The following is a 72,089-nucleotide window of genomic DNA, read 5'->3' as shown; positions in this document are numbered from 1 at the left end:
TGTAACAATTCAGTAAAGTCACATTTAATGATTGAATATTCTTCATCCTTACAACGTAAAGTAATTTTTCCTTCAGCTGAAATTCTTCATGCCTCTCTTCCTCCTAAAAATGACATGTATGCCTCTTTGAAAATGCAAAGAAATTTGATATTTTATATAAATCCAATCGATTGTAATCTACAAAACAGAGGTTCTTGTTTCTTTGTCAGGAAACTTAGAGAAATAAATAAAATAAATTTCTTCTCCTTCGTTGTAGCATATTTCCAATCAATTGTAATCTACAAAACAGAGGTTCTTGTTTCTTTGTCAGGAAACTTAGAGAAAGAAATAAAATAAATTTCTTCTCCTTCGTTTTAGCATATTTTATTTTGGTTACGTGTATCCTACTCTGAGATCTTAAGTTGCATTCAAAATAAAAGTAAGGTAATGGGTGAAAGTATTAATCTTAATTACAAAATAAAAGGATAGTGTTCAGGAGAGTCTTAATATCTCAGATACAGGGATATCATGGTCTTGCACAGTTCGCAAAATTGTTTTGATAATTTCCTTTTTTCAGTTCATGGTCTAATGTTTTCAGTTTAAAATTAAAATTCGTTAGACTCGGTGTTTACGATTTTATCACGAAGTGTACGAATTGATCCGATAGCCAGTTTATTATAATGTCTGGTTTCACAACTTCTTCTATCATGAAATTTACGTTGCTGTCCGCAATAATGCTAAAAGTTTTTGTTGATTCCACTCCCACATTTCGCTTGTGTGGTATGTGAACCAGTGTGTAAGCGTACCCCTTCGTTACACCAATTACAATTAGGTGATTCCGCAAGCACACTGGAATCGTTTCACTGAGAACTTTGTACCATTCTATACTAACGTCTGACATAAACTGTTTGTTGTGAATGTTCTTCCACACACAAGGAAAATTCTTAGTTGGCGTTCTGTTAGTAATTGAACGTTTCTTAAGTGATGGTACCATTTATTTGCATTGCACATTTAGTCTTTCCGGGTTACATAGTCGTTCTCGGCTGTAGCTGTTCTTAGAAGGCTGAGATTTGAATGTGTTTTGCCTATACCGATGGGCGCTGCTTGGCTTTCTGGCCGAACAGTTTCAGACGTATACCTGTATAATTGTACCTTCCTCCCCAACGTATTTCTTCAACTTCTATCTGTTCTTTTACTAAGGAGGGATGACACGAAAAGAGGGCAATAATTTTAGCAGAAGATCCCGCGATAAGCTTAATAGCTGGATATTGGACCTCGAAATTGGTGAATGTAATAAGATTTAGCTCAAATGGATCAGATATGAAGTAACTCCTTACGCAACGGTGTAAGTGCGTTTAACGCACTACAAGACCTGTAATCTTATTGCGAAAATATCAGCAGTTGTGCCATTGCTTGTTCAACCAATGGATGACGAAACCTTGTTATTTGTAACTGAAATAACGACAGAATAATTTGAAGGCACCAGTCTTTGAAATCCTCCAACTGAACGCTCGATGAAATGAGGGTCTTAGAGATTCTGGCCGTGCAGTTGGCACTTACGGGTCTAATCATTTCTGGTGGCCAAATACTTCTCTTTGTTATCGGCACATGGTTACAGACCCACATACAATCTGAGGCTCCAATGGAAAAAAGCATCTAGTCGTAACTAGTGTTTTCCGTCGCGGTGGCAAGACAGACGTAAAACAATCATTCATTTATTTAAACAAAACGTATCATAGAGATTAAATTTCCTTTACTTACGTCTATGTTCACAAATTTTTTTGTCGTCAGACTAACGGTTTCGGTCTATAATGACCATCTTCAAATGTATATAAAGTTTTACTTCATAATTTGTTATTCAATGGACTGATGAGTAAAACATGAAAACGCTAACGCCGTGAATGTCTGAAGTGCAGGTCGGAACACACAATTACCCACTAAAAATGCTTTTTGAGGAAATCGACTTAAAAAACAAAAAATTCATAGACACAATTATTCAAGTTATATAATCTCTGGTTGTACCGCAATATTTTGTGTTTCTGTCCGATTTAGTGACATAATTTCAGAAAATATGCCTATGTATTTTTTTGTGTCTTAAGTCGATGTGAACAAATAGCATTTTTAGTGGGTAATTTTGTGTACCGAACTGCACTTGAAGCTGTGACGGCGTCAGTGTTTCCAGTTTCACTCATCAGTCCACTGAAGAACCAATTATATAGCAAAAGTTCATTCCATCTGAAAATGGTCATTACATATATTCGGGTCACTGTTTCATTCGCGACCAGGTCGCAGCTCGTGATCATAGAAATTAGTTAAAGTTTCTTAAATGCAGCTCTTCGCTGCTTTATCGATATGGGGGTGTTACACATATCAGCTTACATTCTTGTAAGGCTGGATTTTGATCTCTTAAGGAGATTATGTAATAATACTTTGCATTTTCCTGCGGTATCTATTATTCCGATTCCAGCGTCGTCAAACGGTAATGTTGACGTGCTGTATTTTACCTTGAAAATTTTTCCACAGGATACGAAATATCCTGATAGTAGACTTTAGGCTATTGGCACTGGTCCTGGCAAGAAGGATTTTCGATATGGTGAACTCGTTGACATGTTTCGCTTTCTAGATCATATCGAGACTTGGAATGTTGCTGAATGCTCGCTTTGTTCAACATCGACCACCAGTTTAAAGCCTGCATCGTTTGTACGTCTGACACCGTATCTAGCCATAGACCTCGGTAACTGGCGGTAACCATTGTTATACTTCCAGCAGTAAAGATTTCAAAATGGTTCAAATGGCTCTGAGCACTATGGGACTCAACATCTGTGGTCATCAGTCCCCTAGAACTTAGAACTACTTAAACCTAACTAACCTAAGAACATCACACACGAGCATGCCCAAGGCAGGGTTCGAACCTGTGACCGTAGCGGTCACGCGGTTCCAGAATGAAGCCCCTAGAAACGCACGGCCACACCCGCCGGCTAGTAAAGATTTCCCTAAGTTCATTATCTTGGATATGTGACAGTTGATCACGACTCCGGTCACTACACAGTGAGTGTTCAGTAAATAGTTTGCATGCGGTATCGGATTTGTGCTGAGACAAGTATGCTCAGATCACTTGCAAGACGTTCAACATAGACGATTTTCTTTCCCAGTAATATCAAGGCTGGGAGTGAGCTGTTAAGTTTCCTTAGGAGAGTTTCAACCATAATTGAATGTGGGGCCGTCGATAGAGGGCAAACCTCACAGACTGACGTCCTTATATCGAATGACATAGTTAGTTGCCCATTGAGCACTATTCTGAACTGAGCTCCTTGCAAAAAAGGTCTGACAAATTGGGAAAATTTGTTGCAGATATCAAAATTTCCGTATTGCTTTTAGCAGAAAACTGAGAGGTGCAACCGTAAGCTTTCGAAAAATCAATAGGTATTACAGAACGCTATGTTTTACAGATATCCATTGACGGCTTATATGTCACGTTAGTCATTCAGGCTGTTGGTTATACTGCGCTCACGCACTACGTACGTTTGATAATCTAATGCTCTTATTTGCGTTCCTTAATCTTGCTGCTCGAGTTAGCATTTTGCGGTTGGAGTTGGTCAAGATTATCGGCCTAATAATGGATTCGATATTTGTTAGCGTTTATTTTTTGGGCACCAATACGATGAGCCCCTCGCAGCCTCGAATCCATGATTTTCAGAACTGCGACAAAAAAAAAAAAAAAGACATGATAGTGGAAATCCCCCCCCCCCCCCCCCCCTACTCAAACGTTTGAGATAGGACGTAAAAAATTAAAAAAAGTATTCTCCTGAAATATATTTATTTTGTCTCACACGTCTTTCTGAAGAATTTGACATATAAAACTCAAATGTTCTAGGAAATTTAAGACGAGTTCTTTGGCCTTTAGTGAGCCAAAGCGCATTGCCACACCTCTGTGCACAGCATTCTTCTATCGCACTTCACTGTTATTTTGCTCTATGGAATTCAAACGCGTATGTTTTCTAATGGAAGCCACCAAACCAATATTCAGGACAGTGGAAATTAAAAAACTCCCAGTAGGCCGATTTGACGTCCTACCACCCCTTAAAAAAATTAGAAAGCAGAATTAATACTGTGTGGCATTATTTGTGACCGGGAGAGTAAGAACTCTTCAGAAAATTAGCACACTTTATTGGATATTAGCTAGTAACTTTCTCTTTTGTGTGACATTAAACTAAACATAGGGAACACAAAACTAGTAAAGTCAAGAGACAAGAAAGACAGTACCCATTTTTACAATTATTAGAAGCCAGCATATTTTTTTCTAATCTTGCTACAGCTTTATAAGCTTTACAAGCTGCCTTCCTTTCAGCGGAAGAACCTATTACCTCAACAAAGTTCGTCAAACATTATGCTACATGAAAAATTAAAATGTTGTCTCATACTGAAAAAATTGGAAGCAGTTGATGACATAAATTATCTGGGAGTACGCATTAGGAGTGATTTAAAATGGAATGATCATATGAAATTGATCGTCGGTAAAGCAGATGCCAGACTGAGATTCATTGGAAGAATCCCAAGGAAATGCAATCCGAAAACAAAGGAAGTAGGTTACAGTACGCTTGTTCTCACACAGCTTGAATACTGCTCAGCGGTGTGGGATCTGTACCAGATAGGGTTGATAGAAGAGATAGAAAAGATCCAACGGAGAGCAGCGCGCTTCGTTACAGGATCATTTAGTAATCGCGAAAGCGTTACGGAGATGGTAGATAAACTCAGGTGGAAGACTCTGCAGGAGAGACGCTCAGTAGCTCGGTACGGGATTTTGTTGAAGTTTCGAGAACATACCTTCACCGAAGAGTCAAGCAGTATATTGCTCCCTCTTACGTATATCTCGCGAAGAGACCATGAGGATAAAATCAGAGAGATTAGAGCCCGCACAGAGGCATAACGACAATCATTCCTTCCACGAACAATCCGAGACTGGAATAGAAGGGAGAACCGACAGAGGTAGTCAAGGTACCCTCCGCCACACACCGTCAGGTGGCTTGTGGAGTATGGATGTAGATGTAGATGTAGACCCCACAAACCCCAGCTTCCGTAGTTTCTTTCGTCTATTACGATAATCCGTAAGTAATTGACGAGTTCGACATGGGACACCACTTTTGATCCGACATTGTTACGTCTACAATATAGCTATCCACCCGCGCCCTTTTGTTTCTACTCACGGAAACTTGGCCCAGCATTTCTGTACCAGCAGTTTCAGTCGTGCCTATCCGTGATTAGTCTATTGTTCCTGAATGCGAGTCCACAGATGCTTCGCTGGATCCATCGTCGATTTAATTTCAACACTTGGCTCCGGAGCGTTGCCCACCTCTTTCCCATGAACAACCTCCAACGAGGACATTCCTGAGTTGCTTTTTGGAAATTGTTCGACTGTGATTTTGTACTATTTATGGCTTCCACAATGCAAATATCAGCTGCGTTTTAACTTTTAGCTCTATAATGTCCTCTTGGTGACTGTCAGGTAATGGGGCAGGAATCCCTATTCCTAAAACGGTTTGACTCTTTCCAAATACGGTTGTTGCCTAAAGGCGGAAAGACAAGTTCGTCTGGCACATTTAGAACATCGTTACCGTGTTCATGCTTGTTGTTTACAGTCTAAGGATCATTAGCAGCGACTGAATTATTTTCAGTGCTGTGGCACTATTTGCCACAGGTTCAATACTTACTCCTACTACGAGGTGTGAAAATAATCGTTTACGATTAAGTAGGTTGCTTTCAAGCCGTAATTTTCGTCTGGTTCAGTCTTATTTAACGTAATGTGTTTCATTACGTATGAATCATTCTGATAGTTGCTTCAACTATGTTATATATTCTTCATACCCCCAAGACTCAATACAGACGCGAACGGCTTTTTAACTTCCATTTTGGTACATCTGACTCCATTAGGGACTGGGAACGGATAAAATCTGCCAAGACATCGTTCCGAAATGCATAAACGTTTGCATAATGTTGCATTTCGGGTTTCCTAACTTCATTTGGGAACTCCTTGGGGACGTTCACGACACGCGCATTTGTCCTGTTCCCTTCGACTGGACTAACGGTAAACATAGTTATAGAGCCTATTGCTAAAGGTGACCAAAAGTGACCATTACAGTTGCGGATTATTTGCTCGTACACTAAGTTCGAGCTAATTTTGAAACGGTAAATCGATTCGTTGGTATTCAGTTGCAGACTGTCTACTTGATTTCTAGTTAGTTTGATATGGGCAGTTACGTGGATTTCGAGAGATGTTGGCCGCTCGTTACCTTGTCGAATTACAATTGCAATGTATTTTTCCGGGAAAGGTTTCCATTGTAGTTTTTCTTCATACTTTTTCATACTCGTAGGAATGTGTAGATACTATAACTTTTCGAGTAACTGTTGCTGTGTAGTAGACGCGAGACGACACTGATTGCAAGTGACTTGTAAACACTGGCTGCAGAGCACACAGGCAAACACCAGCGCTACGACCGCCGGAGCGTAACTATCAGCAGACCAACACACCAAATGCAAATTACATCCTGCTTGCGGCGTTCTGAAGTCGCTGCTGCTCCACTGAATTGAGGCACTTGTTTACTAGGTGGCAATGGTATCTCTTTCACAACTTCATCATAATTCAGACAATTTCTAAGAAGCATTTATACGAGGGTTGGAACTTACATAGTAGCAACTATTTATTCACAACCGATAAAAAAGAGTTACATATGTGCACCTGTTACTGTCCTTCAAAGTAGTCACCAGAGTTGTGCAGAACGAGTAGCCAGCGATGTGGAAGGCGTTGTATACCGTTAGCATAGGCTGTTCTGTCGATGGTGCGAAAGGAGCGGTCTAAAGTTACGGTGATTCTCGTGTATGACTGTGATGGTGTTATCCTAACGCATTACGTTCGTCCACGGCAGACCTGCAATCCACAGTATTACTGATCTTTTTTGGAGCATCACCTGCCACCAGCTTTGCGAAAGAAGCGGTGGCACTATCTCCGCAACTGACCCATCATTTTGCACGACGATGCGCTGGCGCATACAGCGCAACCTGTGGCTGCTCCAGAGATTCGACAGGCAGTAGACCGCTCCATTCGCACCATCAACAGAACAGGCTCTTCTAATGGTATACTACGCCTTCGACATCGCTGGCAACGGTTTCTCCACAACGCTGGTGACTACTTTGAAGGACAATTCAAGTGGTTCAAATGGCTCTGAGCACTATGCGATTTAACTTCTCAGGTCATCAGTCGCCTAGAACTTAAAACTACTTAAACCTAACTAACCTAAGGACACCACACACATTCATGCCCGAGGCAGGATTCGAACCTGCGACCGTAGCGGTCGCTCGGCTCCAGACTGTAGCGCCTAGAACCGCACGGCCACTCCGGCCGGCTGAAGGGGTAAGAGGTGCAAATATGTAACTCTTCTGTATCGGTTGTGAATAAATAGTTGTCACTATTTAAGTTCCAACACTCGTAAATTATATACAGGAAGTTTCCCAGTGTATCTATTACTCAGAGTGAGATAAAATACCTGTTTCTTAAGGTTAGCTTACACTTACTGATGGGCGCAGGCGAGCGCCTTCAGTTTAAATATACAGAAATTTTTTAATCAAATCATTTCTGTAAATTCTTAACAAAATAGGACACAAACTACAACCCTGCCTCTCATCTTGGTTAACGTAGCATTTTCTTGTACCTTTCATTGCTGATATGTACGCCTATTATTTTTGTATATTTATATATAAATTATATTACTTTAATTAGGTGGTTCTGGTATTCTCTTTAAACGTTGACTTCCCATAAATTTTTCCTACTTGTTCGGTCGCGTGTTTTCTCCTAATCTATAAAAGCTATAAGAGTTTCACTTCATATTCCTCTCATTCTTCTGTTATCTTTTTAACTGTAAACGTGACATCTATATAGGATCGTCCGTTTCTATTACTTGCAAACACAGGGGGTGGACGCAAGGAAAGAAATACCATAACCACAAAACACCGCCATGGCTAATACGGTATAGGAAATAAATACAAGTCATGTGGGTTTCTCAAGGGTATCGTATACCATTCTTTCAGTAAAACATTGGCAAATTCTGGCAACGGAGATGGATAGCTATCATGCACATTTTTCTGCAGAGTAGATCACAAAGGCTCAGTTATATTGACATCGGCTGACTTTGTTGGCCAGGGGAGATGCGACAATTCTTCCTCGTGTTCACAAAACTAGCCCTGGACGATGCGAGTTGTGTTGACAGGGCCACGGAATCGCACGATAGCACTGCCAAAGCCTTCACCTAACCCACCGCCACCCTCTTGGGACGTAGACTCGTCCAGATGTGGGAAACACTATGAAACAAGACTCATTCAGTCAAATGACGCTCTACCGTTGCTCTATAGCCTTCGGCACCATGTTTTGCTGTTGCGAGCATTTGCATCACTGATGAGTGGGTTTGGTTCAAATGGTTCAAATGGCTCTGAGCACTATGGGACTCAACTGCTGCGGTCATTAGTCCCCTAGAACTTAGAACTAGTTAAACCTAACCTAACCTAAGGACATCACAAATATCCATGCCCGAGGCAGGATTCGAACCTGCGACCGTAGCGGTCTTGCGGTTCCAGACTGCAGCGCCTTTAACCGCACGGCCACTTCGGCCGGCAGTGGGTTTGGAATTCCAGCTCGGCGTGCAGTACCCAGCTCGTGGAGCTCCCTCCGTGTTGTTTCGGTGCTGACAGCTTTCACGAGTGCTGTGTTCAGGTGTGCAGCGAGATTCGCTACTCTCGACCTCTTACTTTTCGTCACAATCCTCTGCGTTATCACTCATCACGGTCACTCAGCACCCATTGCCAGCCGGCGTTGTGACTTACCATATGATATTTTTCCGCTTTCCATGTACGCGAAATAAATTTTCGATACGTTGCCTCTTGAAACACCAACACTTCGGCTTCCTTGGTTATGCAAGCACTAATCAAACAACCACTACACATTTTCCCACTTGCGAATGCACGGAGTTCCGACATAATGCACTCAGTGTTATACAGATCGCTGTGATTATCACGTCCGACTCTTGGAACGTACTGAAGTTATGCACATGTGTCTTTCGTAGTCGAATACAACGACGAAACTTGCCTCCTGCATTTACGTTCAAACATGCGTTTCTAGCAATGTTTCCATATTTTAGTTCAACCCTGAATTTATTCAAAGCGGTTATCACTCTTAATTATCAAAATAGTGTGCTTCTAGCACACTAGCAGTATATGCGGCCTCGTAGTAGGTGCAACTTCGGCATGCGACTAGTATCTTTGAATCTTCACATCTACATCTATATCTACATGATTACTCTGCAATTCACATTTAAGTGCTTGGCAGACGGTTCATCGAACCACAATCATACTATCTCCCTACCATTCCACTCCCGAACAGCGCGCGGGAAAAACGAACACCTAAACCTTTCTGTTCGAGCTCTGGTTTCTCTTATTTTATTTTGATGATCATTCCTACCTATGTAGGTTTGGCTCAACAAAACATTTTCGCATTCGGAAGAGAAAGTTGGTGCCGCGCAGGATTAGCCGAGCGGTCTGAAGCGCTGCAGCCGTGGACTGGGAGGCTGGTCCCGGCGGAGGTTCGAGTCCTCCCTCGGGCATGGGTGTGTGTGTTTGTCCTTAGGATAATTTAGGTTAAGTAGTGTGTAAGCTTAGAGACTGATGACCTTAGCAGTTAAGTCCCATAAGATTTCACACAAATTTGAACATTTTTTTTTTGAGAAAGTTGGTGACTGAAATTTCGTAAATAGATCTCGCCGCGACGAAAAACGTCTTTGCTTTAATGACTTCCAACCCAACTCGCGTATCATATCTGCCACACTCTCTCCCCTATTATGTGGTAGTACAAAACGAGCTGCCCTTTTTTGCACCATTTCGATGTCCTCCGTCAAGCCCACCTGGTAAGGATCCCACACCGCGCAGCGATATTCAAACAGAGGACGAACGGGTGTAGTGTAAGCTGTCTCTTTACTGGGCTTGTTGCATCTTCTAAGTGTCCTGCCAATGAAACGCAACCTTTGGCTCGCCTTCCCCACAATATTATCTATGTGGTCTTTACATTCAGAAGTTGTGACAACGAAAATTCAAATAAAATATCTTCTGCGCCATCCAAAATTTTCTCCGTTTAATAGTCGTTGGTAACTTGCAGTGCTCCCTTATTCTGAAGCTGTAAGCTGTATTACGGAAACCATATTTAATACATAATTGATGTATTAGTGTATTTAATTTTGACTGTATATAATTAATTGTAATTATAATGAAGATATTATAAATTGCTGGGTAATAGCCATGTGAACATTACGGAAATGTATCAGCAGCAACGACAAGATGTTAGTAGCTGTGCCGTAATTTGTCACTGCATACGTACTCTGTCCGTTGCGAGCAGAGAGGAAGCAGAGCAGCTTGAATCATGCAAGAGTGCGGAAGTGTTTGTTGGACGCTCCCGCCGCCGCCGTGTGAAGCTATGCTCGCGCCAATGAAGACGCGCCTGATTTGAAAACCCGCATGTATTGAGAGCACTTCAGTTCTAACTATTGCCTGTCCCATAGTTGTCCGTGGCTCTGCAGACGACTCGTGGTTCTTGAACAGCAGCAGCAGCAACAACGACAGCTCAGCATTGTCGTCGGTAACATTCTTCAAATGTTCAAATGTGTGTGAATTCCTAAAGGACCAAACTGCTGAGGTCATCGGTCCCTAGACTTAAACACTACTTAACTAACTTATGCTAAGAACAACATACACACCCATGCCCGAGGGAGGACTCGAACCTCCGGTGGGAGGGGCTGCGCAATCCGTGACATAGCACCTCAAACCGTGTGGCCACCCCGCATAGAGGCAACATTCTTCGTCCTCCGCATAGCTACAACATCGAAAGACCGTTAACTGACAGATATAGAAATTCAGCGGCTTTACCCCGTTGATTTTCTTTCACAGAGTGTGAATAACTTGAATAATAACTTGCAATAGCTAAAACTTGTAAGTCACCTGTGTTGTCTTTGTCCTCAGACATTAGTACCAAGCAGGGTCCCCTTCCTTTCCATGTAATCACCGAGTGTCGTGAGAATATGGAAAGTGATTAACTATTTACTGCCAGTTAGCGTGTTTGCTAAAGACCTGTTTAAGTCTAATTTTTCTGCCACATTAACTGTTCATTCTTGTATTGCATAACAGGCGTTACTTAAAGAAAAATAAAATTTCACTGGCAAAACTAATAACTACAGATACAGCACAAATTAAGAGTGAGCAATTTCGTTTATTGTGTATTTAGCTTGGCTAGTGTCTTCTGATGGTTTATTATGTATTTGATTGTTCTTATTTTAAAAATAAAACCAATTACTCATTTGCTTAGAATAAATTCAATTCAATCTTTTAATAACCAAAAGTAAACTGCTTGCCTTTTTCTAAATTTTGCATTACGTTACACTAAGGGTACTGAAAGCAATTTTTTTTCCACAACAATGTTTAAGTTAAGACAGTCATTTATTTAACCAGTAATTTCATTGAACGTCACTTTCAAAATTTAGTATTTCAGAATAAGTAACTGCAAACTCAATGCTTTCTGACTCATTTGTTTTATCGAGAGTTGTTGTGCTGTGGAAAAGTGTGACAACCTTCTGTTGCCACGCCGGTGGTTATTTGCGTAAATTTCTCTGCCATTACCTTTCTCAAAATTCTCGAGATTCATTGCACTAGAGGGCAGGCAACAGTTTAATTAACCTTTTTTTTAGCTAATTAGTGTTGTCTTTGTGTTTTCAGTGATGTTCGCAGTAAGTATTACGTCGTATCCTTTTCTGTCGCTGTGCAGTTCGTGAGCGAGTGCACTGTATCCCACCCATTTCAAAATATTCATCAGAATTTAGCTTAAGTTTCGAATAGACTCTTCCTTCAGAAGAGTCTGTTGTACAGTTTCATCCAACTAACCGGCGTCATTTTCCTTCGGTAACGATAGCCTTACTCACTGTATAAATTCATTAGGCATATGCGATCACAGTTAGTTATATCGCAGTTCAATGCGCCGATTAGGAAGGGGGAGGTTACAGAGTCTTTGATTTAGTATTAAGTCGTCTAATCCTAAAAAATGGTTCAAATGGCTCTGAGCACTATGGGACTCAACTGCTGTGGTCATAAGTCCCCTAGAACTTAGAACTACTTAAACCTAACTAACCTAAGGACAGCACACAACACCCAGCGTCTAATCCTACATACAGCATTTATTTCATCTTCTCCTGTGACCTTCCTGTTCTTCATTTATTTCAGTATTACTTCTAATTCCTCTAAGATAGTGGGGTCTACATTTCCATAGAAAGGCTCTTCTACTTTTACCTGTAAGTTATTAGACCACAAACCTATATAATGCTATATCCGTTGTGAATTTTGGTACCGCAGTTACCTGCTTTATTCGTGGCTTCTACATAGAGAGCAGATCGCGTGCTTTTGTTTTACCTGTGAGTTACTAACCCCTCTGTCAGCGAGCATTGCACTCCTTCCCACGCTGAGCGAATACACCTACGCCTATATAATTCTCTCCTTCTGCTCGAAACCCTGAGGGGAACAATGTGGTTCATTCTGAACTGTTGGCTGCGCCCTGTCCGGGGATAGACTATCTCTGATGGGCTCACTGTAGTGTGAAATAAGAACCGCGGAAAGGAATGAACGAAAGACGATCCCTGTGCATGAATAATGGTTGACTACACTAGGAAAATCAGTAATCAACAGCGGCAGGGGTTAGCTAAATACAGAAGTAATAGTAAAAGGAAGTCCACTAACAGCACTGTTTATTTTACTATCGTGTGTTTACACATATGCAAAATAGCAGACTCAGAATATCTCTGTTCTAAAAATTTATCAGTTCACGAGTGAAAGCAATAAACTGTGCAGTTCATATTTTATACTTCCATGGGTGGGTCACGAGGAATTAGAGAAGACAATGAAAAATTTTACTTCTGTAGATCACCCTGGAATCGATCTACCCTTATACGACAGAAGTAATAGCGTAAGGCCTATCTACGGTACCAGCAGTGGAAGTTATCAGACATGTATGGACCCGATTGATACTGTAATGAGGTGTATTTGGAAACACAGAACTCACTATACTAAAAGTCAATTCGAGTACAGCGGAAACAAATGAAAGAAATAAACAGAAGAATCACGGAAAAACACTACTAAGTGAAATAAAACGATGCCTGATGGACTCCATCCTAGGCACAAAGGAGTGAAGTGGCGTGTACCCTATTACACCTATACATGAGCCAGAAAACAAGTCTATACCGCGCCATAGTCATACACGGGAGTCCAAGAAGGATCCGCATGTAAGAAGGGAACGCGAAAACCTATAATCGGCCATTCAAAGCCTGTTGCTGGTTTCCGTCTTATCAAACGTTTGGAACCCCCACTATCTTCAGGTATGCCTGAGAAAACAGCGTGCCAAAGCTGCCAATCAATGCACACAACCAGTGGTTGTCCTCTGAATGTGGGTGCCAATCTCAGATACGTAACGGCAAGCTCTTAAAATCGCCACAAGGTGCTTGGACCTTTTGAGAATTGCTTCTGTCCAGAAATTTTCATGCGTAGCCGACAAACATGCGACGTCACGCCTCCGCCACCCAGCGCCGTCGGCAATCTAGGAAAATTACATGCAAGTTTTGTCGTCACTTAATGGTGTAACTGATATTATATTAGTGGATTTACATATTTACAGATGCATCGAACCACACAACAAAGGTGCTGATAATGGTATAAAACTACCGGCTACTATTAACATATCAATACGCCGATAGTGTGAGTCCTGTGGAAGGAATTGTAGTTGACAACGAACGTGAGCTAATGGTTTACTCTAACGATTAAATTTTGATAGGGAGCAGTAGCTGAAGTAGCAGGAGTCAGGCCAAAGTTATGGTATGATTGGAAGTAGAGTTTAATTAAATAAAAGGGATAGGGCCACCAGTCTAACTAGCCTATTCTTTCAGCGACACAAATACTATTAAAACGACGCCTGCACATCGTAAGTACTTTTACTGTAGTAATGATAGTACTGCTTGCTACGCATTTAGTACTGGGACCCATAAACTGTCCTATCGATGGAAGAAAACAAACACTTCTGGCGAGACAAAATATGGAAACACTTTAAAAACACAAATAAATGAACAGTAACGTTTATACAAACCCGTGAAGCAGGTCTTCATCATGCAGGCCCTTAAACGTTAACGGTCAATAACCACTATTTTGTGGTCACTATTTTATTCAGTTACTCCAATACTGAACGAAGCTTTTGCCAAGAATAGCCGGCCGCGGTGGTCTCGCGGTTAAGGCGCTCAGTCCGGAACCGCGCGACTGCTACGGTCGCAGGTTCGAATCCTGCCTCGGGCATGGATGTGTGTGATGTCCTTAGGTTAGTTAGGTTTAAGTAGTTCTAAGTTCTAGGGGACTGATGACCACAGAAGTTAAGTTCCATAGTGCTCAGAGCCATTTGAACCATTTTTTTTTTTTTTTTTTTTTTTGCCAAGAATAAAAGTGAATAGTTGTTCCCTTTGTATTCACACGTTTGTAAGTCTTTAATTATTAATGAATGCAGATGTAAATGTGATATAACACTAAAGAAATTCACTATTCGACAAAAGTTACTAAATCAATAAATATTTTACAGTTTAATAGGACACAGGACTATATTGTATCAGAAGGATAAGGATGTAGTGTAGGTGTAACGACCAAGGATCGGGGCAATGTTCTATACACACATTTGAAATTAAAACACTTGCTACTTGCATCTGAAGTACATCATTGGTCCATGCAGACTAATACAGTACTAAACTTTTAATTTAAATGAAGGTGATGGCTGTGACGATATCCTTAGTTAAGGGGCTCCGGAAAGGCTCAAAATCATGAAAAGTTCAATTTTTACTTTTTGCGTTTTCTGAATCTGCAGACTATTACCTTTTAATAGATATATAATTTATTCAATACCGAAGACTACAACTATTTTTAAATTTTTTTTTTTTTGAAATGTGTTCTACATGGGCGTGACCTACTGTGGCGCTTTTAAACTGCTGTCAAATGGTGTTATTATTAACGTCCGTGTTCATCAGGTACATTTTAGTAATGTAAGATAAAGTATGTGTTGTGGCTAACCTGTGATGGTTCAATATATATCGCTGGTGTGATTGTCGATTGTTTCATGTTTATTTACTCTGTCGTTATCTCGAAAATATTCGTAATTAATTCTGTTTCTTGAGTCTCTGTTTTGTTGAAGTATAATAATGAGTAAAAGTAAAGTTATTAGAAATCCTTTGAAGGCTTTTAAGAAAAGGAGAAATGTTGGAAAGCCAAAGGTATGTGTTATTACTATAAACAATAAAGACGATAACCAAGTGAGTGAACCTAACCTCTCAAGTACACCTGCCCATAGCAGTCAAAGTGGGAAAGAAAATACTTCACAGAAGAAGCTTGGTTCAATGAGTGAAAATTATGAATGTTTTATGGGCGAATCGGATGTGAATGAAATATTTGATATATCGGTTCTCAAAGGAATTTTTTCAAACTGTGTAAGATGTATTCATTGTAGCGAAGTTGGTCTGGAACTCTCCATAATAAAACACGTAGGACTTGCTAGTGAAATACAACTGAAATGTGATAAGTGTTCATACATGACCACCTTTTGGAACAGTGTTGCAGTAACTGCAACTGAAGAAAATGGTAGCAAAATCTACGAACACAACAACGAGCGATGCTTGCTTTAGACAAGGAACGCCTTCGGGCTGCAGACAGGGCTGTAAAGAGTCTAGAAATACAAGCAAGAGTAAACAGGAGGAGGAACAAGAGGAATCTGGAGGAGGAGTTTGCAGAGGATGAAGATAATCCATCCTATGGACCTGGAATGCACTAAAAAGTTAATCCAATCTTTGTCGCTCGATTCCCAAAACTTTTATTTTCTCATACTAATTACATGTTTTCTAAGGATCTTCCAAACATATTTGTTTCAAACTTTCAGTAAATGTTACACAGTAACTTCTGCATAATTTAACACAGCCTTTTTCCAAAAAACTGTATATTTTTGAATATATAAATAAAAAATTCCAAAAAAATGTTGTGAATTTTCATTACAATTGAAAAAAAATCATCTTTAATAACTGCACTAAAATTTTGTAAAATCCCTGTGTTAAGTTGTAGCCCATATTCCAATAAATAATCTGTAAAAAGTTCAACTTCCTACCTCAAATACTTTGTGAGGAAAGATGTAATTTATAAGCGTTATTTTAACATTGCAAGTATAGGGCGTTCCGGAGCCCCTTAAGACGAATGCCGCTAAAGTCATCACGGCTCTTGAAGTGTAACTGCACTGAAAATTACTTTCTTGGAGCAAATTTTTTATTATTGAGAGCTAATCAAGAAATATCATGAATCATTAGCTAGTTATCTTTCGCATCCGAGGCATCATTACCCAGTTTTCTGCTACTATCCTCGTCTCCTTCAACATACGAGATGTTAACTGTTTGCATGCTAGCCACATAGACTCCTTGTGGCTGTACTATCAAATCCACCTGTTCCACTCGCGCCTATCGTGTTTCTTTGCGGAGTGACTTCCATCGGGGTTTTACATAAGTACAAACCTACGTGCCCTACGAATGAACCAGTTGTACAAATACTATTTTAAAATTTAAGTCATTTAATGAAACATATTTGTAAAAATTTACATGCATACGTTAATTATTGTGAGAAACTTTACAGAAGTGATGGACAAACATTTATTTACATAGAGCAGGAACCAAAGAAAGCTGTTACACAGATACCAGGTTCAGACTAAAATCAAAGACGTTACATGAAATAGGTACACTCGGTATTGAATAAAACTACTAAAAGGGTATTACGTACGTGTCAGATGGGAATTATTACTAGTATAGAAAAAATTTCCTGTTTTTACTTTGAATTATTGGTGGAATTAATCTGAAATGCTGGCCGGAATTGATCTACATGAAACGATTCAACCATAAAATTTGCAGACATGTTTCAGTGTTCTTAGCCAGAAATTATTGACCAGCTTAGTATTTTCTGAGATGAATGTAGAGATCCATCTACCGTAAACAGTACATTCATACTAGCCAGTGCGGCAGACAAAGGCCGTAAATCAGCTGCGTTGATTAGATCTGAGTCAGGTTCATCTCCTCGTCCTACGATTTAACGCTTTACACGTTAAGTTGTACGAGTATCTAAACCTGATGGATCAACCTGGTCGTTAGTTTCTTCCTCACTGCCCCACGGTAGTCGTAGCCCCAGATAATGTCTGGTTGCTCATATGCACGTGGAGACCTAGTCTTACAGCTTAACGTGCAGTGAGACAGGGAGGTGTGTCAGACTCAGCTCGAACGTAATCAGCTGATTAATCTCCGTTGGTATGGCAAAATGTTTCAGCAAATTGGTCTGTTGGTTGACAATGTCTGCCTCCGAAAACAGATACACAACAGTTTAAATACGGTAATACACAGCAGAACTTTGACGCGATTCAATATGGCACACGCAAATAGCGGTCTTCAGGAAAGGTGACGACTATCGCGATGGGAATCGCAACCGGCAAAAAAATTAAAATAACAGCAATTTACTAAACTTAAAAGACGCGCTAGCTCCGCACGAGTAGCCGTGTACGTTATTACGCCGCTTCTCGGGTTCGGGGAGGTGCCCTAGTCCCGCACCGAATCCGCCTGGCAGACTAGCTACGAGGGCCAATGTGCCACTCGACGTGGATTTTTGGTGGTTTCCCACATCTTAGTAGCATCAGACCACATGTACAATAACTTAATACTAAAACTTCATTATTCTGAGTAGTGGAGGACGTCCTTATTTCGACAGAGTCCAGCCAGCATCGCACCGGCAGTCACTTCGAGGCTCACGACCGGCCCCTTGCTACACGCAAAGTAAAATACGGAAATACACGTCATAAAGTTTTCACTATCCACAGAAGGATGGGGCACGCTTATTTCCCTTCTTAGGTTAAATGGTAACTGTGGCGACGGGAGTCCAATTCGACAACAACAACGATAAAATGAAATACATCTTCCAGATAATTAAATCGCAGACTCCTTACAACGCGATATACGACGAATACAGTTTCAGTAGTGGCGTGAACAGATCTATCTAGAAAATCTTTCCTTTAACTGCAACATTCTTTCACTTATTTATTCACAAGTCAATTCTGTATTCCCTTATTCTCTGGGTGTTTAATTTATTATACTTCTTGCCCTTTCGACAGGAAAGTAATGTATGAGAATATCATATTAAAGTCGGAATATATAATTAACTACTTCACCTCATTAAATAGATTATAACGGTCTCCTTCCCCTCGTCAAGTTGCGTTATATGACAATACATTCTCTGAATTACTAGGAACTTCATCAACTCTGACAGTAAAAGAAGAATTCCATTTAGCCTTCACAGACCCATCGTAATTACAAGAAGTAATTATACACAATGAGTTAAATGAACCTGTGGAATATTTGGTGAAGTGCCAGAGTATCCATCGATGTTTTTGAGGTACTGAAATGAACTAACACTCCGAAAATGCGTCGTGCCTGAGATCTGAGCATTTTTACTCGGTAGTTAATCTACATGACGTCTATCCATGGTAATGCATCCGTCTGTACAACCTATAAAGTACAGTAACTGTTCTAAGACAAGAAGATGACTCAGGCACTCTTCTGCGGCTAAAGAGGGTACAGTCGTTACAGGATTCTCGTCCTGATTATTTGTCGCACGCCCTGCAATCTCAAATACGAGAAATGAACGAATCTTCCGATGTTTTGGGGAGAGATTCTTGCGTGTATATGGTATGGCCGCGCTGGTTGCTTCTTGTTACTGGACCAGAGCATTAAATCTTGAAGGGAGAAGCTGGTTTCTATTGCTAGCAAGTTGTTGACAAGAGAATATTTGCTAAAACCAACATAAATGTTAAGCCATTTGTGTAAGTGAAGGTCACGATACATACCCAGCTTTGGGAACATTTTACTGTACAATGAACACATACTAACTTAAATGTAATTAAATGTTGTCCGTTAATTTATAATAATATTTACTGACATCTACTGCCTAACTGCAAATGAATCAGGAGGCAATTGCGGTAAGATCACGGCAGCGGTCGCCGCGTAAGACCTGTCTTTCGCGAGAAAAAAGTACTATTTTTTTACTTTGTTCTGAAAAGCTACTTGAATTGCGTTCTATCCCATTGTATTTGACTATGTCTTATCTTTTATCAGTCTAAGGTTTTGCGAAATGCCTTGGACTTGTTACTGGTACCTTAACCATATTAATTACATTTCGAAGCCGGCAGTAGGATTCAACCAGAACCTTTATTATTATAGAATGTTGTACAATCTAATTAAACATAGTTACATTACGTTGGCATATGAAGGTGGGAACACAAGACATTACGAACTCAGGAGCGGTATGTGATTACTCACGCAACACATTATCACCTCCCAAGTGGCCACAAGGAGGAGCAAGCAGAGGGAAAGAAGTTGAATGCACCACCTCTGATAAGTGAAGTTAAATAGTTAATGCGTTCTAGCAGTTCCCAAAGACCACTGCTCGCATCATCGTCGTATTAACATTACCGAGCTGGTTACAATGTGTGGCCAGCGGGAAACCAAGATCAGCTAATCGGCGCTTCATGAGCAGCCCTTGTAAAGTAAATGTACGACCGCGAGCGACTAACCAGAGCTCCGTTTTACGAATTTGGGGAAAGAACTTAACGATATAGCTGAGGTTGAACAGAACTAAGTTTGCGTCTGGAGACTGATGTCTACAAGTGGTTTACCCAATTGATTCTATCATTGCATTTCCTTGTGGTGTCCTATCCTTTGAAGAATCAATGCAGCACCGGAAGTCTGCTTCTTCTAGCGATCAAAACCAGCAATCGAAAGTCCTCTGCCACCATCCTTGATGAAGACGAGGAACTAGAATGACGCTTCCTTCCACGACCAACATCATAAACCAACTGACACAAAATCTTTTCACTTACTCCCTCAGCTCAACTTCTGCTCTCTGTGCAAGAAGACGCGTATGTTTGTTCACTAGAAAATGGCGTACGAAGAATCAATTGTTGGACCAACTGGACAGGCTGCTCTCAGATCATGGCCCCTCGGCGATAATGTTTGGTGTGCAAGCCAACAGGACCCTTAGAAACCCATTTGTAGACCTCTTCTCCTAGCCAAATCTAGTGGAAAAGTATCACACAACTCTAGACAGAGAAGAAGAGTAACATGCATCAGAGACAGTATATGTTTGCATTACCAGTTTTGTGGCACCTCATTGTCGGAGAATTTTAAAAGCTTTTTAAAATATTCTGCTGTTAGGCTTGAGTCGGGAGATAAGAGAATCTCCTCTTCTACTTTTACAACCCAAGTAGACACACAGTGATCAGCCACAACTTTATTACCGCCGACCTACTATCAATATATTCCCCTCTAGGCAATAGAAGCGTCTCCTGGCGAGGAACGGCTGCTACTCAGACACACGCGGTGCATGTAGTATCAGCGAGCGTGCTTTTCTTTGCTTAGAATGGGGAAAGCGCACGATTACCTGAGACTGAAAGAGGGTAGAATGTGATGGCCCAGATGCCCCGCCCCAGCATTTAGGGAACTGCACGACTTGTGGAGTGTCTTCGACATCTGGCGAAATTGAGGCGAAACCACGCCCAGACGTCATGGAGCTGGGTGGCCACGCCTCATTGCTGTTGTCTGACGTCGTAGGCTGGGCAACAAATAGGACGGGCGGGGAACTGTGGCGGAACTAACATCAGAGTGTAACGCAGGGCAGAATACAAGTGTATCTGACACACGATGCACCGATCACTCCTAACGATGGGCCTCCGCAGTCGACAACCCATTCATGAGGCAAAGTCAACACCACGACGTTGGCAAATACGACTGAAACTGGCGAGTGACCATCGACACAGGACGTTGGAGCAGTGATAGAGCGTTGCATGGGATGATCAATTCCGACACCTCTTTCATCATGTCGATGGGAGGGCGCAACTCAGACGTGTTCCAGGGGAACAACTCCTTGACATTTGCATTGTGGGGCGGAGAGAAGCTGGCAGGGGCTCCATTATATCTGTGGGTATCTTCAGGTCCAGTGGAGCTCGTGCAATGCGCCATGACGGGAAGGAGTATCGTACACTGGCTACACACTACGTATCCGCCTTGATAACTACCAGGTTTCCCGATGGCAATGGTGGAGTGATTCAAGGAACGCAGTGGCGAGTTCCGATGGTGTGCTGCCCCCCCCCCCCCCCCCCCCCCCCAACTCACCAGATCTGAACCCGGTCGAACATCAGGGATGTGACTGTACGTGGCGTCAGAGCTGATCGCCAAGTCCCCGGAATTCACGGAAATTAGGTGACTTGTGAATTCAGATGTGGAGCCAACTGCCCCCAGCTACCTACCAAGGCCTCATTCTTCTATGCCATGACGTGACGCCGCTGATGTCCGTGTCAAAGCTGGACGATCTGGCTGTTAGGTACGCGGTCATAATGTTGTAGCTTGTCAGTGTATTTGCTCGATTCCTCCCCATACTAGGTACCAGAAGTCGCAATGAGCATCTCGAGGCCATTCTAAGACAATACACTGGCACAACGCATCTGCTGCGGCCGCGTCTCAGCAACGCCTACGACCCAAATGCGTGAAGAGTGTCAAACAGCTAGGCAGAGTACTTCGCTTTTGTCTGTGGGCCTCTTCATAGAACAGACTCAGCCGTTGCGTCGTCCCAGCCGATAGAAAATACTGCTGTTTGGCGGGGGAGGGGGGGGGGGGGCTTGAATGAGAGCCGTCTTAGTTGTCTTATTGTACTGTCCCTTTATGCGGACCTGGCACTGCAGTGGCAGCAGGCCACAAAGCTAAAGTCACTTGAAATTTTTCTTGCTTTTTGATCTAATGATGAGAACTACCCATGATCTGTGGGTACTGTAAGAAAGATGAAAGTAAAATAGGAAGGCGGGAAAGAAGAGGCATTATTCGTAGACTTTTGCGGTTGCTTTTGCTAATTGTTATTGTCAAAGAGAAACCCTAATCGAACTTTAAACAGAGATAGGAGGGGATGATAATGAACTGTCCAAGCTAGCTATTGGTTAGGCCACATCAATATTACAGTACAACGCCTTTGATAGGACACTGCCGCTGGCATTTTTCTGCAAACACCAACTAAGAATAGTGCTGTGCTACTATTTCCAGTTACAGGCTACAAAAATTTGACAGGTAATTAATTCTGGTCGGCAATGACCATCTTCCTACCTAAAATATGGCGCAGAGGCATCACAGGAGAAAACCCTGTCTTCTACACAGTATATCACATTACAAATCAAAACAAAATCACAAATCAATACAATGTATGAATGACAGACGCTGATTCTTGTGAACAGGAAAGGGTGCCAATGCATCCAAGTAACACATCAGGGTAAGGTACAGTTCAAACGTACTGAGTGAGGCAGCTAATACAGGCCACCCGAAACAAATGCAGTACTACTGAATATAACAAAATACGGCAAAAGGGGGAACAACAGCCAATATTCTGATCTACTTGCCTTTAGCGTTGGAGCTGCCTAATTATGACAAGGAATTAACTTTTAAAATGAAACTGTATAATTCCTTTCTGTGCACTGGGGAGACAGTTCGAAAAAGATTTCCACGAGAGCATGAGTGGAAATTTATCAAGTAGTTACAATTCGTAATAAGATGCCAACGCCACGCCCACCTGCAGCAGGTGCTGCAAATGCCAAGATGCATCGTATGCTACCCGATAATTATTTCTGTGTTTAGACTGTACAACAATTTAATTAAAAATGAATTCTACCGGAACAATGTTCCTGCATGTATCCCTCCCCATGACGGCTGGATTATAATTAAATTGGAAACAATTACTAATAGACGCTCTAACACACCAATTAGCTGCATCCCAGCCTCTGAAGGGGCCTTCCTATGTGTACGGGTCGTCTGGGTAGAACAGCACGCATACGCCGTGTTAGCCAGCCGGTGTGGCCGAGCGGTTCTAGGCGTTTCAGTCTGGAACCGCGCGACCGCTACGATCGCAGGTTCGAATCCCGCCTCGGGCATGGATGTGTGTGGTGCCCTTAGGTTAGTTAGGTTTAAGTAGTTCTAAGTTCTAGGGGACTGCTGACCTCAGATGTTAAGTCCCATAGTGTTCAGAGCCATTTGAACCATTCTTGAACGCCATATTACGTTTCGCTGTTCCGAGGTGGATGGAAGAACTGTGCTGCGATATTTCAATTGTGCGCCAACTCGTTGGACGTGCTTGAAGACAGATGAAATTTTTTGGAAATTTGTGGTAAGTTTCTAAGGGAACAAACTGCTAAGGTCACTGGTCCCTAGTCTTACACAATACTTAATCTAACTTAAATCAACTCGCGCTAAGGACAACACACACACCCCTGCCCGAGGGAGGACTCGAACCTCCGACGGGGGCAGCCGCGCGAACCGTGGCACGGCGCGTAAGACCGCACGGCTACCCCTCGCGACGGACAGATGAAATTAGCAGTGACCTGTAAAGGCGGCCGTTCTGAATACAAAGTCAACACAACCGTGTCCGACCTGGGCGCCACGATGTCAATCACTGTGGTAAACACTTGTCCCTCTGCGAAGGCTATAGTTGTCTCCACTTGCAGACTACGTCAAGCAGGCTGATACCCACTACGAACTGTAGCTACGAATTGCAACCCTGCAACTCTGCACTAGAATTGTGCGCCAACATCTCTAAACATTTTGCGTGGTGTCTGTTTGTTCTATATCGTGTCTCCCCACCACTTTCGCGCAACGACGCTCTGAGCGTGTTTTTTAGGGAATTGACTAGTTTGAACCTGGGAGCTGTTGCTGGTAAGGAGACGTCAGACCACGCATGACATGTAGAATTCAGAAGAGTTCAGTGAGACTAGCTATGATATAACCAAATACTTAATGATTTCAGCGTCAGCTCCACTGAACAAACTGCAAAGGAATCTTAATACTAACTAAATTTAGTGGAAGGGGTTCAAGGCTTTCCTATTTTTAGTTAGCTGGTAAAATAACGTCGAAAAAGCAGTTAAGTTTACCATTGGAAATTTTATTCTACCCACAAAACATCGTTTATAAATTGCACTGTCGATAAAAGGAAATGCTTTAATACAGGATGGTAAAAACCAACTGCGTTCAACAAAAATGTGAACGAATATTCCCTGAGTGGGTTTCCAAGTTCTACGATGGATCGAAGGGTGACCTATGCCATATCACATCTATAATCTAGGTTCAAATTAAGTTTTACAGAAGGGAAAACTATCAAAATGGTCTACAGTGACCCTCAATTATCTTTAATTACTTATCTAAATTGTCGTTAATTACAGTGGCTGATGTGGCTTCTCAATAACTATATAACAGAAAAATCATCGCATTTCAGATTTTTACTTCAAGTGGCAAATGTGAACACCATGAGCTTTAATTGACGATCGACACTAGTATTACGTAAAGGGGATGTAACAGATGAGACTTCTGCAGTTCTGAGTGAAGCTTTATGCGCTGTTATGCGGCATCGCGTGCGTTCATTACCTTGTCGGTGTTCGTCAGGGGGCGGCGAGCAGCAGAGCTCCGCTCACCTCTCCGTCTCTGAAGCAACTCCCTCCTAACTTTTCCTTACTACAATTTACCGAAGCTGGTTTAAAAAAAAACTATCTGGCTGTGTTTGCATCTGACCAATCAGGGTCTCAATGTTAACTTTAAGCTCCGCCTACAAAAATTCTGTCTATCCAATGAGAAACGTTATACTTTTCGTGGTGGGGCAATGTTTTTAAAGTTTGCAACGTAACAGAGAAGCGAAAAAGTCTCACGCTAAAACTTGCATCTGGTGTGGTCCTTTTAGCGTTATCGTAAGATCTATACTGTTCTTCTGGAGGGCTCTATCGTTTAACATGGGCTGGGGTGGGGGGGGTGGGGGGGGGGTGGTCCTAACGTAACAGAGACGTGAAAAAGTCTCACGCTAAAAACTTGCGGGTGGTGTGGTCCTAGCAGTTAGCTGGCGACGTGGGTGTCCGTCCGTCCCTTATCGTAGGGCCTTCAGCTTAACACTGTTTTGCTCTCGGCTTCTGTCCTCGTTTCTCCCCTCGGAACTGCGTCTGTCTCACGGTGGGAAGGTATGACATGCATTTAGGCATTCTTGTGTTAGTCTGTGGTATTCCATTTGCTAACTCATTACTCGTATTACTTTGGTTAATTTAATATCGCGATTTATTCGGAGCTATGTGACATACTACTGGATTTGCTTATCATGTCAGAGTTTTCATGGAAGGTGTTGGATTTGCCTGACACCTTACACATCGAACATTCCCTGTTGCCTGCGGCCGTCGCTTATCGTAACGCGGTGGCACGGAGGCTACTAACTGTGCCACACTGTGTTTGGCGGCGACCTTCAAAGCGCCACCCGTGGAGCCGGTCGTAAACTGTCTCAGAGCGCTAGCTCCGGTTGCTCCCATTGGCGAGCGCACAACCGCTTGTCACGCTACTGTGATACATTCTGTCCTTCATGTTCTACTGTGCAAAGCCCGGCAGCTTTGCAGTTTACTGTCCTACAGCTACAGCAAAACTGTAAGTCATTAGGTTTTCCAGCGGTATACTGACATTTAAAATAATCGGGCTTTCTGCCGGTCGTTCCTGCAAGATATTTCGATAGCGTGACTCGCTACCTTTTACAGGTGTTCCTGAGACTGAGTTGGGAGTACAGCGAGTCACGTGAAAACGACGCGAACAACCGGCGGGAGACCCGACTGTTCAACATGACTGAAACCTGGTAGTCAAGGGAAGGCAGGACTCGGTTACGATTGTGGATCAGTTACTACTGGTTGCCCTTTACAGTTACACTCAATTTATTTTAAACCAGTAATCCGAACTTAACAATAAACAAAAATACCACATGTTACTAATGATGGAATAAACAACTGTGTAAATAATAGTGTTTTCAGGTAGCTACAATTTAGCAAAGCACCATTAAATACAGATACGGCAGATAATGCCTGGCAAGCAAGCAACTGTGACCTGGTCAGAAGGCCTTACATGCCAGGAATGGCAATAAATTAAGAATTGTTTAAAATTCGCTGCAATTTACAACTTACAGGTATTGAAATAATGAAGGTAAGACGCCACAAACATATCAGATGGCATCAAACGCCAGGAATGGCAGTAAATAAGATTTTAAGGCTTACAGCTAAAATATAAGTACCAAATTAGAATCTTAAGGCAAATGGCCACAATCACGGCCTTATACGGCCTTACACGGCAGGAACGGCAATAACATAAAAAATTTTGAAACCCGATGTAAAAGGGCAAATAGAATAGTAAAGATTAATTAAAAAAAAAACAAGCAACTGATCACCAAACGGGTGAAATTAGATGATGGTAAACACTTTGTAACACAACCCAAACATCCACTGAACATTACACTGCTAGTTTTTTTCCAGAATGCGACCATAACTATTAACTAAACATATATAACCTTTAATGTAGGCATTGCAAGTTACTGTAATCAATAATACAATAATAAAACACAAGGACCAATACATAAGTTCCTAAAAGGGTACTGTGGCACATTATACCTGCAGAAGTCCGCCCCGGTAGCTGAGTGGTCAGCGTGACAGACTGTCAATCCTAAGGGCCCGGGTTCGATTCCCGGCTGGGTCGGAAATTTTCTCCGCTCAGGGACTGGGTGTTGCGTTGTCCTAATCATCATCATTTCATCCTCACCGACGCGCAGGTCGCCGAAGTGGCGTCTAATCGAAAGACCTGCACCAGGCGAACGGTCTACCCGACGGGAGGCCCTAGCCACACGACATTTCCATTTTTCCTGCAGAAGTCGGGGACTGAAGGAGCGTTACACTGACCTACTGTACCTCAGACCTCCTTTTAGAAAACACATGTCTTACAAGAACCAAGGGTCACAGACGGTGCTCCAGGTATGGCCCCTGACAAGATCTGGCAACAAACAATTTCGCGTGCGATGAGATAGGCAGCCAAGAGTTGCATTCACTTCACAAGATGGTAACTCAGACTAGTGGCAGCCTAACGAATGACTAATGATAATCTTGCTCACGCTACCTGACGTCCGATAAACCAAGTGCAACGATGGAACAATACGCCAAAGCCGGAACTGGCAGTCAGCACTACATCGTCATAATACTGTGTTTAGAGCGCCCGGGACGGGAAAGGAACCACTGCTACTAGAGTAGAATAATCACCAACCGGCCTACAATCAAGAAGGCTATCAAAACTACCCGCGTTACTGAACAGCGGCAAGGCGAGGAAAGGTACACTGTCGTTACGTACACTAACCCCCAGGGCAGCTAACTGGGGCGTTAGCGGCCAACAGGCAAGAAAAATTACCGCTTGTTTAACTTAGCAAATTGTAACAAGTTTAACGCAGTAAATAGTTATAAGAAGTCGAGGAAAGCTAATCAGATCCCCAAGCACTCCACTCGCTGCTCTTCCCCTCGCCGACATTGCAAGAAGCAACACGAATCGCAAGATGTCACAATGGTGGAGGTTTCTCTACTGGGATTGGAATTCACTCACCTGAAAGCTTGCGGAATCCGGTTTACGACGAGGTCGTGCACCCACGTGACCACAGACTTTCCATCCGTGCCGCCAGCAGTCCCAGCGCATTCCCGGAAAAACAACGACGTCGCCCCAAAGGTAGGACAACAGTTACTACATACCGATAACTGCTGCTGCTGCCACTAGCGACAGGACACGAGAAGAAGACAAACAACAGCAACCATGCCAACTAAAAACCGTCTGGGCTCCAAGAGTGGGCAGAAGCCTACAAACACCCCCAACGTGAGTCACCTACGGCTCAGTGACATTAACACGAATCTTGAAGTAGTACTTGCTAGACACTATGCGAACTGTCGAACAATTCACGATAAGGCGTATGACCAGTATGTGTATTATATACTGATGAGCCGAGACATCGCGACCAGTGCCCACTGTGAGACTGAATGCAGCCAAATGGCGATTGAAACGTGTGACACGGCAAGGAAAGTGGAGAAGAGGAAGATGGTGTATAATTTATCGATGACCCTTGCCGAAAGTGAGAGAATCCTCCAATATCAGTGACTTCGACAAATAACAGGTCGTTAAACTCTCATTCCTGGAATGGATAATAACGGAAACGACGAAGCTGGTTGGCTATTCGCATGTTACTGTCTTGAACGTCTATGGAAAAAAGTTCAAGGACGATGAGACCACGCATAGCTGACAAGGTGTAGCACGTCCACATCTCGTAACAGGACGTGGAGTTGCTCGCTCTGTACAGGAAAATCGGCGGCGATACACAGCAGGGTCGATGGCAGAGTACAATGCTGTTACACATATAAATATTTAAGAGCACATCGTTCAACGCACATCGTTGAACGTGGTGCTCCGCAGCAGATGGGCACAACGTGTTCCCATGCTTAAATAACAGCTTCACCAATTATAACTGGAGTGAATATCCGTATTAGACTGTGAAACAATGGAAGCAATCTATGTGGTCGAATGAACCACTTTTCGTGTTACACTAGGTCGATATTCGTGTCTGAATATGTCCTCACCTGAACGCCTCCATCCACCTGAATACCTTCTTGGACCATGGTCTGTGCCACGGATGCAGATCGGTGAAGACTGGGAAGGATTCGCCTAAGCTTTCATCGGATCTGTGATAATAACCGAAAACACCTTAGCAACTGTGGATTACGTGAACGTTCTTTCGTGGTGCATATCTTCCCCAATGGTGGTGGTACCTTCCAGGTGGATAACTGTCTGTGTCAAAAGCCAAACGGGACACTTCATGCGCCACGCACGCGCATACAAACTGTAGCCGTGTAATATAGGGGAATTCCGTAAGGTCTGCATACACATCGGATGCCAAATACACCTGGAATACTAACAAGGCTTTGTCCAATCCTTGTCACACAGAACAGATGGTTGATTGTTTTCCAAAGCCTGACGGATACGCCATGAAGCCGGTACGCCCAATGGTTTGGGACATCAGAGTATATCACCTGCTTTCATAAAGGAATATATGGTGAAGAACCAAACTCCACCAAAAGTGTAGGTACAACGTAACACAGTGGATGATAAAAACACAAAATCATGAAGTTTAACATGTACACTACTGGCCATTAAAATTGCTACACCAAGAAGAAATGCATAAGATAAACGGATATTCATTGGACAAATATATTATACTAGAACTGACATGTGATTACATTTTAACGCACTTTGGGTGCATAGAGCCTGAGAAATCAGTACCCAGAACAACCACCTCTGGCCGTAATAACGGCCTTGATACCCCTGGGCATTGAGTCAAACAGAGCTTGGACGGCGTGTACAGGTGCAGCTGCCCATGCAGCTTCTACACGATATCACAGTTCATCAAGAGTAGACTGGCGTATTGTGACGAGCCAATTGCTCGGCCACCATTGACCAGACGTTTTCAATTGGTGATAGATCTGGAGAATGTGCTGGTCAGGGCAGCAGTCGAACATTTTCTGTATTCAGAAAGTCCCGTATAGGGCCTGCAACATGCCGTCGTGCATTATCCTGCTGAAATGTAGGGTTTCGCAGGGATCGAATGAAGGGTAGAGCCACGGTCGTAACACATCTGAAATGTATCGTCCACTGTTCAAAGTGCCGTCAATGCGCACAAGAGGTGACCAAGACGTGTAACTAATGGCACCCCATACCATCACGCCGGGTGATACGCCAGTATGGCGACGACGAATACACGCTTCCAATGTGCGTTAACCGCGATGTCGCCAAACACGGATGTGATGATCATGATGCTGTAAACAGAAGCTAGATACATCAGAAAAAATGACGTTTCGCCATTCGTGCACCAAGGTTCGTCGTTCAGTACTCCATCGCAGGCGCTCCTCTCTGTGATGCAGCGTCAAGGGTAACCTCAGCTATGGTCTCCGAGCTGATAGTCAAAGCTGCTGCAAACGTCGTCGAACTGTTCGTGCAGATGGTTGTTATCTTGCAAACGTCACCATCTGTTGACTCAGGGATCGAGACGTGGCTGCACGATCCGTTACAGCCATGCCGATAAGACGCCTGTCATCTTGACTGCTAGTGATACGAGACCCGCACGGTGTTCCGTATTACCCTTCTGAACCCACCGATTCCATATTCTGCTAACAGTCACTGGATCTCAACCAACGCGAGCAGCAGTGTCGCGATACGATAAACAGCAATCGCGGTAGGCCACAATCCGACCTTTATCAAAGGGAAAGTTGATGGTACGCATTTCTCCTCCTTACACGAGGCATCACAACAACGTTGCAATGGCGGTCAATTGCTGTTTGTGTATGAGAAATCGGTTGGAAACTTTCCTCTGGTCAGCACGTTGTAAGTTTCGCCACTGGCGCCAACCTTGCGTGAATGCTCTGAAAAGCTAATCATTTGCATATCACAGCATCTACTTCCTGTCGGTTAAATTTCGCGTCTGTAGCACGTCATCTTCATTGTGTAGCAACTTTAATGGGCACTAGTGTACTTATATGGCAAATTTTGGAAGCTCGTTGAAATAGAGGGCAGAATGATCGATGGTGGCCATGTTGAAGGGCTGAGACAGGAATTCTCCGAAACTAAGTAAACCCTGAGACATCGTATTGCGAGTGGTCGACCTGGCATTCGAGATGGACCTCTCCAGGCTGCCAGTGCCGTGACTTGCTACACACCCCTATCTCTGAATCAATATTTCACTGAAGGCCGTAAGACCCACTGGTTCGATCATAACCAGTCATTTGTAAACCTCTTCCTATCTCTACACCGTTTCGAACATCAGTCGCATTCGAGAGGAGGACGGTTCAAACCCGTGTAAAGCCATCCAGATTTGGATTTTCCGTAATTTCCCTAAATAGCTCCAGGTAAATGTCGAGATAGTTCCTTTCATAGGGCACGGCCGATTTACTCCCCATCCTTGACACAATCCGAGCTTGCGCTCCGCCTCTGATGACGTCGAATTGCTATGCACATAAGAATTCAATGGAGATGGTTTCTGTGCTTCTGGATGGCCGTTTTTCATCGAAACTAGAAGGAATGCGAAGACACTCGTCTTAGTATTCATCACGCGATTCAGTTTTGTTCCATACGTTGCGCAGTGGTAATAGTTGTCACTCGACTCAGTTTTGTTCCATACGTCGCGTGTTCGTCTAAGTAGCTATCATTCGATCGCACTTTGTTCCATAAGTTGCGTAGTACTTTATAGTGTGTAGCGCTCACTTCATTAAAAGTATTTTAATGAAGAAGCATTGCATCATGTGCGGATAAACAAAGCCTTTTTTGCATGGCGCCTTCTGTTTCTCTAATTTTGTCGCTGCGGCGATAGCGGAGAAGGGTGGGAGAGTTGGCGCTATTAACGACTGCGGTGAGCTGTCACGAAGTGGGACGCCTTATCACGCCAGCTGCCTGGCTGGTGGAAACTTCGTGAAAAATGTTCTCCGCGCTCCCTGTGACAAATGCAGCTCCTGCCTGGCTACCACGAGGCGATACCACATCGGCTCGTGGACCAGCCCAAAGGGCCCACGCAAACCTGCGTCATAGAGTTCCTGGTAGCTTGTGACGTTTCTGGTTCTCTGACAGAACGCGTCGAAATTTCGTAACGTGCATTATAAAAATCATCGAACAGTGAGGCAAGGGCAAAACTGGAACTACGCTGGCTGTCAATAAGGCTTAAATGCTGCAATCCCTGTAAGACATATTATTACGTTGGAAGTAGTACCGGAGCTGCTGCTTCTCGATGTGTTTGCCACAAAAAAGTAAATTTTTAACCTAATACAAGATCGACTCACCTCACCTGTACTGACGAACTGCTGACATATCACCATATCAGCGTCTTCGAAATGGATGGGGCGCTCAAATCATTTTAAGGGGAAATAGATAATTTCACCTGTGGTTACGTCAGGTGGATATGGAGGAACAAAGAAAGTATCCGAAACCAGCAGCATCCGTGTCTGCCAGCGGTAAAGAGTGTACTTGCCGCCGAGTGTCTTCATTGGACTGTTTCAGTGGGGGCTCATGTAACATTTCGCATATATGTACAATATTGGAAGTCACACAGGAACCAAAGTCGCATATATATATATACATCTTAAATTAAAAAGTAATCCTCACTCGGTGATGAAATAGATGTCCATATGTTGCTGTTTTATGCTGTATACTGGGTGGTCCATTGATAGTGACCGGGCCAAATATCTCACGAAATAAGCGTCAAACGAAAAAACTACAAAAACGAAAACTTGTCTAGCTTGAAGGGGGAAACCAGATGGCGCTATGGTTGGCCCAATAGATGGCGCTGCCATAGGTGAAACGGATATCAACTGCATTGTTTGAAATAGGGACCGCCATATTTTATGACATATTAGTGTAGAACGTAAAGAAATATGAATGTTTTAGGTGGACCACATTTTTTCGCTTTGTGATAGATGGCGCTGTAATAGTCTCAAACATATGGCTCACAATTTTAGACGAACAGTTCGTAACAGGTGGGATTTTTAAATTAAAATGCAGGACTTAGGTACGTTTAAACATTTTATTTCGTTTGTTCCAATGTGATACATGTACCTTTGTGAACTTATCATTTCTGAGCACGCATGCTGTTACAGCGTGATTACCTGTAAATACCACATTAATGCAATAAACGCTCAAAATGATGTCGGTCAACCTCAATGTATTTGGCAATACGTGTAACGACATTCTTCTCAACAGCGAGTAGTTCGCCTTCCGTAATGTTCACACATGCATTGACAATGCGCTGACGCATGTTGTCAGGCATTGTCGGTGGATCAGGGTAGCAAATTTCCTTTAACTCTCCCCACAGAAAGAAATCCGGGGACGTCAGATCCGGTGAACGTGCTGGCCATGGTATGGTGCTTCGACGACCAATCCACCTGTCATAAAATATGCTACTCAAAACCACTTCAACCGCACGTGAGCTATCTGCCGGACATCCATCATGTTGGAAGTACACCGCCATTCTGTCGTACAATGAAACATCATGTAGTAACATCGATAGAACATTACGTAGGAGATCAGCATACATTGCATAGATTGCCATCTATAAAATGGGGGCCAATTATCCTTCCTCCTATAATGCTGCATCATAAATTAACCCGCCAAGGTCGCTGATGTTCCACTTGTCGCAGCCATCGTGGATTTTCCGTTGCCCAATAGTGCATATTATGCCGGTTTACGCTGTTGCTGAATGACGCTTCGTCGCTAAGTAGAACGCGTGCAAAAAAATCTGTCATCGTCTCGTAATTTCCCTTGTGCTTAGTGGCAGAACTGTACATGACGTTCAAAGTCGTCGCCATGCAATTCCTGGTGCATAGAAATACGGTACGAGTGTAATCGATGTTGATGTAGCATTCTCAACAACGATGTTTTTGAGATTCCCGATTCGCACGCAATTTGTCTCCTACTGATGTGCGGATTAGCCGCGACAGCAGCTAAAACACCTACTTGGGCATAATCATTTGTTGCAGGTCGTGGTTGACGTTTCACATGTGGCTGAACACTTCCTGTTTCCTTAAATAACTTAACTATCCGGCGAACGGTCCGGACACTTGGATGATGTCGTCCAGGTTACCGAGCAGCACACATTGCAAACTCAGGTTGGGCATTTTGATCAAACCGCCCTACATCAACACGATATCGACCTTTTCCGCAATTAGTAAACGGTCCATTTTAACACGGGTACCGGTAATGTATCACGAAGGAATACCGTCCTCACTGCGGAAGGTTACGTGATACCACGTACTTATACGTTTGTGACTATTACAGCGCCATCTGTCAGAAAGCGAAAAGAGTGGTCCAACTAAAACATTCATACTTCTTTACGTACTACACAAATATGTAATAAAAAATGAGGGTTACTACATTTAAAAAATGTAGTGGATATCCGTTTGACCTATGGCAGCGCTATCTAGAGGGCCAACTATAGTGCCATCTGGTTTCCCCCTACAAGCTAGACGAGTTTCGTTCTTTGTAGTTTTTTGCTTGATGCTTATTTTTGAGATATTTGACCCGGTCACTATCAATGGAACACTCTGTATATGATGTTCAAAAACATGTCGTTGGTTATCATATTTTTCTCAATTCTTTCCTCCTAACCACACCCTCGGAATTCAAGAGAGATTCCGACAACACTGCCATATAGCTGCACCAAGGAAGAATACAAATACTATCGATGTTCCGAGAATTTGTTACAAGCTCAAAGAAGGAAGAAACTATATTAGCATACAGCAGGATGCAAAATTACTTTATGCATTTCAGTAAGTCAAAGTCTCTAACTACTTGTGACGCCGAACACAGGGAGCGCTAAACAAAGTTATTATTCATGTTAGCATCTCCCGAAGGTATTCACCTAGACATTAATAACTTACATTCAATTATAAGACATCGTACCAGGGTTGATGTGTTTATGATAAATCTTCAATGCACCAAAATCTGCGTTGGTAAAATAACCTTATACATGAGCAAAACATACCACTTTTTGCTTGGCTAGAGCTCAGATGGCGTAGTTGGGCTACTGCTAAACCCTGTGTTATTTCTGTTCTTGCCTGTACTGGCGAGGTGCTACGATAATTGTAGCTTTGTCAGTGCCGGCAGTGATGACGTCACATCAGAGCAAGCACAGCCGATCACAGACAACTGCGTACCATCTCTGAGTGGATCGAGAATGGCTGAAATCATTTCAGCACTTGACATGTGGTTTCTAGTTAACATAGAGAGAGCGCTACAAACCATGTTTTCTTCCATTTTGTTTCCGTACCACCACATATTCAAAGAAAAATTCCTAATTTTAGTGCAATATCAAGCTCGAAGTCAAAGAGAAAGGACACAGTTTTAGTACGATATTTACAGTGTGCTGCAGCATATCAGAACGCTTCCCCGACGTTTTTGCTTCCCAACGTTTTGGCTTCATAGTCCGCCCAAACCTCACCGATAAGTGGTAACAGTATTTTCAGCTTTTTCTGTCTTAATACAATGACTGACCTAAGGGGATGGGAAGGCAAAGGGACACAGTCGTTTGCCACTGAAGCTAACGCAGTGCATTTGGATCCGAACAGTTCTTGTTACAATGTGTTCTTTTCTTTACATATACGTACAAGTCCGACAACACAGTAAACAGTATGTAGCCTAAAACTACGCTCTCATATTAGTGACAGAGAGAATTTCACACACTGTGAGTCCAGTTCCACTAAATTTGATAGGAATTTCACACAGACTTTTGTAACTCAAACGGTGAATACGCGCCACATATTTTTTCTTACGTTGTGATATACCAAGATGATAAGCATATTCCACTGGCCGCTGTGGCCGAGCAGTCCGGAACCGCTGTGCTGCTACAGTCGCAGGCTCGAATCCTGCCTCGGGCATGGATGTGTGGAATGTCCTTAGGTTAGTTAGGTTTAAGTAGTTCTAAATATAGGGGACTGATGACATCAGATGTTAAGACCCATAGTGCTTAAATCCATTTGAATCATTTTTTATAACGATATTCCATTTGTCTGTCCTAAGTGTATAGACCTATATTATTAAAAGCAATATGGAAGCCATCTATTTATTCAACGACAGAAATAACGTAGTTATTATGCTTACCTCAATCACATTCAACGGCTTATTCATAACAAATATTCTGATTCACATACTTCTAATCTTAAACTGTCATTCAGTGTTATGAGTACTGTGTAGAAAAAATAAAATGAGTGCAATAATTCTGTTGGAAAACAATCAATGCAAAATTAATATCAATCAAAATGGAAGAAAATACCGCAGGTAATTTCTCGACACGCACGGCGTTGCTAAATCAGCGATTTAGTATGATTACAGATAATTTTTATCACTCAGAATTTTTATTGAAAAATGAAGTATACACATATTATCTTGTGTCCCATTGGCCTCCACCCTACTGCGGACACCAATGAGGTGTATCAGTTGGGTGTAGGTGACTGCAGTTGGTGTGTGTGTTTATATTTTATGATGATGAGAGAAACAACCAGGTGACACTGGAACGCACTCAGTTAGCTCGTAGGTCATGGTCCAGTGATGTAGCAAACGCAACAGATAGCGGATGGTGAGTGTGCTCTCTCGAGCGCCCTCCATGAGGATGACGAGCGGCACCACGGCCCCTCGCTCGGTCCCAGGCAGCCTCAGCCCTCAGCCTGGGCCGTCAGCCCTTGGCCCTCAGCGCTAATGGGCCGACCCGACCTGACCTCAGCCGCCCAGGGCGGAACGTGGGCGGGCCGCTCCCCGCCTCCCGCGGGAACAATAGGCGGGCACGGCGGCGCCTCGCGGCTCCCGTCTTGTCGTCGAGATTCAGTGAACCCTGTCTCAGCGATGAACGTGAGGACGAGGTAAAGGCGGGGATCGAAACAAGATTCAAAGCAATTCGTCAATGCAACAACACCGTCTAAAGCATATGATTTTTATGTTTTCTAGATATCTCTGCCTTTAACCTATTTCACTGAAAGTTCTGTTCCCATCAAAATTGCAAGAGAAACTCTTCATCGCAGGCCCTCAAATTTAGTGGTCAGGCAGCCCGATGAATATAGCCTGTAAAAATCTGTACACAAAAATGTTTCAAATGGCTCTGAGCACTATGGGACTTAACATCTTAAGTCATCAGTCCCCTAGAACTTAGAAATACTTAAACCTAACTAACCTAAGGACATCACACACATCCATGCCCGAGGCAGGATTCGAACCTGCGACCGTAGCAGTCTCGCGGTACCGGACTGAAGCGCCCAGAACCGCACGGCCACCGCGGCCGGCAATCTGTACACACCTCAGGCATGAAAACAGGAAGAAGACGTAGTGAACTGTGAAAGAAAAAGCAAGATAGGAAGTGTGAACGGTTCAAGAAAAGGAAGTGTAATAAAGAGGAGCCTGAAACATCAATGACGTCCTGGGTAAGTGGTCATGGTGTTGGACTGCCAAGATAGCTATCCATGTCCAAAACTCCCTCATGCCATACTGAACCGTAATTTTACTTTCAAAATCTTTTCTTAAACAATTTACTTTATTTTCTAGCGATTCACCAAGAAAATTAACACATTTAATCACACCAGGTGAGCGTGGAAATTGTTGCCAGGAAGTAACTGATGGAAAATAAAATTACCTTTTACAAATGTGAATTTTGTTCCTAAAGGCCTTTTCGAAAAAAGATTTAAAATTACAATCAGAAAACATCCTCTAAATGTCAAGTTACAATTATTCAGAGGCAGAATAACAATTTGTTTTCTTTTTTTTACTGTAGGAGCCTTTAGGCTGAGAAGCTTCCGCCCCCTTTCAACACGGCCGTAGTCACGACCGCTCATAACGACCTCTGAAAAACTACACTGGTGAAAATCTGCAACACACAAGATTACTTTAAACTAAAAATTTTAACAACTCACAGAAACACATTAACTATGCACCCCGTAAAAGGGATGGAAATGGTACAAACACTCACACTAAGAAATTATTTGCCACCGAAAGCGCAATTTCTTTTTAAAAGGACTCTTACGGTGGAAGGGTGGCAACTTTATAAAAATGACTTTTTAAATAAAACCCATGAAATTCGGACTAAAATGTTCAACATGCTCTACATGACACATATCGCCTCGCAAGATGATAGGCAAGATAAAAACGTATTTCAGGAATTCGGTCTTTACCTTAACTGTATAAATTCGTTAACACCGAATCCGATAAACATGACAGAGGCAGCTATTAACGTACGGCAGATCGACAGCCAGACGGACAGTCACTAAGTGCCTAACAAATGCCGACGAGAGACAAACGAGCAAGCTGGGGACGGGAGACTGACCAAGAGCACAAGTAGAATTCAACAAGTTACTCAAACAACATATCACTATTCACTTAACTTCTACTAACTGCGATTTCTGCCAAAGACCTGGCGCAGCACCCCCAAAACGCTCTCCCGAACCGTCCGCTGCCAGCCGCTTCAACGGACGCAGGAAGGCGCAACGATCTCCCGTCTCACGGCGTCGCAGCTTGCCCCTGTCAGACCGATGTCGTGGGTTGACTCCTGTTGCTCTCGTGTTGGCCGCGAAGCCACTACGCCTCGCTATACTGCGCGGCCACTGGACTCACGAGGCGACCTCACATGCACCGACGCTCCAGGCGGACAGGTCATCTTGTGTTCCCGTGCGCGACGGACCAACCAATCGATCCATCTGCCAATGCCCATTGCCAGAGCAAACTCGAACACACTGGCGGCCTAACACGTACTAGGACTCCGGACGACCGACAGACACTAACCGACTCACCGATGCGGATGAGAGACAGACCCAGACTACTTGTCTGACCAACTGACCGGACTCGCCCAGACTGACAGACTACCCTGGCTGACCAACTACCTCCGACTCACTACCTTAACGTACGGCAGACCGACAGACAGACACCGACTGCCCGACACTGAGCCGGCTGACCAACTGACTAGACTCAGACTTACAGACTGACCGACTGCGGAGCTCATAGCGCAACTTAAATGCACGTGAACAGGCCACTTTTCCCCTTTGTCACCAGAGGGAGACACAAAAGCTGCGATTGCCACAGCGGCGCCACTGCCAGAAATGGAAAGTGACTGCTTTACACTACGCGCTGCGGCGCGCTCTTCAAAACAGCAATTTTTACCATGGCTCACATACATCCTTTTTTCCCAACATTATGAACTCTCCGCCCGGTCATTGGAATGTTTCTTTTCTTTCTTTAGTCTTGGGCGTTGTTGTACTACACATTGGCTACAGAATATGTGCCACGTGGGAAGAATACGTTATCTTCGCAAATAAATGTGATGAATAGTGAGAGGAGGTGAGGTACCACATAGACGTCTCACAAAAATCCAAACAACTAATAAACGGGTGTGAATTATGCTACAAAAACGAAATTCACGAGTCGATACTTCCAAAACGGAACGCAACTTCAAAACTGTCAAAACATATGTTTTGTCAGAGCACAGAGAAACTGTGTGATTGTCAAACTGCTGCGTTCATTTGTTGCAGTTTATGTGAATTCCTTCGCGTTGGTCACATTCACATTCATACCAACACCTATTTCGGGCAAGGAGGAATTTCTCACTCGCTTACACAGCATACAAATTAGGTGCGTCGATAAGATATTCCTATTATATGACACAAGTACAGTCACTAATGCTGTGTATGACACACCAGACCTGTTTTCCTGTAGAGGATTCGGTTGACATGTCGTCTTGTCGTCCAACGTTTGCGGTTCCCGTTCGAAAGCTACGATCTTTCGGTTGATAACACAGCACTTGTGCAGAACCAACTGTCACTACAGGTCCCTACCTTGCACCTCACTGTTGCAAACGGACATACACCACGACGCAGACACGAATCTGAAAAACCGAATAGCGAGAAAAAAAATATGTTCCTCAGTAGATTTGAACACAGCTCGTCTGTAAGGCGGTCCAAGACAGTGACTACTTCGCCACGAAGTCATTTTCTTTTGGGATGCTCTTTATTGCACTTCTTGTTATTGGACTATTCACTGTTTCTCTGTTCTCTGTACACACACTCCTGCAGTTTCCTTGTTTGATTTTGTATTTATAACCGTATACTCCACTGACCAGAAGTCATGTGCACGCTGACAACGAACATCAGTAATCTCCAATGTATACACACATTAAAAACTTTTGAGTTTAGATCGAGCGTTTACTTCTTAGGTGAAGGACTTCCAACAGCACCAGAAAAAAGTTCTTAGCCTGTTTAAAGCAAAGGAAACAATGGATGATAAGATCTAACGTCCTTCGTCGAGGAACTCATCCGAGATGAGAACGACCTATCCATTTTCTTTTTAAAGTTTTCTTACCTACCTGCCTGAATAAAGGATCTAATACTTTACGCCCAGACCCTTAGTTTGCTAGTTTTGATTTTTCTGATGATGACATCCCTCTGACTAGTGCCCGTAGAGAGATTTGAATGGAGGACTATTTTATCTTCGGAATATTTTACCCAAGAAGAGGCCATCACCATTTTACTGTACGCTAGAGCTGCATGTCCTCGGGAAAAATGACGGCAGTAGTTTCTCTTTACTTTCTGCAGTTCGCAGTGCCAGCACAGCAACAATCCAAACTGTTGCTCGTGCAACTGCAGGAATGGTCGCTGCCCCTCTTCAGGAACCACACGTTAGTCTGACCCATCATCAGCCATCCCTCTGTTATCGTAAAACAGCCGTCTATATCGCTGATGCACGTTTAAGAGTACTTACGATTCGTTCACTGCTTGCTGTAGTTGCGGGTAGGGTCAAAACCAAACGCAGGAACTTCGTTGTTTCTTCATAAATGGAGTCTAAATCATTGTTGACAATGTACTTTAAGAGGATTCTTGGAGATGTTTTTTCTCATCAGTGTATATGTTATGCAGTTCATTTTTAAGTTGTTCTTGTTTGAAAAAAGGGCACTGTTCTAATAATTAAAGCAGTTTCAACTTTGGGAATTCTTTTTGATACTTCGAGAAACACTTTTCGTTCAAAAGTTCAACAAACTGAATTCGGGGAATGTCTTGAAACCTTCTTTCCATTTGAACAATTTGCAAATCCAGTATCTCGTACGTTAGTGCCCTGAGAGATGTCTCTTTGACTGTCACAGAATGATAAGTTGTCATTCAAACACAAGCTGCATTTAATGCATTCATCAACGAACGTTTCCGTTCTTAATTGTCGTAAGTTTCTCAAAACAGTTCTTATTTCATCGTGGCAAGCAGTTATGCTGACAGATTTTGATTGAAGAACATTAAAGAGATGATCAACATAAACAAAGCAGCCGCGGTAGAAGCGAAGCAAGTAGACAAACGTAGGATCATCCATCCGTCGTTTCATTCGCACAGCACAGCTCAAAGATTCTGGGTCCCACTGAGAGTCTGTATCATCAAATAGATTATTAAAAACACTATATAGCCCTGAGAAATGACTAAATGTTGTTGAAACTGCCCTGGAACGAAAGTTACAGCGAGTGCTGCTTGCATGTGGCAGTTTAAATCCTCTCTCAGTTAGCAGTAAAGTCCGTTTTGATGATTTGCTGAAAAACGAATGAAATGCAGTAAGATCACTTACAAACATGCGTACATGTCGTATGATTTTGGAGGCGTGTAACAGTACCAAATTCAGTTGGTGTGCGTAACAATGAATAAACAGCGCATAGGGACAGAACTGCTTCACCAATTGTACCGTAGTCCTCTTTCTCTGCCCGCCATTACTGAAACGCCATCATATGTTTGACTAACCACTTTTCCTTCCACATTCCATTCTTTCAATACTGCATGGTCCGGCCCCGGTAGCTGAGTGGTCAGCGTGACGGAATGTCAATCGTAAGGTCCCGGGTTCGATTCCCGGCTGGGTTGGAGATTTTCTCCGCTCAGGGACTGGGTGTTGTGTTGTCCTAATCATCATCATTTCATCCCCATCGAAGCGCAGGTCGCCGAAGTGGCGTCAATTCGAAAGACCTGCACCAGGCGAACGGTCTACCCGACGGGAGGCCCTAGCCACACGACATTTCATTTCAATACTGCATGAATAATGTTTGACAAACCTTCAGCAGTTTTATCTCCAGAAACATAGTAAAATCCAACCAATCTTTCCCTAATTTTGTCTGCAATACAGCACCTGAATATTACACTCATTTGACTCTTGCATGACACGTCTAACGTTTCATCAGACTGAATCGAAATGAAATTGCAGTTCTGAATTTCAGATTTTATTTTCTCATTAACTGCGGGAGTTATCATTTCTATTACATCATTCTGTATATCTGGAGAAGTTCCTTTAAAGGTTGAAGATGATGATAGATGGTCTCGGATTACCTGCTCTCCTTAAGCTAGTAAATCCAACAATTCGAGATAGTTACATTTGTTGATGGAGGATTCGTCTTCTCGATGTCCGCGAAAGGCTAGTTCTTCTTTGCAAAGAAATACAATTGCCTGAATAAGACGAGCCAATACTCTCCTGCTGGATGCAACTTGTTTGTTGTATTTTATTGCTGTATTTTATTGCTGGCTTCAGAAAGGGCGTGCTCAATTCTACTTTTGCCCAAAACTGGAATGATTCTTTGTTCTGCAGGTGAAGTTTTGATATTTGATGCTTTTGTGCTTTCCTGTCAAATTTCTTTATTGTAAAAACGGCCTCATTGCATCATTCCTTCTCACCACCAATCAGAAGATATGTATAACAATATAATCTGTTATTAACTGCATTCGCAGTCAGCCAAGCATATCTTTCGTACCAGGCTGTCTGAAAAGTGCGTTTTTGTTTGGCTTCACTTAAAACTACAGGAGGTCGTTTGTTCTTCAATTCACACTTTTTTTCGTGCATTAATGTAGGAAAAGGCGTTTTTAATAAAAGTTCTATAAGGTGTTCAGTTGCTGGCTCACTCGTGTTGGGGACACAACGCAAATGTGCACTAAAATCACTCAAGAATGACTATGAACACAAATCGCGCGACTGTTCACTTCCATGTTAAAAGCCAGCATAGAAGCGGCAGAGACTAGTCTCGATACCTGCCAGCAAGCGCAGCGCACCGGCCTTCGTGGAAGAGGGAAAGTGTAGGGGAGCCGAGAACGCCACTAACGCTCAGGCGCACACAGCCAGGTAAGGGAAGGGAGGCAGAGACTGAGAGCAGTCGAGTCTCAAGCAGGCAGATACACCAATACTCAGGGTGCGGCGGCGCGGGCTGCAAAACTGATGTCTTCGCACATTTGGTGCTCTTAGTAGAAAGTTGTTAATATTTTTGATATGAATTACTGTAGCATCTTTTTTAAGCACGAATACAGGGGAGACTAAGTCTCAAAGTCTCCCATCACGCTAAGCCACTGTTTGTTTCCAACTGGGGAGAAAACGTGAAGCATCAGCAGCTACTTTCAGCTGTATACCGCCAAGGATCACAACTTCGTCAGAAAATGCCAGGATTGTGTCTGCTCCCACCATCTCCATTTCTCTGTTTCGACCGGTGTCGCGGCTTACTTTTTCGAAGGCCAAGTTGAATAGAATTGGCGCCAATGGATCTTCCTGTGGCAATCCATTTTGAATACCGAATGGTGATGATATTTGGCCTTCGAATCATACTTGGTAAGTTGATTGGGGGTAGCAAGGTACTATTGGTAGGATGTATTTAGGTGGAATGTCAAGTTCTTCTAACGTTTTCCATAGCATGTAGCGATCAGTGCTGTCATACGCTTATCTAAAATCAATAAAGATGAGGTGTGGTTCCAGATTAATCTCGTAGAAGTTTTATGTTAGCCGTCTCAAGGTAAATATGTGATCAAGAGTCGAAGGCCCAGAGATGAAGCCACATTGATAATGGCCCATAATTTCTCGGGCCAATGGTTTCAAACAGTTTCGGAGCAGCGTTAAAAATACTTTGTACCCTATCTCAGCTAGTGAAATTCTGCGGTAGTCGGAAACTTGTGTGGCATCTCCCTTCTTGAAGATGGGGTCATATAAGTGTTTCCTTCCATTCTTCAGGAATTTATTCCACTGTCCAGATGGTAGACATTAACCACTTCAACGCCTCCGTCAATGACTCACACCCCAAGCGTAGCATCCCAGTTGTGATACCATTACCACCTAGAGCCTTGTTGTTCTTGAGGACCTTTAGCGCAACACTGATTTCTTCCTCTGATGGTTCAGGGATTGGATCCCTATCTGAGTTGTCAACACCTTGTGCTGTCATGGTTTAATAAACTCTCAAAATGTTTTTAAATACGTTTGCCTGTTTAAGTAGTGGTACCCCTTCACCCATCTCACTTTTGAAAACCAATGTATGTTGCCGGTAGAGACCACTGGTAAGTCTTGAGGCCTGGAAAAATGAGCTTGATCAGTCTGACTCTTTGACTGTTATCAACAGTTTTTTGGTGTTCCCGTTTCTTCTTCCTTATGAGCTGGTCTGTGTTTCGCCTCGCCTCACAATAATCTATTCTTGTATCATCTGAAAGTTGCTCTGGCCATTTCAGTATCCTCCCTTATCTGGTCTCTATGGATTTCTGACATTCTTCATCAAAACAAGGTTTACTTTTGCGTTTTGGAAGGCAAACAAGCCCTTCACTTGCGGTCAGCAGCACTGCCTTTTTTAGGATCTTACGATGTTGAGATGTACTGCAATTTTTTCTTGGTAGCGCTGTCCCACTGCTACATCCTTAATTTATCCTTGTCATAACGGACTATCGTTTCTGAAGTATTTAGCCATTTGGTGGACACTTTCAGAGATAGTTTGGCTGCAACCAAAATTGAGTTCATATGTGGCCTGCGGAAGGTTCTTACTTATTCGACAATTATATGACGTCCTTTTTCAACCACAACATGATCTATCTGGTTCTTCTTACTTCCATCTGGGGACATCAAGGTAATCTTTTGAACTTCTTGCCGGGGGAGATACCTGCTTGTGATGGTCATTGACACCGTTCTCATTGCTTATTTCATGGCTACTATCAGGGCCAAGTGTTGGGTGATACTCCTTTTCACTTCCCTCTTTGGCATTGAAATCTCCTATTAATAATTGGATTGAATGCCTTGGTAGCGCATCTACTACATTTTATAGCTCGAGATAATCGTTCTTTGTTTCTTCGTCAGCATCATCTGATGGGGCACTACAGGTTACTAAGCAGATCTTACCTGGTTTAGCATTTAATATCATACAGCAGATGCGGCCATATACTGGAGACCATTTACTGACAGCCGATATCATTTTATTACAGACAGAAAATCCAACTCCCGAAGTCCAGGCTTGATATAGATCTTTGAAGAGCATGTGCTTATCTCCAGTCTTCATGACCAAGATTTTTGAAGAGCATGTGCTTATCTCCAATCTTCATGACTCCCTGAGGCAGTCTTGTTTCTTGAATTGCTGTCACTAGGCCTTGATATTTACCGAGTGTTACTCCAAGTTGTTTCATTCCCCCGGTCATGACTGACTTTACATTCCAAGTTCCAGTTCTAAATCCAGAAAATCCATTCACATGAGTAGTTTTGTGAACGTTTAGATCCGTGCGGTTGTTCCTTTGGTCTTTTTCTTTAACCAGGTTCTTTTTTTACAGATGTGAGGGGTTGGGTCATCTTCTAACCCTCTTCCATTCTCATCCGGGCTTGGTACTGGCAATGGGGGAGATAAAAAAGTCACAGTATACTTGTCAAAATAGAAATTTCACTTGTTCGTTTCTCTTGTACGTTCGAGTGCACTTTTGCTATACTCCACGGTCAGGTTCTAATCATTATTTTGAAACATTTTCTCATCTATTGAGAGCTCCTTACATCTGCATCCGAACATGATGGTAGCTGAGCTCCAGACTGAGTATTTAGACTTCGCGAAGCAATTCTTTAGCCCACCAAATACGCGCGACCTTACTGTCCTCTGGTTGCCTGATAGACAAAATAGCCAACGCGATGTTAGTATCAAACCGCACAATTTTGCGTCATTTATATTTGACCAATCACAGCTTAACAGCCTTTATGGACAATTTACTATCAAAATAACTCCCTCTTTAAGCAAAATAATTATCGTAAAATGTTTCTTGTTCCTCCAGTCCCATGAAATGGCTAGCTGTATGTTACGAATTTCCTCTGAGAGCATCATCCATTTCCTCTGTGCAATCCCAGTTCTCACTCTATCATGTACTCAGTCAAAAGATGTAACAATATCCCTTTAATATCTTGCTTTGCATGACACGATCATTCACATTGCTAAACAAATTAGCAATAATTAATGTCTTCTGTAATAGTCACACTAACTAGAGTTTTGTTTCCAAAATATGTTTTAAGTACTGGAGAATTTCATAGTCCGTAAGAAGATATCACCTTTCGGCCACAGCTAGCTGCCAGATCAGACTCAGTGTCTGAAGCTGTTTGCATGCTACCGTGTCTTACTTAACACAAGCGCTATGTGAATCGCTGCGCCTCACATGTAGCAAATCGGTTCAGTCTGGAATTGCGCCATACAATTTCATTTTTACTGTGGTGAAAGTAGATGAAAAGGAATAAGGAGAAGAAACAGAAGAAGAAGAAGAAGAAGAAGAAGAACAATAAGAAGGTTTTGATTTAGTTATTTGTTATTTGAGTTTTGACGTGACATAAAATCCGAAAGCTGCTCTGTTTTACGCAAATTACAAAGCGATAATATTGTAATGACGTTCATGAAAATAATCTGTGCTATAACATGTGCAAGTTAATTGTCACAACAAAAATACGACAAAGGCAAATCTTATTCAGGCTAAATTATCGAATACTAAACCCAGTCGTTATCCTATGCGAAGCTATAAACAGAGTGGAAACCGTTGATCGGAAAGATCTGACGCACGAGTTCATAAACATTAGATTAGCATGGGCATCCTGCTTTGTGGTCCACGATTGGCTTATTTGCAACTCGTTATTGGCCTCAAACGAAATGTTCGTGTCCCAAAAATGATTATGAGGTGCGCCGTGTTTGATAAAAGCTCGCGCGCTGCGAGTAAATAATTGAATGACGTCAATGACTGACACGGCGAATGGCGGTCGTCCACCCACTGGAGCGCAGTACTACACGGTTTTCAGCTGAGGCTTAGCGTATCGTGTCGTAGAATTTCACACTGTTACAAGGTACAAATAACAATTGTGCTACAGCTCAAATAGAGTCTCCCCGAAGAATTCATACCATCCTAGAAGAGCGTGGGTAAAATTTAACATATATGTTTAGTTCCCGAAGAACCATCCGATATTACAAGGATAATATTTTACCTGAACGCAAGTACAACCTTTCTGAAGTTCTGAGAATAGCGCCTACATTTAAACTTTTCACTATCGCTTCATAAAAAAAATTTCTCTGTGCCTTCCTGTGAATGCACGGTTAACATCCTGTCGATAGAAAACGTTGTCCCATACCTTCCCGTGCATGACTGGATTTAGTGCTTTCACATCTGTTTCTATGGGCGTAGGAGACCACCTAGTGTTATTATGAGTGGAGAAACTTCCTCACAAACCAACATATAAAAAGGTCGCAGTGTAATGCTGCTCTGTCCTCTGAACAAGGAAATGTCTATATGTTCTCGTAATTTGTGGGGAAAACCAGATCTCCGACATATCGAGGTACATGATCCTTTCCACCGTCTTATCTTCACAGCAACGGGCCATCACTATAGTAGGTGGCAGTTTTCCGCTTAAAATCAGCGTCTCCTCTTCACCTAGTACTAAAAGTTGTAGCCCACAATGAATTAGCTACCGGTTGCATCTTCGAATACTTTGCCCTTTTGGAGGTCCTGAGCCGTACTCTGAACGAAACTAACGCCTCGTTGTTGTAACGTAACTGCACCTGTTGAAATGAAGAACGAATAATGCCTTTTGTTTCTTTGTTATCGCTATTTCAACTTGACCTACATTTAATAATGAACAAGCATCGACAAAGCGAGTGCTGTACCCTTCAATATTTCGAGGTAAATTTGTGTAGTATTTACTTGATTATGTAATTTTGCTTGGTGCTCTGTTATGATGTACATAATCCTTGTCGACGGAGATATTAAGTCGCCGATGCGACTGTGTCTCCCAACACTGGGTTTGTGAAACAGTTTTGTTAACGCTCTCGTAATTGCACATGTTTGGACTACCGATTCTGGGCTTGAAATCTATAACTACAGCACAACGATGAATATTTATTAATATATAACTTAAATTAATAAGTCGTCACTTATTGGCACTGACGGCAAAATATCGCAACACTAAGAAAGTGTGCGACATTAACTAAAGTAGGTAGGTGAGTTTCTACATCTGAAAGATGATGTCTGTTCCGATTTTTTGTCAGCGCATAAGAGTGGAGCTAGTAACGCGACTATGAGGATGTCATTTTGGTTTGCTTTAAATCCACTATGTACCGATCTTGATTGTTAGTTACCTTTGAGATTGAACGTGGTGAGCTGATGTTCCCAAAAATGCCCTGAAGGCGACAAATACGGAATTATAAACACGTCACTGGGTCTGAACGCGGTCGTATAATAGAGCTACGGCAAGCTGGATGTTCCTTACGCAATACTGCAGAAAGATTTGTTAGGAGTGTAGCAACCATACTGCCAGCGGTCGTCACAATATTACAGGACTCCGGACGGCATGTGGCACTACCCAGAGGGAAGACCATTTTGTTTCACGTATGTATGGATGTGACACACCGTCCTCCGTTTGCAGCAGCAATTTGAGCAGCAGTTAGCACCACAGTGGTTACTCGAAGGACAGCTCCGAGCCACAGGTGCTGTAGCGCGAATTACACTGGCAACAAATCAAGGCTGTTCTGCGACTTCAGTGCTGTCAAGCGAGAGCTCTATAGAGGGCAGGATGGAGGCCTGTTGCGTTTTTTGATAAAGCTGGTTCTGCCTCGGTGCCAGTGATGTTGCATGTCCGTTGCATGGAGGCCAGCTGAGGGGCTGCAACCGACCTGCCTGCATGCCAGACACACTGGACCAACACCCGGATTAATGGTTCCGGGTGAAATTTCTTATGACACCAAGAGCATTTTCTCTGTTATCCCGCATAACCCGAATGCAGATTTGTACGGCAGTCTGGTGATTTCACCTTCGTGAACACCATTCTGGGAGCTATTTTCGAATAGGATAACGCATATGCAAGAGGCATGGAACTCCACCCACAAGCTGACATCCGGCAACTGTACAACACAAAGCATGCAAGTTTGCATGGTTGCATTCAACATTCTGTTGGTTTCACGGGCTGTTAATGTACTAGCTTTTCACATTAGCAATGGCTTATCTCGCGCTCAGATTAACTTATGATCTCGCAATGTTAATCATTTGAATAAGTTACCTCCACAAATGTATTGCTGAGATTTCATTACAGTACATTACATAGTTTTTGGTGTTGCGATTCTTTTTTGTCAGTGTATAACGCACCAGGTAGAACCTATAGTCGGTAATCGATTTTCTGTTTAAGTGTTTTGTAATAGGCAACCTCACTGTAGCACTTAATGCTGATAAAATAAGCCAGGACCTTCTACAACGTAAAGTGCAGTGATGTTGCTTCTCGGAGACTGGGAGCCATTATACTACAGTGTTAACGGCAGACATTTATTTTTTTCAGCTGCAAATTCCATGAAAATTCCGTGAGGCGATGCAGCCATTTGGAAGTACTTTTGATAACTTGTCTTAACTATTGACCAAACTTTCATTTTTCAACAACCTTACGAGTGCTTTTGTCTTGTGATACAATGTATCTAATGTAAATGTAAATTCGTGACTAGGACCTCCCGTCGTGTAGGCCGTTCTCCGGGTGCAAGTCTTCAGATTTGACGCCACTTCGGCGACTTGCGCGTCGATGGGGATGAAATGTTGATGATTAAGACAACGCAACACACACACCCTGAGAGGAGAAAATCTCTAACCTAGCAGGGAATCGAACCCGTGCCCCTAGGATTGACATTCTGACGCGGTGACCACTCAGCTACGGGGGGCGGCCAATGTATCTAATGAACAGTATTATATCACTGAAATAACACTGCCTTTGAAAATGACGTGAAGTCGAGACGTATAAATCTGTCGAAAAAAGAAAAATAGTCTCAACACATAAGAAGTGTAATCAAAATTTAACTTTTGGCTAGTGCTGACTTATTATCCTTGCATTACAGTAACAATTTATTTCTCAGTTCTGTGAAGTTTCGGAATAACTCTTTATAGCAAAATTACAGACAGAGCAGGCTATTGTAAATTGTGCAGACCAAGTCTTTGAAATGTTGGGGAGTTATCGAATCTTTAAATGTTGTTATGACAAGCATTTTTACCTGCGTAAATAAAAATTAGGATGAAAATGCTCATGCCTAAGCACAAGGTGACCTAGCAAACGCCGCCCGAGGTGGCCGAGCGGTTCTAGGCGCTTCAGTCCGAAACTGAGCGACTGCTACGGTCGCAGGTTCTAATCCTGCCTCGGGCATTGATGTGTGTTTTCCTTAGATTAGTTAGGTGTAAGCAGTTCTAAGTTCTAGGGGACTTCAGATGTTAAGTCCCATAGTGCTCAGAACCATTTGAACCTAGCAAACTAAGCAGAAAATATTTCTAAGGATCAGGAACGAATAACAGCCACACAATCCGAAAATCAAGAAAGATTAATGAAAGATGAAATGGACACCTTCTTCGAAGGGAAATATAAGCGGACGAATTATTTAATCAATGAAATATTTCCCAACTGCTAAAAATTCCAAAAGTAAAAAAAAAAAAAAAAAAACAATTATCAAAGAACGAAGTGGTAGGGAAGCGCTCAGTGCAATTAGTGCGGAATAGGGCCACGTAAACAATTACATTTCAAATGATTCTATTGCCCCGGAATTTAAGGAATGGCGTAAATTAGGTGTACATGGTACCAATACCGCAAAACAGGGTATGAATAAAATAATACAGGTGATCAATGCTGAGAGCACATCTACAGCTACAAACGTTAATTTTGTGACCATTCAAAATAGTACGTTTGTACCACAAACTGGACACTGCGAGGCCCCAGTGCTGTGATGAACAACATAGTACTATTCAGAGTGGGAACCAATCCCTTGATCACAAAGACAATAATGGAAGGATATAAAATATCAGTTCAGTAAATTCAGACTAGATAAAAGAAAGATACACCTGATAGTATTGGTTTGACCATTCAAGGGAATTTTACCCGACTCATGGAGTGAGGCAGGAAAATCCGATTTGTGTGTGGATCCATGAGTGATGAAACAACACTCTGAGCAACAGAGTCTATTGACAACTGCGAAACGTGATTACTTCCAAAGATTATTGGCTCAAATGGCTCTGAGCACTATGCGACTTAACTGCTGAGGTCATCAGTCGCCTAGAACTTAGAACTAATTAAACCTAACTAACCTAAGGACATCACACACATCCATGCCAGAGGCAGGATTCGAACCTGCGACCATAGCGGTCACGCGGTTCCAAACTGAAGCACTAGAACCGCAAGGCCACACCGGCCGGCCGAAAGATTATTCCTCACAATGTACTGGTCCTGCTGACTTCAAGAAAGTCTCCGTAGAGAAGTATTTAACACTGGGAGGTCTGCATGCAGGATCCTATTTATAAGGACAGCCAAAGCTAAATCGTCTCCGTACTGGTTTATTAGTATATTGTTTAGAAGGACAGCTTGGTTTTGTTTGTATGTTGCCATACATTACTTTCTTACAACCTGAACAAACATTGGATGCAAGATTTCCTTTGCATGAGGTAAGAATTTTACATTTTTCTGTCTTTGTTGCCCCCTGTTGTCCGGCTTAATATCTGCATATTCCTGGCCCGGTTCTTTATTTCTCGCTGATGCATACTCTGCTCGAAGCTCTTTGAACAAATCAAAAATATGCTCCCACCTGCTAAGTCGCTTACCAGTCACTTCCTTATACAACACCCAGGAATTTATGGTAGCCACATCAAGGATGTAGTACAATACATGTATTTCCCAGCGTCTTGTACTGGCTTTTCTTGAGTACATCCTTCGCATTTGATCGACAACGTTTACCCCAAATTTTGTTTCATTGTAAAAATTGCACTGTTTCAGTGATCTTCTTCTGACTTTCGGACAGAGATACGTGAGAGTGAACTCAGCAACAAAACATTATTTTTTCCCACTGATAATGTGTTAGGGTCGTTCCATCATCATTTTTGTACGCAATACTCGAGTGGAATGGTTGTTTTCCGGTCTTTGCAGAAGGAGAGTTCTCCCTTCGATTACAATTCAAAGTACCTACTAAAGAAGTGGATGCTGCACTCGGTTTGCAAGGCTTAGCGAAGTAAAATAACTGCCTGTAGTGACATTCAAACTTTTACCTAAGTATGGTCCCATAGCCATAAGAACCACATTTTCACCTACGCCTTGGTCAGCTGGTCAAAGGGGATCAGCGCCAAGGTATGGGAATCCATTGAGTATGTATTTACTAGAAGCACATACAAGTAACCACATTCTTGTACAAAACTCGTCTGGTTTGCTTGCGATGTATTTGTGAATCGGCATCTTGTTTCAGACGGCTGTTATAAGACAACCAGTTATAAGATAAGGTTCTGCTTAATAGCTTGACGTACTGTTTTCCATGAAAGCATTCCTAACATCTGAGGCAAGAGCAAATTAGTTAGTTCTGAAGCGTTCGATGTAGTGGCCTTGGTGTCAAGCCACATATATTTCATTATTTCGATAACTCTGTTCCGCCCCATAGTCTGTCTGAAAAATGCTGCTGACCATAGGTTTTGAAGGGAAAAATTCTTTTCCTCATACACTCCTCTTTCATACATCGTGGCGACAAAAGGATGCAATTCATCAGTGTCTACTGGCCAGGAATCGTCTTGTGCTCGACGACGTGCCTCAGTTTCTGTGCAGTGCTTGACATGACGCATCATGGAAGAACTGAAAACAAGCCGCCAAGCATCAATAAATTACCCACTCTGAATTTTCCTTTTAGCATATGATGTTGGTCCTGGACCGTGGCTACCTGAAAACATGTTCTTGTGTTGAAGGGTATCCTGTTTCGTTGCGCAAACGAAATTGTTATTACTGCTATTTATTATACAAGCTTTTGTGTTAGGTTGCTGTAATCTTTCAAATTAACACTCTACACAAAGAGCAGAAATATTACTGACCTGCATTGCAACGCACTGGCACAGTTTTCCACTCTGTCCCCCCTTTTTGCTATTTCTTTTTCCTCAGTAGTTTTTTGTTGTCCAGTATCAGTTTTTGTTGTCCAAGGGGGGGGGGAGGGGGAGGGGGAACTGGAATAACTCTTGTCCAAGTTGCTGATCTTTTAGACCTACTATGTGGAACATTAGAAGGCGTGCTGGATATAGAACCTTCATTCTTCCCTAAATTTGCTTTGAAAAATGTCCTGGACAGTGTTTATATCATCGCCTTCGTTAAAAGAATCGCTTTCTTCATATGCAGACACTGTATCTACTAAACTTCCTTCATTGTCCTGATCGCTGTCAGAAAGCTCAAAGCCTTCAACTGATCTTCCATCTTCTATTTTTCTCAGTTCTTTTAGTATTTCAACGTCTGTTGGGCACTTGCTGTATTCATAGCTCTTCATTTCGGACACAGTTACCAGATATCGTCATAACAAATCGTAACTGAAATCCTTGCTTCGACTAACCAACCATCAGTGCTGGATTGAATGGCGTTGTTGTCGCACATTTCAACAACAAAGTGACAACAGTTGATGTGATTTCATATGTAGTATTGTAGAGAAGTAGGCTAAAAGTACAAAGAAATGTTGTGAGGGCCCAGACTGGCCCCTCCGTCCTTCTAGATAGTAAGCTTCAAAAGTAGGTCACACCAAAAAACAGTGGTTAATGTTTCATATAATTGATGAAAAATCACAAAATCTCAAGTCAGTTCAGTTTACTGTTTTCTCAGAAAACACGCGAAATTTCGAAAAGGGGCCAACTTCGCGTCTCTGTCCTTCTAGTCTTAATACAGAGACCTACAGTGAGTGACAGGGTACCCTTCCGTGCCTTATCGAAGATATATTAACAAAACTAAACTTCGGCAGGAGACAATTATAAACTTGTATGTGCTTTGTATTGTGACGAGGAAGTCTTCGATCAATGTTGGGCAGAACGTTAACAAGTGTACCAGATGAAGACGGGCACTGTTACATCTGTACAAGATAATGTCGACGTCATAAAGAAACACACAGGAGCAGCACAAAATACGCAAGTCCACCGCACAGAGATTAATGCTAAATCATACAACTGTGAAAATGACGTTTCAGAGCTAGCAGAAAACTGTCACTAATGTAGAGACAACAGAGCTAGCAAATTGTGAGCCAATTATAGCAGGCAAAACAATGAGAACAGGATTGACAGAGATGTCTCGTATCACCCAGGTAATAGATAGTGGCAACAGCTAAGTAAAATTGGGTATGAATGAAGGTTGCCATGACATCTGATTAGTGCAGTAGCGGACCGTGGGAATTTTTGTCAGGGATTTAAAATGTTTGTGGAAGAGTCCGCTGACAGCTAAATGGACGACAGCAACAGAAAAAATGATACTGCGTTATGTACGAAACACATACAACACTGGCGCAATACTCTACAATACTGTACTCGCATTCGGGAGGACGACGGTTCGATCCCGCGTCCGGCCATCCTGATTTAGGTTTTCCGTGATTTCGCTAAATCGTTCCAGGCAATTGCCGGGATGGTTCCTTTCAAAGGGCACGGCCGACTTCCTTCCCCGTCCTTCCCTATTCCGATGAGACGGATGACCACGCTGTCTGGTCTCCTTCCCCAAAACAACCAACCAATCTACAATACTGTAGAATATTACATCAGTAATGTGTGGGTTTAATTTCGAAATATATGTCATTCATAATGTATAAAATATTCTACCAGTAACAGAGGACTAGTCAATAAATGCAAAAATATGTTGAGTGCCGTACCAGGAAAATTTAGAATCAGATTTTCTCTGTGTTGCGCAAAGAACAAATACTATATCATTTTGATACTGTCTTTGGAGGTTTCCTGGCATTATCTGTGAATATACATGTCAATCAGATGTATATCCACAGAAGCCCTACATCTACGCCTACTACATTGTTCGTTGGGCCAAACGACCACTTGTAACCAAACAGATTAGAAAAATGCTTTACTTGGGTATAACTGATCCTACAAACCGTCTACATTGCGGGCTGTACGTCAGATGTTACCATACATCTGATTCTTGATGAAAGGGCAATAAACAGGATATTAATTTCCGTCAGAATCTAACTGGATAAATTTGAAAAAAAAATTCAGAGATTCGGTGGGGTAACGTAACTCTCCAGCATTGACTAACGAGTTTTGTACTGGCCGATTCCTCTTGCCAAAGACCCATAAAAATGCAATTTATGCTCATAGAGGCAACCAATTCACAGTAGTGGTATCTGGCTTGAATGTAAGCTCTGGTGTATCCACATCAGCTCTAAACACAGTACTAGGACCTGTGTTATTAAATAGAGTGGCCTTGTTTGTCGAAAAATTATTAATAGCTACACGTACTTCTTGAGAATGTCCTGAATTAATGGCGAAAGTCTACAAAAATTATAAAGAGGGGTGGAATGATACAAAATATATCGTAATTTTCATTGAAACATGCTCACATAACATTTCGTTGACCTATTACTTCTCCACTAGGAAGTGAAACTGATTGTTTGGTCTGTCTGAGGTGGGTGCCAAATAATAGTTGGGAGCTTAGACAGAAAGCAGAAACAATTAGAACTAGTAGATTGCTAGTCGACTGGGCTGGCCTCGTTGCAGTATCTTTTCATACTGGTTCGCTGGTGGTCCTGCGTGCCTGTACAACTGGAGGTGTGATTTCAAGGTAAGCGCAGAGTGACAAGGTTGTTACATGGTTTACCGTAAACCTTGGGATGCATACTGGTTGGTGTAGTAGGCCTCATGATACTGTACGACACGACACTGGCAATACACAATTAAAAGCTGTCAAGAATCTTCCATTACACAAATCTTTCCTTGTACTTGCATCCTCTTATTAGTGGTTAATTCAAATCAATACTGTTAAATGATGAAACTTTGCGCCTAAAGAGCATGTACAATGGTATTGGTCCAGGGAGTGCCAACACGCTTTGGAAAAACAATTTAATATTAATCTATCATCCAGACATGAAGCGGGTATATAGTTCTCAACAGAGACATCAAATATTGGTCTCGTGGCATGGCCAATATATATGGATAACCTACAGTGTGTACAATACGTTTTGCTAACAGAATTCTCACAAACTGTGAAAGATCTTACTGCACATTTGAACTGGAGTTTTTGCTGTGAGGTGGGCCTTCAAAAGATTCCATTGCTACCTACACGGAAATCATACAAATATGTACTGTGTCCACCAGGCTCTCAGTTTACTATAAAATAGTATAATAATGTATGCATAAGTAGTAAGATGATCATTAGCCCTGCAGGAATATAATTTTAAGTTTGTGCATATCGGGGGTCAGCTTAATGTCGTGGTCAAGTGTTCTGCCAAAGTTACCAGAAGGATTGAAAAATATAGATTTTTTTAATGGTCATAAATGTAATATTAAGGTGTACTTAATGATGTATGAGACCAACAGGAAGTACCTCTTCGATACACACTGAAGTTTGAAAGACAAACTCACCTGGAATAAATACCGTGCGCAGTGTCACTTCGGAGTATTTTTGGGTACAATAAAGATTGATGAATGATGCTGTTTCAATAACTTGAGATAGAAGTTATCACAAACTTTTCTGCTTTGCCAAAAGGTAAAACCTTCGAATATATGTGATCAGAGCTAGCTACATCCCACCCTACCTGCAATACCGTTACAAATCGTAGCTGTTGACGTATGTAGACCACACTTTAGAAGTGGGACTAGAGAGAAATTTGCATTTATTTTGCACGATTTCTTTTCTAAATGTGAATAATTCAACTGATCTATACTGCTGTCAGTGAACCAAACATCAGAAAAGTCCTGAGTGATCTTATACCTAGGTGTGGTCAGCCTGAATCAGTTCTTTGAGACAGTGGTAGTGCTTTCACTGTTAATACGTGGAGTGACCTTTTGCTAAAAAGAAGTGATGAAGCAAACATAGGCATCCAAAACCGAATGAACGTTTCACTTTACAGTGGAGTATGCCACTGATATGAAACCTCCGGGTAGATTAATACTTGTGCTGGATCAGGACTCGAACACAGAAATTCTACCTTCCACAGGCAAATGCTCTACCAACTGAGGTACCCGAGTACAACCAACGATCTTTCCTCACAGCACTACTTGCGCCATTACCTCATCTCCGACCTTTCAGATTTCACAGAAGTTCCTCTGTATACCTTCTAGGATTATCGTTCCTGGAAGAAAGGATACTGTGGAGACATGGCATAGCCACAGCCAGGGGGAGGCTTCCCGGAATGAATTTTTCACTCTGCAGTGTAGTGTGCTCTGATACTGAACTTCCTGTTAGATTAAAACTGTGTCTTTTCTACCATTTGTGCTAGTCTGACAAGGTATGTAGGAGAACTTCTGTGAAGTCAGGAAGGTAGCAGATGAGGTAATGTGCAGAATATTGTAGTGAAAGTGGGTCGTAAGTCATGTTGGGCAGCACTGTTGATAAAGCATTTCCCCACAGAAGGCAAAGGTACAGGAGTTAAGTCCAGGTACGGCACGCAGTTTTAATCTGCCAGTAAGTTCATATCAGCACATACGCCACTAAATATTTCTGTATGCATACGTATGTTCAGCTCTGGTGGGTGCATGAATAATTCCATGTAATAGTAGTTTGTTCAGAATGTAGGCTTCACCATAGCTAATTTGTTTCTAGTTTATTATTTTAATTATATTGTTTAAACTAGGTATACTTACAAGAAAGGAGGTGAAATTCATGCACTCATGAAATTCGGTGGCAGGCTTTACGCAAGGCAGGTACTGTAACAGGAGGATCGACACCTTCCGACTCTAAACGCCACACTGCATTTCTTTCTATCAGTGATGTGGACCCAATAGTGTTAAGACAAATGTAATGAACATACTGGAAGGACACTACTGATTTACAAGACAATAGACATACCCACCATTCCAGTTCCTTAGAAATTAGGAAGGAAAAATTCGTGACCTGCATTAATTGGTAGATATCAAATATGAACATCCTCCTGTTTGTGGTGTCACATAATTTCTCTTCAAAAAAAGACTATCACTATGCTCAATGTGGAACAACGAAAAATATGAAAACTTGGTCTGATTTCACATTGTCGGACTTTTAACTAAGTGCACTGCCAGTGTCGTGTTCATATATGGACGCTGCAAGAATGCAGAACGTAGATAGTGTTGCCATGATGGTCGCAACAGACTACCAACATAGGAATGCGGAGAACTGAGGAAAGTAATACGAACCAGGTTAACCTCCTGTACCAGATTTAAATTGAATGTCATTTGAGCAAAGGCGTTTTTAGCATACTGCGTATTTGCTTCTCTGAATGTCGAGAATACTAAATTGCGTTGGATAGTTGTATATATGTAATTTTACTTTTTTACTCACCTCCTATCCCATGATCCCAATTCAAACGATCACACAGTTTTCCTGTTCTAATGATGAAATTCCTTTACAAGATGAACAGTATCTTTGATAAAACTAATCATTGTTGCAAGATTTTGCTTCTTCTATGGACAGCACGTTGTTTAATCATTGCTGCGTCTTAGCCGATGAACTTCAATGCTGTTGCTTTTGATGCACTTCCTAGCTTACTTCCTGCTTCTTCGGCAAACTTAATACCAAAAATAATAATATGTGGCTGATGAAATTCCAGACTGCAACGTCCTGTCCACAGTTTCTGTGATGGTTTTTTGTGGGTAATTGACGAATGTCAAGACATGAACTAAGGCCTAGGGGAGGTTTCCAGAATGAGATTTTCACTCTGCAGCGGAATGTGCGCTGATATGAAACTTCCTGACAGATTAAAACTGTGTGCCAGACCGAGATTCGAACTCAGGACCTTGAATTAAAGCTGTGAGGACGGGTCGTGAGTCGTGCTTGGGTGGCTCAGTTGGTAGATCACTTACCCGCAGAAGGCAAAGGTCCCGAGTTCGAGTCTCGGTCCGGCACACAGTTTTAATCTCTCAGGAAGTTTCATATCAGCACACACTCCGCTACAGAGTCCTAGTTGTGCAAGGTTCGCAGAAGAGCTTCTATGAAGTTTGGAAGGTAGGAGACGAGGTACTGGCAGAATTGAAACTGTGAGGAGGGATTGTGAGTCGTGCTAGGGTAGTTCAGTTGGTAGAGAACATGCCCACGAAAGGCAAAGGTCCTAAGTTCGAGTCTCTGTCAGAAAGTCTCATTTTATTTTATTTACACGTCAATTTCCGTAGGTTCAAGCTGAAAAGCAAATCTCCAAGGTCATAGAACATGTCAGTACGTGAAATTACAACTTAAAAGTAATAACAGATGAAATTCTTATGAACCCGGTAAAAGTCAGTCCATAATTTAAGAAAACGCAATCAACAATACAACAAGAAGCAGCTTAATTTTCAAGGAACTCCTCGACAGAATAGAAGGAGAGATCCACGGGGAAACTCTTCTGCTTCGATTTGAAAGCGCGTGGATTACCGATAAGATTTTTTAATTCGAGCGGTAGCTTATTGAAAATGGATGCAGCAGTATACTACACATCTTTCTGCATAAGAGTTAAGGAAGTCCGATCCAAATATAGGTTTGATTTCTGCCGAGTATTAACTGAGTGAAAGTTGTTCTCTCTTGGGAGTAAGCTAATATTGTTAGCAAGAAATGACAGTAAGGAATATATATATTGAGAGGTCAATGTCAAAATACCCATACTCGTGAACAGGGGCGGCAAGAGGCTGCCGGCCAGAGTGGCCGTGCGGCTCTAGCCGCTACAGTCTGGAACCGAGCGACGGCTACGGTCGATGGTTCGAATCCTGCCTCGGGCATGGATGTGTGTGATGTCCTTTGGTTAGTTAGGTTTAATTAGTTCTAAGTTCTAGGCGACTGATGACCTCAGAAGTTAAGTCTCATAGTGCTCAGAGCCATTTTGAACAAGAGGTTCGTGAATCATACATATTGAGAGGCCAATGTCAAAATACCCAGACTCGTGAACAGGGGTCGACAAGAGGTTCGTGAATCTACACACAAGTCGCACGAGGAAATGCAATAGTGAGCGCAGTTGTGAAGCCGTCAGCGGCCGATCGCGAAACATGAGTCGATCGTCTTGTTTTCCAGTGCTATTATTGTCTTAAAACGGTGGCAGTTACTTTTGAATGAACTCTTCCATGGACCTGTTGTAGCGGGTGTTCGATTTTCCTTTGACTGCCCTTATAAATATCTAGGCGTAACGTTGCAAAGGTGTATGAAATGGAGCGATATCGCTCGAGTATTAGTTATCCCCACCACGCCGAAATAAAGAAAGACATCGAAGCAATCTGGTAAATCTGTTACCGATAGGTTCAATCAGCACCCAAGTATTACGGAGATGCTTCTTGAACTCAAATAGGAAGCTCTGGAGGGAAGACGACGTTCTTTACATTAAGCACTACTGAAAAACGTGGAAAACCTGCATTTGCGGTTGACGGCACGACGATTATACTGCCAGGAATGCACGTTTTGTGTAAGTACATTGAAGACAAGGTAAAGGAAATTAGTCCTCCTCGCTCCCTTTGCGAACAGAACAGTTAAGGAACTGACTAGTAGTTATGTCCCCTCCCAATCCCCCCCCCCCCCCTTTCTCTCCCGCCACCAAAGAAAAAGGAGGCTCCTTGATAAACTAATTGCAAACTCGAGGAAGAATTTCTGTTCCATTTTGTCCAGAAAGCCAATAAAAGCAATACCACAAAACACTCATTTTTGTTTACTGTAGGCTGCCTTTTTAATTACAAACGCTAACACTAACAGCATTCATTCTCAGACATGGGAGTTCTGCTGATGTTGACAGCAGCTAACAAACGACAGGTGGAGTACCAGTACTTCGCCGGAGTTGGCCAGAACTCGATGCTCAGTTTGAGATAGTTCCCTGTTTGAGTTTCCCGAGCACGCCGCATCGCCGGCAGCTAAGCGCCACTCTCTTGTAATCTGAAACCATCCCCAAGTCTTCCGAGGCTAGGCAGGACTGATTTTTCCCGTCGCTTTCACAGTGCAGAATTGTAGAACACTCTCAAGTACCTGGCTGACAGAGTCCCGGCGAAATAATGCAGTATCTACTTGAATTCTAAGTACAGCCCTAAATATATATATGAACTTGGTAAATCACCTAAAACTTGCCCCGCAAATATTTCGGAAATGGAAAGTGCAATTGATGTGTGGTTTTCACAGAGTGGATAGATAGACAGGCTCTCGTACTGTTAGCCATTGGAGACTGTAATAACGTGTAGGAAATGTATCTTTCTTGCAAACATACACTTTTTAAATGGAACAAAGCCAATTGACACTAAAAGAAACTAAAATTAGCGTAAATTAATATGTCGGTGTTATTTGTTGCAAGATTCTAGTGGGAGTGGTTTACGAGATACCGTATTCCGAAAAGTTTCCACACTGACACTTGTTTGAAATGTTCAGGCTGCGTTGATGCCCGGTTCAGTGTTATTACGTTTACTTACAGTGTGCTTGTGTGTTCCTTGAGTGCCCTGCGACCCCCTGGTGAATTAATGTATGAAAGCCCAAGCAGTAGGTTGCGAGCGGCAGAAAAAGCCGATATGGTCATGGTGTATGGAGGCTGTAGAAAGAATGCACTTCATTCTTGTACGATATATGAGGCAAGGTATCCGAATAGTCGTCAACCATCTAGGCAAACATTTACCAATTCTTCAACCAATAGAAAGTAACAGAAGGGAACAAGTTTTGACGCCAGAAGTGGAGTACATCAGTGTTCTAGCTGATGTTGCAGTTGATCAGCACGTTAGGTCCCGCGCAATCGTGGGAGGAAATGGTGTGTGTCAGGAAAGTGTCCTGTACATTCTCCACGACATAGGTTTCATCTCTACCACATATCTTTCCGTCAAGAACAGAATGGAAACGAGTGTGAGAATAGTGTTAACTTCGGTACACGGACATTAAGATAGAATACTGCAGATGTATCATATATTTTGTTTAGTGATGAAGCTACATTTACCAACCACGGCCAGTTAAACCACCAAAACATGCACTATTGCTCTTTCGTAAATCCCCGTAGGCTTCGTAAGGTGAGACGTCAGCATCGATGTAGTTCAATTTAAATCAGTTTTTTGTACGAATTTTAGACATGTTCTCTGGAAACTCTAGAAAGGTAGTACATATTCGTTAAACATAGAATGTTTTACATTACTTATGTGTTAGTAAATCAAGCTAACAGCAAACTTTGGTACTATCAATGTAGAAATGAAGAAGAACATTTGAAAAATAAGAATCGATTTAAAAAATAACATAATGTAAAGGGAATTAAGACACGTTAGAAGGAATGTACTTCCATCTTACTAAATACGTTACTGGCACTTTCGGAAGGACTCGAGGTTTGCCGGTTAACTACAACCACACCTATTTCTAAACCTATTATTGCTACATTAATGTCCATTACCCACAGCGGTATGTGCATGCTTCGGCAGTCCTCGGGCCTACGCTTACTTGTGCACGTGGCCATAGCATTGTTTTTTTTTTCGCTTTATTTTTCTTCATATTAGAAGATTCTCTCAAGTAAATGTACTAATGTGCAAGTGTCTACTATTATCTATAATTGAGGAAAGGTTCTTGTGACCCGTTGACATTATTTTGATGTTCAAAATGTCTACTTGGACTTATAGACTGACAATTCAGCAGTAGCGTTTTAGATATTCGATATGCTATCATACTGACTTTAGTCCACAAGTTTTGGTCACTAACAATTGTTTGCAGATCGGAGTTTAATTGTCTGCAGTCCCTCTCTATCTGATCAGAGTACAACATGATCAGCTGCACCTTCCGTTCCACATACACATATTGGCGTGTTACTACACCACACTCGATGCAGATGTTTGGGATATGCACCGTGACCTGTTGACAGGTGGATCATACCTCAAGTAGGAGCATTGTCGCGGAGTTTGGGCCTCTTCCTGATGCGTGGAAATATGCTGTAAACACTCCTTGTAGTGCTCCTAGCGTCCCAGTCAGACTGCCATTCATCTAACTTTCAGGATCGTAGATGTCTTTTATCACTAATATGCGTTTTTGTGATCTCGCATACTGGATCATATTCCTCATGCCGCCTCCAATACAGCGCTGACCCGTAACGTCCATTGGACATATCACGAGGATTAGCAGTAAACCCTCTACAGGTGTAGTGCGAAAGGCAACGGTACACTCCGCTGAATTCGTCGCAGTGTTGTTTCGTAGACGTCTAGTCTAAGGCGATGCGACCAGACACTGGTAGCGAAGCCCACAGTGGTGATCGAGATAGCATCGCGATATGACTGCACAACATGCAACGGAGTGTGAATTTGCGGTGTGTGACAGTGAAGCTTCAGTTCATAGGTCCATGTTTTGTAGACGGAGCACTGAATGCGCGTATCACAGCCTCCTAGCACACCATCTTCCATGGATGCTGGACGACGTTCCTCTCGAGACTAGCAGGAACCTGTGGTACCAATACGATGTTGTCCAGCCCAAAGTGCACGAAGTAGGACACCATGTCTTCACAAACGGTTTCTAAATTGTTGGGCTAGACACAAACTACCTGCGCCTTGATCAGCCCATTCCCGTGGTGTTGACGCTTTTAAACTTTTTCTGTGGGAAAGGATGAAAGACGCTGTCTGTAAGGACACACCAATTACACCCGATGATATGAAAAGTTGTGTTACTGCAGTCTGCTCGGACATTTCCGCCGAAATGCTAGCACGTGTGCAATAGTCTTTCCATGCCAGAGTGTAGCGTGTATTGTCGCTGCCGGTGATCGTGTTGAATACGAGCTGCAATGGTCAATGGTCGCGTTAGAAAAAAAATTAATGTAGGGTAATGAAATTTCGTGAATACATTTGTCTATGGATTTGTCTAGGTAACGTGTTAGTACCATTGCAATATCACAGATTAATGTAAATATGTACAGCACGCAGGCAGGTTGGTTGCAGGCCATCAATTGGGTTATTTCTTCAGAGAACTCTGTACTGAACAACGCTACATCTCTATTTACGTCATCTAAAAAAAATGTTCAAATGTGTGTGAAATCTCACGGGACTCAACTGCTAAGGTCATCAGTCCCTAAGCTTACACACTACTTAACCTACGTTATCCTAAGGACAAACACACACACCCATGCCCGAGGGAGGACTCGAACCTCCGCCGGGATCAGCCGCTCAGTCCTTGACTGCAGCGCCTCAGACCGCGTCATCTACAGACTAATAATTATAGCACTACAATTCGTACGTTTTTAAGTTTCGTTGTACTTCCAAGTACATGCGGCAATTGCAAGCGGTCAGTGTTTACTTTCCCCTGGGCAGCAGGTTGCAAGGACGTAAAATGATAGACTATACTGGCAGGAAAAGCCCTCTTAGTGTTGGAGTTCCAGTCGTGCAGAAAGTATCAGGCAGTAAATTATGTGACGTGTTTGTGAGAAGACTCTCCGATGCAAAGAAGATAACAATCAACTCACAATCTACATTATACATAGCAAGATGTCACATGTAAAAGTGCCATTATCCCCTCTGTTGAGGATGCCATGCGGGTTTGTTTTGTATGCACGCTCTACCATAGGATGGTATGGAGAGATCCTGCTATGGCTGCTGCTGAGGGACTTTTCGGTGATAATTTAACTGCCCAACCACAAATTTCTGGTGGAAAACATCATTAGCGGGGACACTAGTTGGATCACCTCCATATATCGTGCCGTGGGAGATATGCCACTGCACTAAGGATGTTTGTGTCTCAAAGCATGCACAGCAATACCACTAAGTTCTTGGCAAGGTCAGCTGCATTGTTGCTGGCGACAATGATGTCATCAAGGTAAGTCATTGCATGTGGATCTTCATGAATCAGAGTGTCTAGATAAAGTTGAAAAACGGCTGGTGTCCTAGGTATTTCAAATAAGAAGTAGTTATATTGATACAGGCCGATGGGCGTATTGATGACCAGTTTGTCAGAATTCTGTATACAGAGGGGCTAGAGGTAGCTCAGTCTTGACAAAAATAGTACCACCTCCCAAGTAGGTCAAAATGTCGTCGATTTCAGTGATGGGGTAGGAGTCGACCACAGACTGGGAGCTAATGCTGTTTGAGGAAACCTCACTGATTCACAAACTGCCATTTGGCTTCTCAGCCAGGACGATAGGTGTCGTCCATTGACTGTTAGAGACTTGGGTAAGGATGTCTGCGTCTTGTAAACGCTGGAGCTCAAGCTACAGGTTGTCACGTAGGACGAATGGTACATTACGTCCTTTGATAAATTTGGTAATAGCAGGTGGGATCAGGGTGATGTGAACCTCTAAAAATGTGATGAAATCATGTGGTGAACTAAAATGGATTAACAAATCTTTGAAGAAACATTAGTAACTGAAGGAATGGATTGTAGGCATGAAACAAGGCTCTCGAGGTCCACCGTGCCATACAGACCCATTCCCAAAAACATTTACAGCCCCCTGGGAGTCCACCAGGATGCTTGCCTCAACAGAGTGAGCGCCATACTGGATAGTAGCCATGAACAGGCATGAAATCTTTATGATGCCGTTACTGTACGGCCACATCTGGAAATCCACAGGTTGGAGGGTGGGGCGCCTACCTACTGGTAGGAGCGATTTCAATTATTTTGGCTCAGGAAACTGTGTCAATTTGCAAATGGAGAGCCAGGCAAGCAATGGAGACTGTGAGGGGGGTTACCCTGATTGTACATAAGCGACATCAGGGAAATGGCTCATCTCTGGCCGCTGTTCTACCATACAGAATTCTGACGCACGTTGAGTCCACTGACATTTTGTGGGACTGACAGACTAATGCCCTGTGGCCTGGTTTACCACGTGCTGTACATTCCGTCCGCTGATAACAGCGTTGGTGACAATGATGTGACACAAAACTCTGGCTACATGACGGCAATTGCTGTGGTCGGCGCTTGCGTGCTTGGTCATTGGGAGACTGTTGCCAGTCCAGCCAGGCATGTGGCGGGGAACGATGGGTGGGCCTAGAAGCAAATGCCTCAGAATAGCCATGCGGTGCTGCAGCCGAATACACAGACTGCGCAAAAACCCTGACGACTGTCAATCGTGCCCCTAGGCAGGGGCTTTCAACTTCAACAGCTCAACCTGGAGTGTGTCATATGAGGAGGGCACCAGTATCATGTCCCTCAATAAGGTGCCACGCAAGACCTTTGGCAGGACTTATCCTGGCGTACGAATCGAGAGTCCCTTAAGAGGCCCTGCAACTGGGCAATCCTGTGGGAGTCTCCAGCGAGTTTGTGGTAGCTGAAGAATTTATGGAAAATCTTGGTGACGTGCGTTTTGAAACGAAATAAGCACACAAACTAGACTTGATCTGGTCGTAAGGAAGTCTGTGGGATTCAGTCTCCGGGTTCAATTGTTGTACTCACTCATAGAGCTATCAGGTCAAACACAAGCCAACAAGAATGCTCGCTGCCGCTAATTACCAAGAAGAGTTGCTCCATCCACGTGATGTAGTTGGCCAACGATTAGAGATTGTGGGCGAACGGCAGGAACGACGGAGCCGAAGTGCGAAAGTACTTCGCCATCGTATCTATGTGGGAGAGAGCATTGAAGACCTCCAGCGTCGGTGTAGACAACACGCCCACCCTGCCCATCGTGGCTCTAATAGCTTGCTGCATTTGTTGCAGTGTGAGGAGAATCTGTGGTTTCACATACAAAGTGTCAGATATTGAACACACGAAGTATTTGCTCAAGGGAGGCACTGACAAGTTCATAGGCAGCACTATCGGCGCACACGTAACTCATAAGTAAGATTTGTCGCCATTCAGATTCAGCCTTAGGCAGAACTAAAATCACAAATTTACCAAAAATATAGTTTATTGGACCAAATGGGATGGCCATCTGCTCTAACGAACCAAACACAATTAAAACTCAAGCAAAAAATGACTGACAGGCTGAAGAACTGTGTTCAACGTCTCAAAGTGTCATAATTGATAGAGTTTTCCACAAACTAATATTTACAAAGTTGTACAGCTGCACATGAAGACCAGGTATTCCAAGGGTGAACTTGTAGTACGTGCACAGTGATACAGATCCTTGTAAAAGCAGAAAACGGTCAATGTTCTACCAAAATTTGTGGATCAGCTTATGACATCCAACCACAGAGACTGGGCCTTGGCGGAGCTGCATAGTTCAGGCGGTGGCCATCGAGGATACAGCTGGTCGGCAGCAGGCAGTGGAACGGATGTTAATCTGTAGCCCTGACTCTGCACAGTGGTACACAGGCCCACCAAATAGTCACGTAACAAGATTGAGCATACTACTTTATTTAAGAAACTACTTTACGTCACCTTATATGGGGATGCTAATAATTGTCGTCGTCATCGCCCCCAAACTCCGGCCCGTAATTCCGTGTGGTGCTGCTACCGCCGCCTAACGGGACAACTGCAAAATAGTTTTCTGGTGCATAACGGATGTGTGGCTCGTAGGCAACCCAAGAAGTTGTTGCGCCAGATGGGTTTCCCGTCGAACAGGCAGAACGCCGCAACATGTCAGAATGGTCAAATGCATACATGCGAATAGTTTGAGGAACAGCACATGTAATTTAAATCGTTTCTCGGCTTTTGCGCACATGTTTGTATCTCATCTCCCCCACCCACCCTCCTCCTCTAAGGCCTTTTTTTTGTCCAGTGTACATTGTTGGTATGAGTGTGTTATTTGCGATTTCTTTCTGCGATGGGAGTAGGGGCGAACCAAAAATTGAGACCTGTCGGACTCCATTTATGATTTCTCCCAAGTCACAAGAATTTTCAACTTTTCCAACATTGTTCAAATTATTCAGTTTTCCAGGTCAATTAACACTACCAATGTATCATCTTTAGTCTTGCTTCCATTATTAACTGCAACGTCAGAACAGCCTCTCTGGTGCCTCTATTTTTTTAAAAGTCTAACTAATCCTCATCTAACAGATCTTAAGTTTTTATATTCCATTCCTCTGTATATTACTCGCGTCAACAACTAGGATGCACGTGTTGTTAAGCTGAGTGTGCGATAACTCCCGCATTTCGCAGCTCTTTCATTCTTAGGAATTTTGTGGATGATGTTATCCCAAAAGTCTGCTGGTATATCGCCAGTCGCATACATTCCACACACGTGCGTGAATACTGATTTTGTTGCTACTATCCACAATTACTTCAAAAATTCCGGTGAGATGCTACACTATGTGATCAAAAGTATCCGGACAACCCCAAAAACACACGTTAATAATATTAGGTGCATTGTGCTGCCACCTACTGCTAGGTACTCCATATCAGCGACCTCATTAGTCATTAGACATCGTGAGAGAGCAGAATGGGGGCCTCCGCCGAACTCACGGACTTCGAACGTGGTCAGGTGATTGGGTGTCACCTGCGTCATACGTCTGCATGCAAGATTTTCACTCTCCTAAACATCCCTCAGTCCTATGTGGTAGTGAAGTGGAAACGTGAAGGGACACATACAGCACAAAAGATTACTGGCCGACCTCGTCTGTTGGCTGACAGAGACCGATGACAGTTGAAGAGGGTCGTGATGTGTAATAGGCGATTTCTATCCAGACCATCACACAGGAATTCCAAACTGCATCAGGATCCACTACAAGCATTATGACAGTTAGGCGGGAGGTGGGAATGCTTGGGTTTGATGGTCGAGCGGGTGCTCATAAGCCACACTTCATCTACATCTACATCTATACTCCGCGAGCCACCTTACGGTGTGTGGCGGAGGGTACTTATTGTACCACTATCTGATCCCCCCTTCCCTGTTCCATTCACGAATTGTGCGTGGGAAGAACGACTGCTTGTAAGTCTCCGTATTTGCTCTAATTTCTCGGATCTTTTCGTTGTGATCATTACGCGAGATATATGTGGGCGGTAGTAATATGTTGCCCATCTCTTCCCGGAATGTGCTCTCTCGTAATTTCGATAATAAACCTCTCCGTATTGCGTAACGCCTTTCTTGAAGTGTCCGCCACTGGAGCTTGTTCAGCATCTCTGTAACGCTCTCGCGCTGACTAAATGTCCCCATGACGAATCGCGCTGCTTTTCGCTGGATCATGTCTATCTCTTCTATTAATCCAACCTGGTAAGGGTCCCATACTGATGAGCAATACTCAAGAATCGGACGAACAAGCGTTTTGTAAGCTACTTCTTTCGTCGATGAGTCACATTTTCTTAGAATTCTTCCTATGAATCTCAACCTGGCGCCTGCTTTTCCCACTATTTGTTTTATGTGATCATTCCACTTCAGATCGCTCCGGATAGTAACTCCTAAGTATTTTACGGTCGTTACCGCTTCCAATGATTTACCACCTAGGGCATAATCGTACTGGGATGGATTTCTGCCCCTATGTATGCGCATTATATTACATTTATCTACGTTTAGGGAAAGCTGCCAGCTGTCGCACCATGCATTAATCCTCTGCAGGTCCTCCTGGAGTACGTACGAGTCTTCTGATGTTGCTACTTTCTTGTAGACAACCGTGTCATCTGCAAATAGCCTCACGGAGCTACCGATGTTGTCAACTAAGTCATTTATGTATATTGTAAACAATAAAGGTCCTATCACGCTTCCCTGCGGTACTCCCGAAATTACCTCTACATCTGCAGATTTTGAACCGTTAAGAATGACATGTTGTGTTCTTTCTTCTAGGAAATCCTGAATCCAATCACAAACCTGGTCCGATATTCCGTAAGCTCGTATTTTTTTCACTAAACGTAAGTGCGGAACCGTATCAAATGCCTTCCTGAAGTCCAGGAATACGGCATCAATCTGCTCGCCAGTGTCTACGGCACTGTGAATTTCTTGGGCAAATAGGGCGAGCTGAGTTTCACATGATCTCTGTTTGCGGAATCCATGTTGGTTATGATGAAGGAGATTAGTATTATCTAAGAACGTCATAATACGAGAACACAAAACATGTTCCATTATTCTACAACAGATTGACGTAAGCGAAGTAGGCCTATAATTATTCGCATCTGATTTATGACCCTTCTTGAAAATGGGAACGACCTGCGCTTTCTTCCAGTCGCTAGGTACTTTACGTTCTTCCAGCGATCTACGATAAATTGCTGATAGAAAGGGGGCAAGTTCTTTAGCATAATCACTGTAGAATCTTAAGGGTATCTCGTCTGGTCCGGATGCTTTTCCGCTACTAAGTGATAGCAGTTGTTTTTCAATTCCGATATCGTTTATTTCAATATTTTCCATTTTGGCGTCCGTGCGACGGCTGAAGTCAGGGACCGTGTTACGATTTTCCGCAGTGAAACAGTTTCGGAACACTGAATTCAGTATTTCTGCCTTTCTTCGGTCGTCCTCTGTTTCGGTGCCATCGTGGTCAACGAGTGACTGAATAGGGGATTTAGATCCGCTTACCGATTTTACATATGACCAAAACTTTTTAGGGTTCTTGTTTAGATTGTTTGCCAATGTTTTATGTTCGAATTCGTTGAATGCTTCTCTCATTGCTCTCTTTACGCTCTTTTTCGCTTCGTTCAGCTTTTCCTTATCAGCTATGATTCGACTACTCTTAAACCTATGATGAAGCTTTCTTTGTTTCCGTAGTACCTTTCGTACATGATTGTTATACCACGGTGGATCTTTCCCCTCGCTTTGGACCTTAGTCGGTACGAACTTATCTAAGGCGTACTGGACGATGTTTCTGAATTTTTTCCATTTTTGTTCCACATCCTCTTCCTCAGAAATGAACGTTTGATGGTGGTCACTCAGATATTCTGCGATTTGTGCCCTATCACTCTTGTTAAGCAAATATATTTTCCTTCCTTTCTTGGCATTTCTTATTACACTTGTAGTCATTGATGCAACCACTGACTTATGATCACTGATACCCTCTTCTACATTCACGGAGTCGAAAAGTTCCGGTCTATTTGTTGCTATGAGGTCTAAAACGTTAGCTTCACGAGTTGGTTCTCTAACTATCTGCTCGAAGTAATTCTCGGACAAGGCAGTCAGGATAATGTCACAAGAGTCTCTGTCCCTGGCTCCAGTTCTGATTGTGTGACTATCCCATTCTATACCTGGTAGATTGAAGTCTCCCCCTATTACAATAGTATGATCACGAAACTTCTTCACGACGTTCTGCAGGTTCTCTCTGAGGCGCTCAACTACTACGGTTGCTGATGCAGGTGGTCTATAGAAGCACCCGACTATCATATCTGACCCACCTTTGATACTTAACTTAACCCAGATTATTTCACAATCGCATTCGCTAATAACTTCACTGGATATTATTGAATTCTTTACTGCTATAAATACTCCTCCACCATTGGCGTTTATCCTATCCTTGCGGTATATATTCCATTCTGTGTCTAGGATTTCGTTACTGTTCACTTCCGGTTTTAACCAACTTTCCGTTCCTAATACTATATGCGCACTATTTCCTTCAATAAGAGATACTAATTCAGGAACCTTGCCCTGGATACTCCTGCAGTTTACCAATATTACGTTAACTTTTCCTGTTTTTGGTCTCTGAGGACGGACGTTCTTTATCAACGATGATAATGTCCTCTCTGGTAAGCCGTCAGGTATTTTATCGTTTCGCCCAAGAGGGGGTCCCTCTAACCTAAAAAACCCCCGTGTGCACGCCACACGTACTCTGCTACCCTAGTAGCTGCTTCCGGTGTGTAGTGCACGCCTGACCTGTCTAGGGGGGCCCTACAGTTCTCCACCCAATAACGGAGGTCGATGAATTTGCAACCATTATAGTCGCAGAGTCGTCTGAGCCTCTGGTTTAGACCCTCCACTCGGCTCCAAACCAGAGGACCGCGATCGACTCTGGGCACTATGCTGCAGATATTAAGCTCAGCTTGCACTCCGCGTGCGATGCTGGTTGTCTTCACCAAATCAGCCAGCCGCCGGAAGGAACCAAGGATGGCCTCAGAACCCAAGCGGCAGGCGTCATTCGTTCCGACATGTGCTACTATCTGCAGCCGGTCACACCCAGTGCGTTCAATAGCTGCCGGAAGGGCCTCCTCCACATTACGGACGAGACCCCCCGGCAAGCACACCGAGTGCACACTGGCATTCTTCCCCGACCTACCCGCTATTTTCCTGAGGGGCTCCATAACCCGCCTAACGTTGGAGCTCCCTATAACTAATAGGCCCGCCCTCTGTGACTGTCGGGACCTTGCCGGAGAATCGGCCACTGGCCCAACAGGCGAGGCATCCTGTGGTGGCTCGGAAACGATGTCATCACCACTAGGAAGCACCCCGTACCTGTTGGAAAGGGGTAAGGCAGCTGCCACGCGGCCAGATCCCACCTTCGCCTTTCGGCCAGGCACGCGCGAGCCCACCACTGTCCGCCATTCACCCTGGAGTGATGGCTGACCGGTAAGATGCTCACTGCCGGAAGACGCAGCGACATCAGGGGTTCCATGTGATTCCAAGGCCACCGAAGTAGGCATAGGTCT

Source organism: Schistocerca americana, chromosome 5 (assembly GCF_021461395.2).
Source record: "Schistocerca americana isolate TAMUIC-IGC-003095 chromosome 5, iqSchAmer2.1, whole genome shotgun sequence".
NCBI classification, from domain to species: Eukaryota; Metazoa; Arthropoda; class Insecta; order Orthoptera; family Acrididae; genus Schistocerca; species Schistocerca americana.
Note: the sequence above shows the minus strand (reverse complement) of the source record.